This window comes from Amia ocellicauda, unplaced genomic scaffold (genome assembly GCF_036373705.1).
Source record: "Amia ocellicauda isolate fAmiCal2 unplaced genomic scaffold, fAmiCal2.hap1 HAP1_SCAFFOLD_31, whole genome shotgun sequence".
In the NCBI taxonomy this organism is placed as follows: Eukaryota; Metazoa; Chordata; class Actinopteri; order Amiiformes; family Amiidae; genus Amia; species Amia ocellicauda.
Genome location: NW_027102876.1, coordinates 386,858 through 453,234, shown reverse-complemented (window position 1 = coordinate 453,234; position 66,377 = coordinate 386,858). Strand labels below are relative to the sequence as shown.

Below are 66,377 nucleotides of genomic sequence, written 5' to 3'. Positions count from 1 at the left end.
TTGTACGGCTCAATCTCCTTCTCCCAGTTTAACTCTTCTGTTGCCGGCAAAGACTTGGTTGGTTTCTGGTTCCGGTTCGGGCAACAGAGCTACAGGTTGAGCTGTGGCAGCGAGTTACTGGTTCAGGTGAGAGAGAGAGAGAAAGAAAGGCCGTGTTTGTCCTTTATAGTCTATCAGATCAATAGGTGATTGGTTCCTGAGTTCTTGAGATTGGATTTCGGTTTCAGCCCCCAGTGTCCTATTGGAGGGGGGCTTGATTTATGACTGATGTCAATCCATGCCATCTTTTGGAAATGCCGGTTGGCCTGGGTTCGTAGCTCTATGTCGGGATTTCGGCTCTCATCCACTTCAAAGAGTTTTTATCACCTACAGGCCCCTTTCTCCAGACATCTCATAGCAGAATAACAAACTATTTGGACTCTTCTTGGTGCCATCCTCCCCAAAACTGTCACTTTGATGCAAACCAGTTCCAAGCTGATGAGCTAAGGAAATCTGATAACTTTGGGGGGGAGAGGTCTTCTTTAGATCCGTGCTTCAGCTCAGAGCCCACATACTCTTATCCAAATACACCCAACATAACGCTACATACCCCCTTTCTTGAATGGGACTGAGGTCGACTAGGGCGTTATCCCCTTCAAGACAAAATAAGACGTTAAGCATTTATCTCAAAGTTATGTAACAGAATTCAACAGTGGACTTCACCATTCATGACCCCGAGAAATCAAAGAAAACAAACTAATAGTTCATTATTTAAGCAGAATGTATTCCAATCAAATTGACAATCCTATACTAGCACATATACAGGTTACATATTATAACACAAGTACATTAAAACAAAAAAACAATTGGTATTACTCAGTATTGAGTATGGTTACTGACGGTAACCAATAGGTGGAAGTTGATTAACAGAGGGAGGTGACTGGGAATTCAGGTGTTATTCAGGCACCTGACCTTCACTATGTCTATAATAGTTGGTAGGGACCTGGGTTCGAATGGTTGGCTTACATGGTAAGCCGGTGCCCCCTTTAGGGACATGCACAAAAAATGGTCTCATTGGGAAGTTGTACCTTGGTGGCTGTATCATATCTGTCATTCAATTCCACAGGCTTTGGTGATTCAACTTGAGCCCACAACCTGTTCAATAGGTCCTGACCAATGATCAACTTCTCTGTTTCAAATTTGGAAATATAAACTGGATGAACCAACTTAATCTTCCCAAAGGTGAACTCTAACAATGCCTTTTGAGTGAGCTGTGCCTTAGTCTCTGTGTAACTTGTAATGTTCACACTACAAGCTTCCACTTTCAGTCGTTGGTCTGAGGTTTCCATAATTTGTTTCAGGTTGCCCATTGTGGTGGCAGACATTAAACAAATTTCAGCCCCAGTGTCCAACAAGGCTCCTCACTCCCACACATTCTCAATGGTCACTTCTATGTAAACTTGCTTGGCTCTGCCTCTCTGTGTCAGATCACCCAGTAACATCACCAAAGGTTCAGCTTGCCTGCAGGCAACTTCCCCCACTGGGAGGTCCCAGTGGGCTGATGTGTCAGAGAAACCCCCCTGCTGTTCCTCACATCCAATCAAAAACACAGAGGCGGGGACAGGGGGTGGTTCCAGAGCTAGTCATTCCTTAGGTGGCGAGTCCGGCCCTTTACCCTGGCTACTAACTTCCAGTTTGGGAAGAGGGGGCAAAGGGAGCAGAGCTAAGCGTAGCAGTAGCTCAGAAACTGCAACATTGCTCAGAGACTGAGTTAACCCACCTAGGCTAGGAGCAGATTTCTTTTTTTTATTGTAAGCCTGGGTGTCTTGGATTCCATCCTTGGGAGGTTCTTTCCTTCTTTGAATCTCTGTCCCCTCTAACTCCAGTGGAGAAATAGGGCTCTCAGAGCGCCTTGCCAGTACTTGGGTGCTTGAATCTTTACGATCAGAAGTGCTATTGTACTTGCTTTCCCAAGCTTTCTGTGCCATTTTTTCGAATTTCAGCTATGTTCATATACGTTGCGTCTGCATGTAATATGATCATTTCCTTAATCGTTGGGAACAAATTAGCAACAAACAACCCTTTAAAGCTCACCTCTTCCTCGGCCCCGGGTCGATCTTGACCCGCAAAATAGGTTTTCCTAAGCTTTTCATAGTAATCACGGGGGGACTCATGCTTACCCTGTTTGATCTGGTGTGCGGCAGTCACTGCTGCCACTGGATCAATGAACCTGGAATAGTCCCTAACTAATGCTCTGCACAAGCGTTGAAACCTATCGCAGACCATGGACCCTTGCCTCTCCATCCAAGAATGGACTTGGCGAGAGGTAGTTTTGCGGATTAGGAGAACCTTTTCCTTCTCCGTAGCCTCAGGATAGAAACTCAAAGCATACTTAATGTCCTTAATATACGCTTCCACATTTCCTTCCTTGTCTGCTGGGTTAAAGGTTTCACAATCTTTAGCCAGTTCTCTCAACTGGCGCATGTTAACCTTTCGGTCTGGACTCTCGGGAGAGGAAGTTCGTCTGTGCGACGAGCTTCTTACCCTGGATGGAGAAAGACTACAGGGAGGGGTACGATCAGGACGAGGCAACCCGGGGCCTAAATGTGGAGACGGTGTGCGACTCCGTGCATTGGCCGGTTCCGGCTGTTCCTTTATGCTGTCAGGTGTCAGCTTTGCAGCCCACCAAGAGGCAGCTTTCAGGGCCCCTATTTGTTGCTTGAGACGCTCATTTTCAACTTCAGTTGATTTGAGTTCTCCCCTAAGCACCTGATTTACTCTCCTCATTTCTTCACTGTCCCTTTTTAAATGTATGACCTCGCCTTCGAGTATCTCCATTTTTACAGTGCCCAAATCTTTCTCCCTGACTGTTTTGCAAAGACGCATTTCCAAAACATCCCGGTCCTTCAAAACTATCCTTTCATTTTCAACCGCTTTACATCTGTCATTTTGCAGACCTTTTACTTGGATCAGAGTTGTTTCCAATTCAACTTGACATTGTCTTAAATCATTTCCTAATTGCTCTCTCTGTTCAATTAAGTCCTCTTTTTCAGCATTCAACACAATGACTTGTTTTCCACAAGTATCTAGCTTTCCTTCAAATTCTAAAACCATTCCATGCCGTTTGGCTCTTTCTTCTTTCGCTTTAGCATACTTTTCTCCTAGCTTTTTCAGTTTTTCAAACTTGCTTATGATCCAGTTCACTACCCTTGAGCTCGCAAGTGCTAAGCTAGCCATAACTTTCATCAGCTCTATCGACTCTTTTTCGAGTTGCGTCGTAGTGTCGTTTACCAACTGAGTTCGACGCGACTCTACTTCAAAGTCCAAACTGCCTAGGCGTCCAAGGAATTCAGGAATCTCTGTTCCTGGTACCTTAACAATCAATGCTTCACATGGGGACATTTGGGTAATCATTGTTTTGGCTATTCAGTAACAACCCAACAGAACAGTACTCGATTAATCACCTAATGACTCTAATGCCAACGCTTAGGATATCAACAATTTATCACAAGTAACTAAAACAGACTTAATCTTTTGTGACTTTGGATTTATGACTGATGTCAATCCATGCCATCTTTTGGAAATGCCGGTTGGCCTGGGTTCGTAGCTCTATGTCGGGATTTCGGCTCTCATCCACTTCAAAGAGTTTTTATCACCTACAGGCCCCTTTCTCCAGACATCTCATAGCAGAATTCCAAACTATTTGGCCTCTTCTCGGTGCCATCCTCCCCAAAACTGTCACTTTGATGCAAACCAGTTCCAAGCTGATGAGCTAAGGAAATCTGATAACTTTGGGGGGGAGAGGTCTTCTTTAGATCCGTGCTTCAGCTCAGAGCCCAAATACTCTTATCCAAATACACCCAACATAACGCTACACACCACATCCCAAAGATGCTCTATTGGGTTGAGATCTGGTGACTGTGGGGGCCAGTTTAGTACAGTGAACTCATTGTCATGTTCAAGAAACCAATTTGAAATGATTCGACCTTTGTGACATGGTACATTATCCTGCTGGAAGTAGCCATCAGAGGATGGGTACATGGTGGTCATAAAGGGATGGACATGGTCAGAAACAACGGGCCGTGGCATTTAAACTATGCCCAATTGGCACTAAGGGGCCTAAAGTGTGCCAAGAAAACATCCCCCACACCATTACATCCACCACCACCAGCCTGCACAGTGGTAACAAGGCATGATGGATCCATGTTCTCATTCTGTTTACGCCAAATTCTGACTCTGAAATCGAGACTCATCAGACCAGGCAACATTTTTCCAGTCTTCAACTGTCCAATTTTGGTGAGCTTGTGCAAATTGTAGCCTCTTTTTCCTATTTGTAGTGGAGATGAGTGGTACCCAGTGGGGTCTTCTGCTGTTGTAGCCCATCCGCCTCAAGGTTGTACGTGTTGTGGCATCACAAATGCTTTGCTGCATACCTCGGTTGTAACGAGTGGTTATTTCAGTCAAAGTTGCTCTTCTATCAGCTTGAATCGAGTCGGCCCATTCTCCTCTGAGCTCTAGCATCAACAAGGCATTTTCGCCCACAGGACTGCCGCATACTGGATGTTTTTCCCTTTTCACACCATTCTTTGTAAACCCTAGAAATGGTTGTGCGTGAAAATCCCAGTAACTGAGCAGATTGTGAAATACTCAGACCGGCCCGTCTGGCACCAACAACCATGCCACGCTCAAAATTGCTTAAATCACCTTTCATTCCCATTCAGACATTCAGTTTGGAGTTCAGGAGATTGTCTTGACCAGGACCACACCCCTAAATGCATTGAAGCAACTGCCATGTGATTGGTTGGTTAGATAATTGCATTAATGAGAAATTGAACAGGTGTTCCTAATAATCCTTTAGGTGAGTGTATATGTATGTATGTATGTATGCATGTCCAATTGCTTTGACAATTCAAATGCATTGAATTGAGAGAGAGAGAGAGAAAGAGAGAGAGAGAGAGAGAGAGAGTTGTAGTCCAGACCACTGCAAAATTCCTGCTGAAGTGATCTGGATCACCACCCAATGGCCCAAGGACCACTGCAAACTTGGATTTCAATGTATTTGTGTAATCTGTGTTGCAATAGCACCTACCATGTTCCTTTGTGGTGATCTGGTTAATTCTGATCTGGGAAAACCACAATCCTGCAGGTTTAATAAGTCTCTCTACACATCAGTCCCTGAGTACCTTCAACCAATGGTCATTTTGACCAATTAAGCCCAAGATTTGAGTCAATTAAGTTGTCAAGGACTACCCAGTGAAGACGTGAACTCACGACTAGGTCACACTGTGAGCTCACCAGAGCAGACATTACACTGAGCTCACTGTGAGCTCACTTAGCGCTTTTCCAGCGACATGGTGACGGTGCTGGCTGCCCTTAGCCGGTGGCTAACCCACCTCTATGTTACAAATGTTCCCTAAACACTTATTTTGCAAGATCAATAAAAATCCTTTAGGAAATTTAAACTTTTACTGACACACATAGTTAATAGCAATGTATTATAACTTTACCAAAAATAATAATCTGTATATCTTTAATTGTTTAGACGTTATTAAGATATAATGCATCTTTCACATAGGGAACATTTGTAACATGTTAGGAAAAACAAACAAATGATTTGAAAATATTCATAATTACAGCATACAATTTGTCAGGCTTCATAACAATGGTATTTATAACATACTCTGTAAAAATCAAGCAAATAGCATTTGTGGTTCACGAGAAAATATGTATATATAATCAAAGCTATCAGACTATAGCAGCCGGTGTATGAAGACACATACGATTATACAGCATTATTTGGCAGCTTCGCAAGACCTAATTTGAAACGTTGTTGGTAAGTTAGATAATTAGTGGGGACCCTCTATTTGCAGTTCTTCCCCTCCATAATTGCTAAAATAAAGTTTTACTGACATTTTATTGACCCTACCACTGCATAGGGCACATCTGTAACATGAACGCTACTGAATGGCACATACATTGAAAACTACGGAGAACTGAGACAAATCCACTTTACACTTCATAAATAATCTTAAAACGTTTCCAACCAAGGCAACACCCACTTGAAATACGTTCATTCTCATTTTTGGTAAACAAAAAGAGAGATTGTTACATATGTTCCCTATGATGCATCTACAGAGAGAGAGAGACAGACAGACACTAACTCTCTCTCTCTCTCTCTCTCTCTCTCTCTCTCTCTCTCTCTCAGCTGGGAGTGTGTGGGAGGGGTCTGCAGTGAGCGGGAGTGCTGCTGAGAGCTCTGTCCTTTGGCTGCGTTTTCTTGTTGCTTTACTTTTTTCAGTTTGTTTATTTTGTCTTCTGTTTTCAGTGCTTTTCTTATTGTGGGGGAACAGGGGAGGGGAGGGGGGAGTACCGGTAGTTCTTCCCGGGTCGGGGGGTCGGACCCCCTGAATGCGTCTTTTGAAAAACTGACCCGACGCCATGGAGTCAAGATCGCTCCGGTGCAGTTCTGCCCCCTAGAGCAGTGTGTGTTAGCGGTTGGGGAGGTAGCAGGGTGTGAAAATATCAAGTCTGCTGCCATTGTTATCTTCTTAAAAACCACTGATCTGCTGAATCAGCTAGTGGCTAATGGCACAGTGTTAGACGACACTTTCACCCCGGTGTTGCCGCTTGCTGCTCCTGCCCGGAAGGTAACGCTGTCTAACGTCCCTCCGTTCATCCGCACCGGCTCGGGCAGCTGATGTCCGGCATTAAGAGGGTCCCGCTGGGCTGCAAAGCCCCGCAACTGAAACACGTCGTGTCCTTCCGAAGGCAGCTGTATATGATCCTCAATAACATCAATGAGGATCTTAATGTCTCCGAAGTTGGATCTCTCTTGCTGCCACCACCACGAAGATTGCTCTTTAGTAATGTTGGAAAGTCAAAGACAGCAACCGTCAGGGTTCTTGCATATGACGTATTCGTGCTGCACCTCTCTGCAAGGATCCAGGACAGTTTGTCAATGTAAACTCCAGTGCCTGGGAATATTTCCACCTAAAAGACAATGGTAAATAAAAAACAAGTTTATCCCCAAACTATTCTTATATTATGTTAAGTGGAATACATTATCAGTAAGGCTGTGATTATGTTACAGAAATGTGTTATTAAAGACCACAGTATGTCTCAATTCTAAGTTTATTAATTTACAGACATAATAAAGTCAGTGAATCTGTGACACCCATAATTCAATTACATTCTTATTATCAACTTTAACTATGAATATAACTGATAATGTAGCATCATTAGATTGTTTACAACCAATATTTGTTTTCAATATATATATTTTTACCTTGTCTTTGTAATATTGTAGACCAAGAGTGTTATACCTGTTTTGGTGATTCTTTGTCAGATTCAGAACAATTTGCTGTGGGGCTGTCAGAACCACTTGATGGTGACACACTTTTGTCTTCATCGCTGATAAATGTGGCTTTTGTTACAATTTTTTTCAGATTGTCCAAAAGGTCTGGAATCTCTGGAGAAAAAAACCTTAGTATTAAATGATAATCATTTCTAGTAATATATTTAATACAAAGTGAAAACAAAACCATCAATGCCTGCAATTATACTTGAGAGACTTGCTCTATGTTATTGGCAAACTGACCTTTTTGTGGGTCATTAACATTAGCTACGAAAAAAATAAAAGAGATAAAATACAAGAATTACCAGGTCTAATGTAATGCATATAGTCATTAATGTAGGATTATGAAGTTATGTTGAAAAACTTTATTTAATAATCAGTATTATTAAACTATTAGACAGTGCACATTAAGAGTCTGTATTGTGGTTCTAGATTACTTCAGTATGATCAACTATAATACATTACTCTGGAATCTAAATTACTGAAGAATAACATTTATCAAGGTAAGGAATTATTTGCTATAAATAAAAAAACTTACCATCAACCATACGGTTTCGAAGACATTGGTTTTCAATTTTAAGTCTTGTGTTTTCCTTTTCGAGCTGCTTAACGTTTTGCTGTAGCTCAACTTCACTGGACTCTTTAAATGTCTGTAGAATATGACGGGATCTAATTCTTGAAGCTCCATCGGTTTTCTTTCTTATTTTGTGCTGTATTCAGAGAGAAAAAGAGTTTAAAATGAATATATATATATATATATAGATATATATATATATATATATATATATATATATATATATATATATATATATATGAAAATGATTTAAAAAACACAATCCTGCAAACACAATCCTGCAATACATTTATTTAATATTTGCAGTAATTATCTCACCGGTAACTGTGGTTCATCAAGGTCACTATCATCTGAAATTTGAAGTTTTTTGTTTGGTTTAGGTACTGTCTTCATTTTAGGACAGGGCATTTTTGTTAGGTCATTAAGTTTTCTTCTTAGTTCGCCTTCTTTTCCTAAAATAAAAATAAAATAAATAAAACCCTGCATTATGTCCACAGATATTTGGGGATTATATTTATTTGTCATAAAAATACTGTGCTTTGACCATACAAATTAAGATGAACAGCCAACACTGAATCAAAACTGAAGTTAAATTATATCTGGTTTAATTTATTTTGTGATTTGGGGGATTTTATTGTAAAGCACAACACACAATAAATCGTTCTTACAAATGCCAGTCATGTATGACGAGTTTTTAGTGCCCTCACCACCACCTACCATGTTATAAGAGTATGTTAGAAGTACAACACATTAATAACTTAAACATTCATTTCAAATATACTGTGATTGTATATATCAAATAGCATGTAAAGACTTTAATGTTTTTTTTTTTTAAATAAACATTGTTACCAGTCATAATGATCTGCGCTTCATGGACAGGCCATCCACCTTTTGGAGGTTTGTTCGTGTCTCTCCACTCTGCTCTGAAGTTTCGAGTCGTCTCTTCGTCATCATCAGCAATGCTGAATAAATCAAAATTGCGAAAGCAAGCAGTGGGAATCACGCTGTAAGAGTCTTTGTCGACCCCGCTTTCCCACTTCACCAACGCGTGCATCACCGCCATACTACCTTCACCTTCTCGTCCGTTTTTTCTGCGCGTTTTTCCCCCGACAAGTCACGGCACAAAAAACAGTCCCGCTCTGCATTCTGGTACTTGGCGTTCTTAATAACACCAACAGGGTGTAATCGCATAGACCACTCGAGTATAAAGTACTACATATCCCATCTGTTACAGTTTTTTTTCTTCTTCTGAAACTGCAAGCGCACTACATAAAGTTTGGCAAATGAAGAAATTTGGATGATGAGTTTACAATCTTATAAACAGTATTTAAGTAAACCTAGATATGCAATTCCAAAAAGAACAGCATCGAGATGGAGAAACAGGATACAAAAATAATAATACAATGTTTATACTTTTTGTATTTTAATTACAGTATGTAATTATTGCCTTTTGATTTACATTTACAGAAAAAGAACGGCGGCAAACGTGGACTACCCAACAAGAAGCAACAAAGTTACTAAAATATCAGATTCTCAGGTAAGCTTCATGCAGCCATACATGTATAATTATAAAATCAATCCAAAAAATAGACCTTGTTTACCCTACAACTGATTTGAGTGTTAATTCTATTTAAGATATAAAAAAATATTTTGTTTTCTGAACTAATAATCTGTGAACATTCTATTATCTCTATAATTTTAATTAATACATTTATTTTATTATTGGTGGAACATTATATTTTTCAGCTCAGATGATTTCACGTACCATCAATTTTTCTGTTAATAAATGTGCAAAAACAAATCAGATGGATAGGCCCCTACATATGAACATTAAGTTAAAGGCCTAGAGTGAGTGTTCTTCACTTCCAGTCATGGCGGGCCACAATCCAGCTCTTTGTAACTCATCAACAACCAAAGACCTGGGAAAAGGGTTAAATGGCTTCAGTTAAGCCAATTAGGTAATTAAGAGCTCAACTGGAAAAAAAACAGCAGGCATAGGGGTACTTTAGGACCACAGTCACTGATATAACCTACAATGTTGTTGTAATGAAAATCAGCAGACAGTGGGCCTCCTCCAGGACTAAGGTTGAGAAGCACTGGTCTTGAAGACCACAATAACAATCGACCTCAAGGGCTAGGGATATTCGAGGTGATGCTAAACCAGTCCTGAATGTTTAAATATAATGTTATTTTCTTGTAGTGTGCCGTTGCTGTTAATGCAACCAGTTATATTGAGCCATCAAATACAGAAGCTGACGAAAGACATCAACATGTAAATTTAGTTGTAAATTTAAAGTGTGTGTGAAAAGTATTTTGTATATGGAGATTAACCCATAGTTTCACAGATAAATTGTGGACCAGTGATATTCAGGATCTTCAAAACAAGTCCTGAATGCTCAAACTTAACACTTCTTTTTTTAGAGTGTCGTTGCTGTCAATCCAGCCAGTGATGTGGAGCCATCAGATACAGAAGCTGATGAAAAACAACATGTAAATTTCCTAAATTAATATGGTGCATCAAAATACTTATTTAGCACTTTCAACTGTTTCTTTGTGATTCCTAAAATTACTTTACAGGCTGGGGCTGGGGGAAGACACTGCGCCCGCCTGGAGAAGCCTGTACAAGCCCCCCTCAATAAGAGAGCTGGCAATCTGCAGTGGAGGGTGTTACACACCATTATTGCTGTCAATTCTTTTATTACTGTTCTTAACCCTGCTGTGTCCGACGCCTGCCCATTCTGTGCTCAGAGAGAGACCGTGTTTCACTGTTTCAGCACTTGCTCTCGGTTGTCACCCATTTTTAGTCTTTTAACTCGTCTTTTTACTGATCTTAACCTGATTTTTAACACAAAGGTTTTTATTTTAGGGGCGCGATACACCAGAAGGACCAAACATGTGGACCAGCTGGTAAACTTCTTGCTGGGCCAGGCTAAAATGGCCGTCTATAAGACTAGGAAGAACAGAGTGTGTGGGGAGGGCAGTGAGGATGCAGTGAGAGTGTTTGCCATGCTGGTCAAGTGCAGAGTCAGACTAGAGTTTAACTATTACAGGCTGATGAATGATTTGGAGAGTTTTGAACAGGTCTGGTGTATTAATGATGCCCTTTGTGAATTGTATGACGGGGAGTTGGTTTTTATTATGTAATTCATTTATAGGGTTTAGTATTTGATGGTTGTTTTGTTGTGTGTATTGGGTTGCTTTCTTTAAAAGTGTACAGATCAGTGGCGGAGTTAATGCTTGTTGGGGGGAGACAAACAAAGGGGAACACTATTTTTTATTTATTTATTTATTTTCTTTTGTATGAATTATTGCGTGTTGCAAACAGGCAATGAAGTCTGATAAAAGTCAAAAAGTCTCTCTCTCTCTCACACACACACACACAGCCAGCAAGACACACAGAGCCAGCCAGCTCAGCGATGACATCACAAACATCTCTCTCAGGTGACTCCTATGACATCACAGAGCACGTACATTCCGTTGCTTGCCGTCTGTCAACCACTCAGTCACTGCCAGCCAGACTGGCTGGCTGACTGGATGGTGGGGCTGCTTGCTGCTGCTGCGTACCTTAGCAAGCTTATTTGCTTGACCGGCCTTCCTCCTCCGCCCACATGCCCACCTATGTCCGATCTGCTGTTCACCTGGATCACAGCTCCGCCCCAACAAGGCAGAGCCTCCCAAGAATGGTACAAACTCACCCACGATCCCCTCCACGGAAAGCTATAGCAAAAGGCAAAAGCATTATACGTAATGAAGAGGAACCCGAGTCCAAGACGCATCCGACCAGCCATACATATTTGTGTGTATTAAAGATCACATTTTATTACATTTAGATTTTCTGTACTTTATTACATCTTTTTGTGATTTTTAAATGTATTGTTTCTTTTCCTTATATATGTATGTATGTATGTATGTATGTGTGTGTGTGTCTGTGTGAAAGTGTATGTGTTTGTGTGTCTCTGTGTGAAAGTGAGTGTGTGTGTGTCTGTCTCTGTGTTTGTGTGTCTGTCTCTGTGTGAAAGTGAGTGTGTGTGCGTGTGTCTGTCTGTGAAAGTGTGTGTGTGTGTGTGGGTGTGACAGTGTGTATGAGTGTCTGTCTGTCATGTAACTCGCACATCTGTGAGGGCACCATTTTTGCAGAAAGAGATGTACACATTTTGGAGCAACATATGCTGCCATCCAGACATCGTCTTTTCCAGGGACGTACCTGCATTTTTCAGCAGGATAACGCCAAACCACATTCTGCCCAGATTTCAAGCGCATGGTTGCATAGGCAGAGAGTGCGGGTGCTAGCATGGCCTGCCTGCAGTCCTGACCTGTCTCCGAATTGAGAATGTGTGGCGCACTATGAAGTGCAAATTAAGACAACGAAGGCCCTGTGCAGTTGCGCAGCTGAGGAAATGCATAATGGATGAATGGGGGGAAATCCCACTTGCTAAACTTAACCAAGTGGTGTCTTCAGTGCCCAAGTGCTTAATAAGTGTTATGAAAAGAAAAGGTGATGTTACATAGTGGTAAACAGTCGACTGTCCCAACTTTCTTGGTTTCTTTTCACTGCTAATGAGATGCTGTAGAGTGAGTTAGTTATATTGCTTTCAGGATCTCTAATCGTATTGATGAGTTCATGCAGCATTTGTAATTGAATTTCAAAAAGAAATCCTTGCTGTCTGGCCTGTGTGTATGAGATGTACTCTGTCAATCTTTGGCTAACAACTGAAACATTGGTAGAACAGAAATGGCAACATAAAAAAGAAAAGTACATTTTAAAAGAGCACATTAAATAGGATGAATATACAGTTTTTTACAATCACTTTGTCACTCATTTCAGAACCTTGATGTCATTTTTCAAAACTCTAGACACAAAACTCAAAACGGTCATCACTTGTAACACAGGCTGTCCAATGTTCAAAACATTGCATTGTGCATTCATATCTTTAAAGAAACCTTGCACTTGCAGACTTGTTGGTTCAAATAATTCATTTATCATGAAATACCATAGTAACATTTATTTAGATCACCCACACAGAAGATACCGATAGATTCACTGTGTAGTTGTTCGTACAATCATTAAATATTGTAGTACAAAATATGTGATACATGTTTCATTATGGTACTACACATAAATACATCACTGTAAAAGGACTAGTAGAGAGAATACTACAGACACAGTGGAATCATTGAACAAAATCTGAAATGTATTGATGCAATACAATCAAATCACACCATAGGTTTCTTTGAAGCCATGCAACAATAATTAGCTACAAAAAAGAACAAAACTACAGTAAAATGTCAACTGCAGTGTTCCTCACCTGGCTTAGTGTAAAACAAAGGATTGATTACTGTACTTCTGAATTTCCATCAGCCCTGTGTTCAGGTTCAGGTTCTCACAACCATTTTTCACAAGAGGCATCTTGAAACTGAACATACCTGAACATACTCAGTCATCAGCTGCTTCACTCTGTCTGCATTTCTTTCAAAAGGCACACTATACTCTGTGCTACACATTGGTATGCAGTATACAGTCATTTGACAATTGAGAGTAGCCTAATGTTTAGTGCATGCTGAAGACTTGCCGCTTCTCAGTACGGAAATTTCTGATGATTGAGGCCACAGTTGATCCTGAGTTGATTCTGAGGTTTGATTGAATCATTGTAGCTGCCTCAGTCATGGTCATGCCATGATTTACAACATGCTCTACAACTATTTCTCGGATTTCACTGGACACTATTTGCTGTTGCTGCCGCTGTCTGGTCCGTGGCCTTGTCCTCTACCACGTTCCCCCAACACCTCTCAAATTAGGCCCATGGCTGCCTCTCTGGTGAGGCCTAAGCCCTCCTCTATGACGAGGCCCACGACCACCTCTCAGAAGGGGTGCATGTCCCCTTCCATTCCTTTGACCACCACGTCTTCCTCCTCCCACTGCTTGACCTCTATTGTGACCTGGATGACTTGCCGGCTCCATGTTATCACTGTGTTGCTGGGGTGGATAGCACTCATTTCACTCGATACTCGTACCACAATGTGAAATCAATCATCAATAACCAGTTGGCAGTATTGGAAAAGCAATTACAAGGGCCTGCATACATACAGTAATGTCAAATCTGATGTGGAAGAACAATCATCTTCAACCAGGTTGGAGCGTTAGTTGCAATGCCTTTAATACACGCAGCGTGGAGAGGAACAGTGACTCAAGTAGATCCCAAAGTCGCTCTGCCTTCATTTTAACAGTCAGAGCTTTTATACACAAAAATCAAAGAGCTGGTTATAATCAGAAAGTCATTACTATGTTATCTTAAAAGTTAGCTAAGCAGAATTTATATCATTATAGGACAGAGTTCATAGATCAACACATGGATTAGGGAGCAGGCACTTCAATCATACTGTTTGACATTGTCTCCAAGATTCTCATCGTAAATAACAAACAGAAATCAAACTACCTTCTGGCCTGACCTTCTAGCTTGACCTTATCTTTCTTAAGTATACAAGAGAGAAAAACAGGTATTAGAGAAAAAAATTCTAACTTTCCTTCCACACTGCAAACATGGTGTGGAAAAGTGCTACATGATGATGAATGATGATGAAATATTACATCCATAGATAATGTAGTCCAACTGGTTCATGCTCCTCGTTTATTGATGTCAATGGATCTCATTATCCTGAAACTTTCATGATCGAAACATGGAATATTGTTTGTCAGTTTCCATAAAATTATGCATTAAGAGTAATGCAACAGTCACTTATCATTTTGAGCAGCTGTATCAATTGATAGTTAGATCTTTGTAATGAAATGAATAGACAGTGATCTCAGATGTAATGTGTGAATTGCATTTTGAAATGGTAATACTTTGATGTTAAGTTGTGTCATTTTAGTTCAATGAACAAATGATCTGAGGTTGATGTGTATTGTATCCAAGCAATTGTAAAAAAGTGTTAGAGTTTTGAAAAATGTGCATTTTGATCATCGGGTGTGAGTTTAGTGTCTAGAGTTTTGAAAAATGACATCAAGGTTCTGAAATGAGTGCCAAAGTGATTGTAAAAAAGTGTAATATCAGGGGACAGTGGCTATTAGTGATCTGGCCTTCCGTGGCCTCTGTATTAATGTAACAGGTCACATTGTATGTGTACACTGATACTTGATAGTATAATATAGTACAAGTAAAAAACATACATAGGTATCATAGAAGTATTTTGCAGAAATGATTATGGATAGTTATCAAAATGGAGAGGAAATGCTAAATCCAGTCTCCCCAGGCTGAGCTTCTATTGCTGCACCTGCTGGCCCCACTATATGGATAGAGCCACACCAAGTACAAGAGTCTCCCCATTGCTATTTATATCTCCCTATCCAGTCTTCTATAGGTGTCAGGGTGGGGTGCCTATTCCCCTGCATGCTTTGAAACCTATAGCACCTGGGACGCACACTTGGGATCCGGTTCCTCTGCCCCTCACATACACATGAGGAATCCTAGGTGCTCAACACGTCATACTGTCTCTTTCATCTCATGTGTAAACTATGGACAAATACATGACTAAACGTGTTTAGTTGCTTTTCCCAGAATGCTTTGCGCCACGATATGCAAATAACGGGGACTATGATTGGCTCCCTGACATTACCCACACTGCGACTGATGCTACCCATTTCACTACCCAACAAAGACCCATAATATGCGTGTGTCTGTCTGTCTGTCTGTCAAAGTATGTGTGTGTGTGTCTGTGTCTGTCTGTCTGTGTGTGAAAGTGTGTGTGTGTCTGTCTGTCTGTCTGTCATGTAACTTGCACATCTGTGAGGGCACCACTAATGCAGAAAGAGATGTACACATATTGTTTATTTTCCATATATATGTATGTATGTATGTATGCATGTCCAATTGCTTTGACAATACAAATGAATTGAATTGAGAGGGAGAGAGAGAGAGTAAGAGAGAGAGAGAGAGACAGACAGACAGACAGACAGAGAGACACACACACACACACACACACACACACAGAGAGCCAGCCAGCCAGCTCAGCGATGACATGACGAGCCTCTCTCAGCTTACTGCTATGACATCACAGAGCACGTACATTCCGTTTAACAAATCGTTAAACAAAAAAGGTTATAAACACATTGACTACAATACCGGTTAGTAAGACGAAGGTGAGTCTCTCGTTAGTATTATTACTACGCAGGTTAGTATTTATGTCAGGTAACTTCTCGTTATATATATATCAGTCTCATTTACGTTTAGGTGCCGAGAAAGATCCTATTTGTTACCACAATTTCCCTTAACTGATTATTATTCAATGATTAAGGATAGGCAGGGCCACCTATAATCTAATGTCTATTAACTTGTGTCAATTTCAGACTAAACAGTTAAACAGGAATGAGAAGATATTTCTCGGCGTTGACAGATTTTATTTCTAAAATTATCAACAAAACAGTTTAATGCAACTCACATTTATATTTAAGAAAACTAAATGATATTACACATTCTAGAGTTATGAATCACAGATTAACATTTCTAATTGATTTCTCAAATGTCATGAATCACAAACTCCAAACTGTTAAACTTATGTGAACTTCGTCGCAGAGAGGCCTCTCTGGCTTCGGGCTCAGATAACAGCACACGGCACGAGGTCCGTGTGGTTTGGAACAAAGGCAGTCCGGTTCGGCTTTGTCCAAGAACTTCCACTCAGTCGATGCACCTGGAAGTTGGGGTTTCGCGAATGTAGAGTCTTTTCCAAACAGATTTTCCATTGGTTTGAAGGCTCCAAGGTTGTGCACAAAATCTTCTTTGTAAGCAGGGTTCCACCATAGTTACTTGAAGACAAAGTCTTTGAGGAAAGCAGGGCCCTGTTTGTTCCAAGGGTCAAGTTTCTTAAGACTCAAATAGCTATTTAAGTGACTGACACTTTCGTATTCAGTCGACTTAGTCAATTGTCCAGCTGTAAAACTCCACTGATCAGGTGGGTCTGTGAAGTTATTTATTTAATAAAGTCCTTTAAAATAATTCTTCGCTCAATCTCCTTCTCCCAGTTTAACTCTTCTGTTGCCGGCAAAGACTTGGTTGGTTTCTGATTCCGGTTCTGGCAACAGAGCTACAGGTTGAGCTGTGGCAGCGAGTTTCTGGTTCAGGTGAGAGAGAGAGAGAGAGAAAGACTGTCCGCTGTTCCTTATAGTCTGTCAGATCAGTAGGTGATTGGTCCCTGAGTTCTTGAGATTGGATTTCGGTTTCAGCCCCCAGTGTCCTATTGGAGGGAGGCTTTATTTATGACTGATGTCAATCCATGCCATCTTTTGGAAATGCCGGTTGGCCTGGGTTCGTAGCTCTATGTCGGGATTTCGGCTCTCATCCACTTCAAAGAGTTTTTATCACCTAGAGGCCCCTTTCTCCAGACATCTCATAGCAGAATTCCAAACTATTTGGCCTCTTCTCGGTGCCATCCTCCCCAAAACTGTCACTTTGATGCAAACCAGTTCCAAGCTGATGAGCTAAGGAAATCTGATAACTTTGGGGGGGAGAGGTCTTCTTTAGATCAGTGCTTCAGCTCAGAGCCCAAATGCTCTTATCCAAATACACCCAACATAACGCTACATATGTATGTATGTATGTATATATGTGTAGAAGGAAAATTAGAAATTATTTTCTTACACCTGTTTTTCTCTCTTGTATACTTAAGAAAGATACGGTCAAGCTAGAAGGTCAGCCCAGAAGATAGTTTGATTTCTGTTTGTTATTTACGATGAGAACCTTGGAGACATTGTCAAACGGTACGACCTACGTGCCTGTTCCCTAAAACCATGTGTTGACCTATGAACTCTGTTCTATAATGATATATGTTCTGCTTAGTTAGCCTTTAAGATAACATAGTAATGACTTTCTAGCATGTATGGATGTATGTATGTATATATATATATATATATATATATATATATATATATATGTATGTATGTATGTATGTCCAATTGCTTTGACAATACAAATGAATTGAATTGAGAGGAAGAGAGAGAGAGAGAGAGAGAGAGAGACAGACAGACAGACAGACAGCTCAGCGATGACATCACGAGCCTCTCTCAGCTGACTGCTATGACATCACAGAGCACGTACATTCCGTTGCTTGTCGTCTGTCAACCACTCAGTCACTGCTAGCCAGACTGTCCCTAAGACAAAGTGTACAATACTTCAATTATATCTCCTCCAGACAGATAAAGAGTATTAAGAGCTACGATGAAGTTACCCAGGAGACGTAAAAAGCTTGCATCACCTGGTATTTCCTGGAGGTCACCCATCCAAGTACTAACCAGGCCCTGGCCCGTTTAGTTTCCAAGGTCTGACGAAATCGGGCACGTTCAGGACGGTGTGGCCGCAAGCCGAGATGCCTGGCTGCATGATGTCTCTTAAAGGCTGGCGGGTATTGACGGAATTTCCAGCAAAAAATAAAAAATAAAAAAATAAAAAAATGGAGGGAAAAATAACAGTGCAGGAAAGGGTGTTGAAAGTAGCCGGGAACGTGTACAATTCTTCAATTATATCTCCTCCAGACAGAAAGAGAGTATTAAGAACTACGATGAAGTTACCCAGGAGACGTAAGAAGCTTGCAGCACCTGGTATTTCTAGGAGATCTCCCATCCAAGTACTGACCAGGCCATGCCCCGTTTAGCTTCCGAGATCTGACGAGACGGGGTGCGTCCAGGACGGTGTAGCCGCAAGCCGAGAGGCCTGGCTGCATGATGTCTCTTAAAGGCTGACGGGTGTTGACGGAACTTCCAGCAAATAAAAAAAGAAAAATGGAGGGAAAAATATCAGTTCAGCAAAGGGTGTTGAAAGTAGCCGGGTACGTGTACATTTCTTCAATTATATCTCCTCCAGACAGAAAGAGAGTATTAAGATCTACGATGATGTTACCCAGGAGACGTATAAAGCTTGCAGCACCTGGTATTTCCAGGAGGTCACCCATCCAAGTACTGACCAGGCCCTGCCCTGTTTAGCTTCCGAGATCTGATGAGATCGGTCGCGTTCAGGACGGCGTGGCCGCAAGCCGAGAGGCCTGGCAGCATGATGTCTCTTAAAGGCGGGCGGGTTTTGACGGACCTTCCAGCAAAAAAAAAAAGAAAAAAGAAAAATGGAGGGAAAAATATCAGTGCAGCAAAGGATGTTGAAAGTAGCCGGGTACGTGTACAATTCTTCAATTATATCTCCTCCAGACTGAAAGAGAGTATTAAGAGCTACGATGAAGTTACACAGGATAAGTAAAAAGCTTGCATCACCTGGTATTTCCAGGAGGTCACCCATCCAAGTACTAACCAGGCCCTGGCCCATTTAGTTTCCAAGGTCTGACGAGATCGGGCGCGTTCAGGACGGTGTGGCCGCAAGCCAAGAGGCCTGGCTGCATGATGTCTCTAAATGGCTGGAGGGTATTGACAGAACTTCCAGCAAAAAAAAATGAAAAAAGAAAAATGGAGGGAAAAATATCAGTGCAGCAAAGGGTGTTAAAAGTAGCCGGGTATGTGTACAATACTTCAATTATATCTCCTCCAGACAGAAAGAGAGTATAAAGAGCTACGATGAAGTTACCCAGGAGACGTAAAAGCTTGCAGCACCAGGTATTTCTAGGAGGTCTCACATTCAAGTACTGACCAGGTCCTGCCCCGTTTAGCTTCCGAGATCGGATGAGTTCTGGCGCGTTCAGGACAATGTGTCCGCATGCCAAGAGGCCTGGCTGCATGATGTCTCTTAAAGGCTGGAGGGTATTGACGGAACTTCCAGCAAAAAAAAGAAGAAATAATAAAAATGGAGTGGAAAATATCAGTTCAGGAAAGGGTGTTGAAAGTAGCCGGGTACGTGTACAATTCTTCAATTATATCTCCTCCAGACTGAAAGAGAGTATTAAGAGCTACGATGAAGTTACCCAGGAGACGTAAAAAGCTTGCAGCACCTGGTATTTCCAGGAGGTCACCATCTAAGTACTGACCAGGCCCTGCCCCGTTTAGCTTCCGAGATCTGACGAGATCAGGCGCGTTCAGGACGGTGTGGCTGGAAGCCAAGAGGCCTGACTGCATGATGTCTCTTAAAGGCTGGAGGGTATTGATGGAACTTCCAGCAAAAAAAAATAATAAAAAAAATAGAAAAATTGAGGGAAAAATATCAGTGCAGCAAAGGGTGTTGAAAGTAGCCGGGTACGTGTACAATTCTTCAATTATATCTCCTCCAGACTGAATGAGAGTATTAAGAGCTACGCTGAAGTTACCCAGGAGACGTAAAAAGCTTGCAGCACCTGGTATTTCCAGGAGGTCACCCATCCAATTACTGACCAGGCCCTGCCCAGTTTTTCTTCCGAGATCTGACGAGTTCTTTCGTATTCAGGACGGTGTGGCCTCAAGCCAAGAGGACTGGCTGCATGATGTCTCTTAAAGGCTGGCGGGTATTGACGGAACTTCAAGCAAAAAAAAATAATAAAAAAAATAGAAAAATGGATGGAAAAATATCAGTGCAGGAAAGGGTGTTGAAAGTAGCCGGGTACGTGTACAATTCTTCAATTATATCTCCTCCAGACAGAAAGAGAGTATTAAGAGCTACGATGAAGTTCCCCAGGAGACGTAAAAAGCTTGCAGCACCTGGTATTTCCAGGAGGTCTCCCATCCAAGAACAGACCAGGCCCTGCCCCGTTTAGGTACCGAGATCTGACGAAATCGGGCACGTTCAGGACGGTGTGGCCGCAAACAAAGAGGTCTGGCTGCATGATGTCTCTTAAAGGCTGGCGGGTATTGATGGAACTTCCAGCAAAAAAAATAAGAAATAAGAAAAATGGAGGGAAAAATATCACTGCAGCAAAGAGTGGTGAAAGTAGCCGGGTACGTGTACAATTCTTCAATTATATCTCCTCCAGACAGAAAGAGAGTATTAAGAGCTACGATGAAGTTACCCAAGTGACGAAAAAAGCTTGCAGCACCTGGTATTTCCAGGAGGTCACCCATCCAAGTACTGACCAGGCCCTGCCCCGTTCAGCTTCCGAGATCTGACGAGATCGGGCGCGTTCAGGACGGTGTGGCCGCAAGCCAAGAGGCCTGGATGTATGAAGTCTCTTAAAGGCTGGCGGGTATTGACGGAAGTTCCAGCAAAAAAAAAAGAAATAAGAAAAATGGAGGGAAAAATATCAGTGCAGCAAAGGGTGTTAAATGTAGCTGGGTACGTGTACAATTCTTCAATTATATCTCCTCCAGACAGAAAGCGAGTATTAAGAGCTACGATGAAGTTACCCAAGTGATGTAAAAAGCTTGCAGCACCTGGTATCTCCAGGAGGTCTCCCATCTAAGTACTGACCAGGCCCTGCCCCGTTTAGCTTCCGAGATCTGACGAGATCGGGCGCGTTCAGGATGGTGTGGCCGCAAGCCGAGATGCCTGGCTGCATGATGTCTCTTAAAGGCTGGCGGGTATTGACGGAACTGCCACCAAAAAAAAAAAAGAAAAATAGAGGGAAATATACCAGTGCAGCAAAGGGTGTTGAAAGTAGCCGGGTACGTGTACAATTCTTCAATTATATCTCCTCCAGACAGATAGAGAGTATTAAGAGCTACGATAAAGTTACCCAGGAGACGTAAAAAGCTTGCAGCACCTGGTATTTCTAGGAAGTCTCCCATCCAAGTACTGACCAGGCCCTGCCCCGTTTAGCTTCCGAGATCTGACGAGATCGGGCGCAATCAGGACGGTGTGGCCACAACCCGAAAGGCCTGGCTGCATGATGTCTCTTAAAGGTTGGCGGGTATTGACGGAACTTCCAGCAAAAAAAATAAAAAAAAAATAGAAAAATGGAGGGAAAAATATCAGTGCAGGAAAGGGTGTTGAAAGTAGCCGGGTACGTGTACAATTCTTCAATTATATCTCCTGCAGGCTGAAAGAGAGTATTAAGAGCTACGATAAAGTTACCCAGGAGACGTAAAAGCTTGCAGCACCTGGTATTTCCAGGAGGTCTCACATTCAAGTACTGACCAGGTCCTGCCCCGTTTAGCTTCCGAGATCTGACGATATCATGCGCGTTCAGGACGGTGTGGCCGAAAGCCGAGAGGCCTGGCTGCATGATGTCTCTTTAAGGCTGGCGGGTATTGACGGAACTTCCAGCAAAAAAAAAAAGATAAAAGAAAAATGGAGGGAAAAATATCAGTGCAGCAAAGGGTTTTTAAAGCAGCCGGGTACGTGTACAATTCTTCAATAATATCTCCTACAGACTGAAAGAGAGTATTAAGAGCTATGATGAAGTTACCCAGGAGATGTAAAAAGCTTGCAGCACCTGGTATTTCCAGGAGGTCACCCATCCAAGTACTGACCAGGCCCTGCCCCGTTAGCTTCCGAGATCTGACGAGATCGGGCGCATTCAGGACGGTGTGGCCGCAAGCCGAGAGGCCTGGCTACATGATGTCTCTTAAAGGCTGGCGGGTATTGACGGAACTTCCAGCAAAAAAAAAAAAAAAAAAAAATGGAAAATGGAGGGAAAAATATCAGTGCAGCAAAGGCTGTTGAAAGTAGCCGGGTACGTGTACAATACTTCAATTATATCTCCTCCAGACAGATAGAGAGTATTAAGAGCTACGATGAAGTTTCCCAGGAGACGTAAAAAGCTTGCAGCACCAGGTATTTCCAGGAGGTCTCCCATCCAAGTACTGACCAGGTCCTACCCCGTTTAGCTTCCGAGATCTGACGAGATCGGGCGTGTTCAGGACGGTGTGGCCGCAAGCCAAGAGGCCTGGCTGCATGATGTCTCTTAAAGGCTGGCGGGTATTGACGGAACTTCCAGCAAAATATAAAAAATAAATAAATAGAAAAATGGAGGGAAAAATATCAGTGCAGCAATGGGGGTTGACAGTAGCTGGGTACGTGTACAATACTTCAATTATATCTCTTCCAGACAGATAGAGAGTATTAAGAGCTACGATGAAGTTACCCAGGAGACGTAAAAGCTTGCAGCACCAGGTATTTCCAGGAGGTCTCACATTCAAGTACTGACCAGGTCATGCCCCGTTTAGCTTCCGAGATCTGACGAGATCGGGCGCGTTCAGGATGGTGTGGCAGCAAGCCGAGACGCCTGGCTGCATGATGTCTCTTAAAGGCTGGCTGGTATCGACGGAACTGCCAGCAAAAAAAAAAAAAGAAAAATAGAGGGAAAAATACCAGTGCAGCAAAGGGTTTTGAAAGTAGCCGGGTACGTGTACAATACTTCAATTATATATTCTCCAGACAGAAAGAGAGTATTAAGAGCTACGATGAAGTTCCCCAGGAGACGTAAAAAGCTGGCAGCACCTGGTATTTCAAGAAGATCTCCCATCCAAGTACTGACCAGGTCCTGCCCCATTTAGTTTCCGAGATCTTCCGAGATCGGGCGCGTTCAGGACTGTGTGTTCGCAAGCCAAGAGACCTGGCTGCATGATGTCTCTTAAAGGCTGGCGGGTATTGACGGAACTTCCAGCAAAAAAAAATAAAAAAATAAAAAGAAAAAGAAAAATGGAGGGAAAAATATCAGTGCAGCAAAGGGTGTTGAAAGTAGACGGGTACGTGTATAATACTTCAATTATATCTCCTCCCGACAGATAGAGAGTATAAAGAGCAACAATAAAGTTACCCAGGAGACGTAAAAGCTTGCAGCACTAGGTATTTCCAGGAGTTCTCACAATCAAGTACTGACCAGGTCCTGCCCCGTTTAGCTTCCGAGATCTGACGAGATCGGGCGCGTTCAGGATGGTGTGGCCGCAAGCCGAGACGCCTGGCTGCATGATGTCTCTTAAAGGCTGGCGGGTATTGACGGAACTGCCAGCAAAAAAAAAAAGAAAAATAGAGGGAAAAATACCAGTGCAGCAAAGGCTGTTGAAAGTAGCCGGGTACATGTACAATTCCTCAATTATAACACCTCCAGACAGATAGAGAGTATTAAGAGCTACGATGAAGTTTCCCAGGAGACGTTAAAAGCTTGCAGCACCAGGTATTTCCTGGAGGTCTCCCATCCAAGTACTGATCAGGCCCTGCCCCGTTTAGCTTCCGAGATCTGACGAGATCGGGCGCGTTCAGGACAATGTGGCCGCAAGCCAAGAGGCCTGGCTGCATGATGTCTCTTAAAGGCTGGCGGGTATTGACGGAACTGCCAGCAAAAAAAAAAAGAAAAATAGAGGGAAAAATACCAGTGCAGCAAAGGCTGTTGAAAGTAGCCGGGTACATGTACAATTCCTCAATTATAACACCTCCAGACAGATAGAGAGTATTAAGAGCTACGATGAAGTTTCCCAGGAGACGTTAAAAGCTTGCAGCACCAGGTATTTCCTGGAGGTCTCCCATCCAAGTACTGATCAGGCCCTGCCCCGTTTAGCTTCCGAGATCTGACGAGATCGGGCGCGTTCAGGACAATGTGGCCGCAAGCCAAGAGGCCTGGCTGCATGATGTCTCTTAAAGGCTGACGGGTATTGACGGAACTTCCAGCAAAAAATAAAAAATAAAGAAAGAAAAAGAAAAATGGAGGGAAAAATATCAGTGCAGTAATGGGTTTTGAAAGTAGCCGGGTACGTGTACAATTCTTCAATTATATCTCCTCCAGACAGAAAGAGAGTATTAAGAGCTACGATGAAGTTACCCAGGAGACGTAAAAAGCTTGCAGCACCTGGCATTTCAAGGAGGTCACCCATCCAAGTACTGACCAGGCCCTGCCCCGTTTAAATTCCAAGATCTGATGAGATCGGGGGCGTTCAGGACGGTGTGGCTGCAAGCCGAGAGGCCTGGCTGCATGATGTCTCTTAATGGTTGGCGGGTTGTGACGGAACATCCAGCAAATAAAAAAAAAGAGAAATGGTGGTAAAAATATCAGTGCAGTAAAGGGTGTTGAAAGTAGCCAGGTACGTGTACAACTCTTCAATTATATCTCCTCCAGACAGAAAGAGAGAATTAAGAGCTACGATGAAGTTACCCAGGAGACGTAAAAAGTTTGCAGCACCTCGTATTTCCAGAAGGTCACCTATAAAAGTACTGACCAGGCCCTGCCCCGTTTAAATTCCGAGATCTGACGAGATCGGGCGCGTTCAGGACGGTGTGGCCGCAAGCCGAGAGGCCTGGCTGCATGATGTCTCTTAAAGGCTGGCGGGTATTGACGGAACTGCCAGCAAAAAAAAAAAGAAAAATAGAGGGAAAAATACCAGTGCAGCAAAGGCTGTTGAAAGTAGCCGGGTACATGTACAATTCCTCAATTATAACACCTCCAGACAGATAGAGAGTATTAAGAGCTACGATGAAGTTTCCCAGGAGACGTTAAAAGCTTGCAGTACCAGGTATTTCCTGGAGGTCTCCCATCCAAGTACTGATCAGGCCCTGCCCCGTTTAGCTTCCCAGATCTGACGAGATCGGGCGCGTTCAGGACAATGTGGCCGCAAGCCAAGAGGCCTGGCTGCATGATGTCTCTTAAAGGCTGACGGGTATTGACGGAACTTCCAGCAAAAAAATAAATAAATAAATAAAGAAAGAGAAAAATGGAGGGAAAAATATCAGTGCAGTAATGGGTTTTGAAAGTAGCCGGGTACGTGTACAATTCTTCAATTATATCTCCTCCAGACAGAAAGAGAGTATTAAGAGCTACGATGAAGTTACCCAGGAGACGTAAAAAGCTTGCAGCACCTGGCATTTCCAGGAGGTCACCCATCCAAGTCCTGACCAGGCCCTGCCCCGTTTAAATTCCAAGATCTGATGAGATCGGGGGCGTTCAGGACGGTGTGGCTGCAAGCCGAGAGGCCTGGCTGCATGATGTCTCTTAATGGTTGGCGGGTTGTGACAGAACATCCAGCAAATAAAAAAAAAGAGAAATGGTGGTAAAAATATCAGTGCAGCAAAGGGTGTTGAAAGTAGCCAGGTACGTGTACAACTCTTCAATTATATCTCCTCCAGACTGAAAGAGAGAATTAAGAGCTACGATGAAGTTACCCAGGAGACGTAAAAAGTTTGCAGCACCTCGTATTTCCAGAAGGTCACCCATAAAAGTACTGACCAAGCCCTGCCCCGTTTAAATTCCGAGATCTGACGAGATCGGGCGCGTTCAGGACGGTGTGGCCGCAAGCCGAGAGGCCTGGCTGCATGATGTCTCTTAATGGCTGGCGGGTATTGACGGAACTGCCAGCAACAAAAACAGAAAAAAGAAAAATGGAGGGAAAAATATCAGTGCAGCAAAGGGTGTTGAAAGTAGCCGGGTACGTGTACAATTCTTCAATTATATCTCTTCCAGACAGAAAGAGAGTATTAAGAGCTACGATGAAGTTACTCAGGAGACGTAAGATGCTTGCAGCACCTTTTATTTCCAGCAGGTCTCCCATGCAAGTACTGAACAGGCACTGCCCCGTTCAGCTTCCGAGGTCTGACGAGATTGAGGGTGTTCAGGGCGGTGTGGCCGCAAGCCGAGAGGCCTGGCTGCATGATGTGTCTTAATGGTTGGCGGGTATTGACGGAGCTTCCAGCAAAAAAAAAAAAAAAAGAAAAATGGAGGGAAAAATATCAGTGCAGCAATGGGTGTTGAAAGTAGCCGGGTACGCGTACAATACTTCAATTATATCTCCTCCAGACAGAAAGAGAGTATTAAGAGCTACGATAAACTTACCCAGCAGACGTAAAAAGCTTGCAGCACCTGGTATTTCCAGGAGGTCTCCCATCCAAGTACTGACCAGGCCCTGCCCCGTTTAGCTTCCGAGATCTGACGAGATCGGACGCGTTCAGGACGGTGTGGCCGCAAGCCGAGATGCCTGGCTGCATGATGTCTCTTAAAGGCTGGCGGGTATTGACGGAACTGCCAGCAATAAAAAAAAAGAGAAATGGAGGGAGAAATACCAGTGCAGCAAAGGGTGTTGAAAGTAGCCGGGTACGTGTACAATACTTGAATTATATCTCCTCCAGACAGAAAGAGCGTATTAAGAGCTACGATGAAGTTACCCAGGAGACGTAAAAAGCTTGCAGCACCTGGTATTTCTAGGAGGTCAGCCATCCAAGTACTGACCAGGCCCTGCCCCGTTTACCTTCCGAGATCTGACGAGATCGGGCGCGTTCAGGACGGTGTGGCCGCAAGCCAAGAGGCCTGGCTGCATGATGTCTCTTAAAGGCTGGCGGGTATTGACGGAACTTCCAGCAAAAAAAAAACAAAAAAAAAAGGAAAATGGAGGGAAAAATATCAGTGCAGCAAAGGGTGTTGAAAGTAGCCGGGTACGTGTACAATTCTTCAATTATATCTCCTCCAGACAGATAGAGAGTATAAAGAGCTACGATGAAGTTACCCAGGGGACGTAAAAAGCTTGCAGCACCTGGTATTTCCAGGAGGTCACACATCCAAGTACTGACCAGGCCCTGCCCCGTTTAGCTTCCGAAATCTGATATGATCGGGCGCGTTCAGGACGGTGTGACTACAAGCCAAGAGGCCTGGCTGCATGATGTCTCTTAAAGGCTGGCGGATATTGACGGAACTTCCAGCAAAAAAATAAAATAAAAAGAAAAATGGAGGGAAAAATATCATTGCAGCAAAGGGTGTTGAAAGTAGCCTAGTAAGTGTACAATTCTTCAATTATATCTCCTGGAGACAGAAAGAGAGTATTAAGAGCTACGATGAAGTTACCCAAGAGACGTAAAAGGCTTGCAGCACCTGGTATTTCTAGGAGGTCTCCCATCCAAGTACTGACCAGGCCCTGTCCCGTTTAGCTTCCGAGATCTGACGAGATCGGGCGCATTCAGGACGGTGTGGCCGCAAGCCGAGAGGCCTGGCTGCATGATGTCTCTTAAAGGTTGGCGGGTATTGACGGAACTTCCAGCAAAAAAAAAAAAAAAAAAAAAAATGGATGGAAAAATATCAGTGCAGCAAAGGGTGTTGACAGTAGCTGGGTACGTGTACAATACTTCAATTATATCTCCTCCAGACAGATAGAGAGTATTAAGAGCTACGATAAAGTTACCCAGGAGACGTAAAAGCTTGCAGCACCAGGTATTTCCAGGAGGTCTCACATTCATGTACCGACCAGGTCCTGCCCCGTTTAGCTTCCAAGATCTGACGAGATCGGGCGAGTTCAGGATGGTGTGGCCGCAAGCCGAGATGCCTGGCTGCATGATGTCTCTTAAAGGCTGGCGGGTATTGACGGAATTTCCAGCAAAAAAAAAAAAAAAAAATAGAAAAATGGAGGGAAAAATATCAGTGCAGGAAAGGGTGTTGAAAGTAGCCGGGTACGTGTACAATTCTTCAATTATATCTCCTGGAGAGAGAAAGAGAGTATTAAGAGCTACGATGAAGTTACCCAGGAGACGTAAAAAGCTTGCAGCACCTGGTATTTCTAGGAGGTCTCCCATCCAAGTACTGACCAGGCCCTGCCCCGTTTAGCTTCCGAGATCTGACGAGATCGGGCGCATTCAGGACGGTGTGGCCACAAGCCGAAAGGCCTGGCTGCATGATGTCTCCTAAAGGTTGGCGGGTATTGACGGAACTTCCAGCAAAAAAAAAAAAAAAAAAAATGGATGGAAAAATATCAGTGCAGCAAAGGGTGTTGACAGTAGCTGGGTACGTGTACAATACTTCAATTATATCTCCTCCAGACAGATAGAGAGTATTAAGAGCTACGATAAAGTTACCCAGGAGACGTAAAAGCTTGCAGCACGAGGTATTTCCAGGAGGTCTCACATTCATGTACTGACCAGGTCCTGCCCCGTTTAGCTTCCGAGATCTGACGAGATCGGGCGCGTTCAGGATGGTGTGGCCGCAAGCCGAGATGCCTGGCTGCATGATGTCTCTTAAAGGCTGGCGGGTATTGACGGAACTGCCAGCAAAAAAAAAAAGAAAAATAGAGGGAAATATACCAGTGCAGCAAAGGGTGTTGAAAGTAGCCGGGTACGTGTACACTTCTTCAATTATATCTCCTGGAGACAGAAAGATAGTATTAAGAGCTACGATGAAGTTACCCTGGAGACGTAAAAAGCTTGCAGCACCTGGTATTTCTAGGAGGTCTCCCATCCAAGTACTGACCAGGCCCTGCCCCGTTTAGCTTCCGAGATCTGACGCGATCGGGAGCGTTCAGGATGGTGTGGCCGCAAGCCAAGATGCGTGGCTGCATGATGTCTCTTAAAGGCTGGCGGGTATTGACGGAACTGCCAGCAAAAAAAAAAAGAAAAATAGAGGGAAATATACCAGTGCAGCAAAGGGTGTTGAAAGTAGCCGGGTACGTGTACAATTCTTCAATTATATCTCCTGGAAACAGAAAGAGAGTATTAAGAGCTACGATGAAGTTACCCAGGAGACGTAAAAAGCTTGCAGCACCTGGTATTTCTAGGAGGTCTCCCATCCAAGTACTGACCAGGCCCTGCCCCGTTTAGCTTCCGAGATCTGACGAGATTGGGCGCATTCAGGACGGTGTGGCCGCAAGCCGAAAGGCCTGGCTGCATGATGTCTCTTAAAGGTTGGCGGGTATTGACGGAACTTCCAGCAAAAAAAAAAAAGAAAAAAAGAAAAAAGAAAAATGGATGGAAAAATATCAGTGCAGCAAAGGGTGTTGACAGTAGCTGGATACGTGTACAATACTTCAATTATATCTCCTCCAGACAGAGAGAGAGTATTAAGAGCTACGATAAAGTTACCCAGGAGTCGTAAAAGCTTGCAGCACTAGGTATTTCCAGGAGGTCTCACTTTCATGTACTGACCAGGTCCTGCCCCGTTTAGCTTCCGAGATCTGACGAGATCGGGCGCGTTCAGGATGGTGTGGCCACAAGCCGAGATGCCTGGCTGCATGATGTCTCTTAAAGGCTGGCGGGTATTGACGGAACTGCCAGGAAAAAAAAAAAGAAAAATAGAGGGAAATATACCAGTGCAGCAAAGGGTGTTGAAATTAGCCGGGTACGTGTACAATTCTTCAATTATATCTCCTGGAGACAGAAAGAGAGTATTAAGAGCTACGATAAAGTTACCCAGAAGACGTAAAAGCTTGCAGCACCAGGTATTTCTAGGAGGTCTCCCATCCAAGTACTGACCAGGCCCTGCCCCGTTTAGCTTCCGAGATCTGACGAGATCGGGCGCATTCAGGACGGTGTGGCCACAAGCCGAAAGGCCTGGCTGCATGATGCCTCTTAAAGGTTAGCGGGTATTGACGGAACTTCCAGCAAAAAAAAAAAAAAAAGAAAAATGGATGGAAAAATATCAGTGCAGCAAATGGTGTTGACAGTAGCTGGGTACGTGTACAATACTTCAATTATATCTCCTCCAGACAGATAGAGAGTATTAAGAGCTACGATAAAGTTACCCAGGAGACGTAAAAGCTTGCAGCACAAGGTATTTCCAGGAGGTCTCACATTCATGTACTGACCAGGTCCTGCCCCATTTAGCTTCCGAGATCTGACGAGATCGGGCGCGTTCAGGATGGTGTGGCCGTAAGCCGAGATGCCTGGCTGCATGATGTCTCTTAAAGGCTGGCGGGTATTGACGGAACTGCCAGCAAAACAAAAAAAGAAAAATTGAGGGAAAAATACCAGTGCAGCAAAGGGTGTTGAAAGTAGACGGGTACGTGTACAATTCTTCAATTATATCTTCTCCAGACAGAAAGAGAGTATTAAGAGCTACGATGAAGTTACCCAGGAGACGTAAAAAGCTGGCAGCACCTGGTATTTCCAGGAGGTCTCACATTTAAGTACTGACCAGGTCCTGCCCCGTTTAGCTTCCGAGATCTGACAAGATCGGGCGCGTTCAGGACGGTGTGGCCGCAAGCCGAGATGTCTGGCTGCATGATGTCTCTTAAAGGCTAGCGGGTATTGACGGAATTTCCAGCAAAAAAAAAAAAAAAAATAGAGGGAAATATACCAGTGCAGCAAAGGGTGTTGAAAGTAGCCGGGTACGTGTACAATTCTTCAATTATATCTCCTGGAGACAGAAAGAGAGTATTAAGAGCTACGATGAAGTTACCCAGGAGACGTAAAAAGCTTGCAGCACCTGGTATTTCTAGGAGGTCTCCCATCCAAGTACTGACCAGGCCCTGCCCCGTTTAGCTTCCGAGATCTGACGAGATCGGGCGCATTCAGGACGGTGTGGCCACAAGTCAAAAGGCCTGGCTGCATGATGTCTCTTAAAGGTTGGCGGGTATTGACGGAACTTCCAGCAAAAAAATAAAAAGAAAAAAAGAAAAAAGAAAAATGGATGGAAAAATATCAGTGCAGCAAAGGGTGTTGACAGTAGCTGGATACGTGTACAATACTTCAATTATATCTCCTCCAGACAGAGAGAGAGTATTAAGAGCTACGATAAAGTTACCCAGGAGACGTAAAAGCTTGCAGCACCTGGTATTTCTAGGAGGTCTCCCATCCAAGTGCTGACCAGGCCCTGCCCCGTTTAGCTTCCGAGATCTGACGAGATCGGCCGCGTTCAGGATGGTGTGGCCGCAAGCCAAGATGCCTGGCTGCATGATGTCTCTTAAAGGCTGGCGGGTATTGACGGAACTGCCAGCAAAAAAAAAAAGAAAAATATAGGGAAATATACCAGTGCAGCAAAGGGTGTTGAAAGTAGCCGGGTACGTGTACAATTCTTCAATTATATCTCCTGGAGACAGAAAGAGAGTATTAAGAGCTACGATGAAGTTACCCAGGAGACGTAAAAAGCTTGCAGCACCTGGTATTTCTAGGAGGTCTCCCATCCAAGTACTGACCACACCCTGCCCCGTTTAGCTTCCGAGATCTGACGAGATCGGGCGCATTCAGGACGGTGTGGCCGCAAGCCGAAAGGCCTGGCTGCATGATGTCTCTTAAAGGCTGGCGGGTATTGACGGAACTGCCAGCAAAAAAAAAAGAAAAATAGAGGGAAATATACCAGTGCAGCAAAGGGTGTTGAAAGTAGCCGGGTACGTGTACAATTCTTCAATTATATCTCCTGGAGACAGAAAGAGAGTATTAAGAGCTACGATGAAGTTACCCAGGAGACGTAAAAAGCTTGCAGCACCTGGTATTTCTAGGAAGTCTCCCATCCAAGTACTGACCAGGCCCTGCCCCGTTTAGCTTTCGAGATCTGACGAGATCGGGCGCATTCAGGACGGTGTGGCCGCAAACCGAAAGGCCTGGCTGCATGATGACTCTTAAAGGTTGGCGGGTATTGACGGAACTTCCAGCAAAAAAAAAAAAAAAAAAGAAAAATGGATGGAAAAATATCAGTGCAGCAAATGGTGTTGACAGTAGCTGGGTACGTGTACAATACTTCAATTATATCTCCTCCAGACAGATAGAGAGTATTAAGAGCTACGATAAAGTTACCCAGAAGACGTAAAAGCTTGCAACACCAGGTATTTCCAGGAGGTCTCACATTCATGTACTGACCAGGTCCTGCCCCGTTTAGCTTCCGAGATCTGACGAGATCGGGCGCGTTCAGGATGGTGTGGCCGCAAGCCGAGATGCATGGCTGCATGATGTCTCTTAAAGGCTGGCGGGTATTGCCGGAATTTCCAGCAAAAAGAAAAAAAAAAAAAATAGAAAAATGGAGGGAAAAATATCAGTGCAGGAAAGGGTGTTGAAAGTAGCCGGGTACGTGTACAATTCTTCAATTATATCTCCTGGAGACAGAAAGAGAGTATTAAGAGCTACGATGAAGTTACCCAGGAGACGTAAAAAGCTTGCAGCACCTGGTATTTCTAGGAGGTCTCCCATCCAAGTACTGACCAGGTCCTGCCCCCTTTAGCTTCCGAGATCTGACGAGATCGGGCGCATTCAGGACGGTGTGGCTGAAGGCCAAGAGGCCCGGCTGCATGATGTCTCTTTAAGGCTGGCGGGTATTGACGGAACTTCCAGCAAAAAAAAAAAGAAAAAAGAAAAATGGAGGGAAAAATATCAGTGCAGCAAAGGGTTTTGAAAGTAGCCGGGTACGTGTACAATTCTTCAATAATATCTCCTACAGACTGAAAGAGAGTATTAAGAGCTATGATGAAGTTACCCAGGAGACGTAAAAAGCTTGCAGCACCTGGTATTTCCAGGAGGTCACCCATCCAAGTACTGACCAGGCCCTGCCCCGTTAGCTTCCGAGATCTGACGAGATCGGGCGCGTTGAGGACGGTGTGGCCGCAAGCTAAGAGGCCTGGCTGCATGATGTCTCTTAAAGGCTGGCGGGTATTGACGGAACTTCCAGCAAAAAAAAAAAAAAAAAAAAATGGAAAATGGAGGGAAAAATATCAGTGCAGCAATGGCTGTTGAAAATAGCCGGGTACGTGTACAATACTTCAATTATATCTCCTCCAGACAGATAGAGAGTATTAAGAGCTACGATGAAGTTTCCCAGGAGACGTAAAAAGCTTGCAGCACCAGGTATTTCCAGGAGGTCTCCCATCCAAGTACTGACCAGGCCCTGCCCCGTTTAGCTTCCGAGATCTGACGAGATCGGGCGTGTTCAGGACGGTGTGGCCGCAAGCCAAGAGGCCTGGCTGCATGATGTCTCTTAAAGGCTGGCGGGTATTGACGGAACTTCCAGCAAAAAATAAAAAATAAATAAATAGAAAAATGGAGGGAAAAATATCAGTGCAGGACAGGGTGTTGAAAGTAGTCGGGTACATGTACAATTCTTCAATTATATCTCCTCCAGACTGAATGAGAGTATTAAGAGCTACGCTGAAGTTACCCAGGAGATGTAAAAAGCTTGCAGCACCTGGTATTTCCAGGAGGTCACCCATCCAATTACTGACCAGGCCCTGCCCAGTTTTTCTTCCGAGATCTGACGAGATCTTGCGTCTTCAGGACGGTGTGGCCTCAAGCCAAGAGGCCTGGCTGCATGATGTCTCTTAAAGGCTGGCGGGTATCGACGGAACTGCCAGCAAAAAAAAAAAAGAAAAATAGAGGGAAAAATACCAGTGCAGCAAAGGGTTTTGAAAGTAGCCGGGTACGTGTACAATTCTTCAATTATATATTCTCCAGACAGAAAGAGAGTATTAAGAGCTACGATGAGGTTTCCCAGGAGACGTAAAAAGCTGGCAGCACCTGGTATTTCCAGAAGATCTCCCATCCAAGTACTGACCAGGTCCTGCCCCGTTTAGTTTCCGAGATCTTCTGACATCGGGCTCATTCAGAACTGTGTGTCCGCAAACCGAGAGGCCTGGTTGCATGATGTCTCTTAAAGGCTGGCGAATATTGACGGAACTGCCAGCAAAAAAAAAAAAAAAAAAAAAAAAAAAAGAAAAATGGATGGAAAAATATCAGTGCAGCAAAGGGTGTTGACAGTAGCTGGGTACGTGTACAATACTTCAATTATATCTCCTCCAGACAGAAAGAGAGAATTAAGAGCTACGATAAAGTGACCCAGGAGACGTAAAATCTTGCAGCACCAGGTATTTCCAGGAGGTCTCACATTCAAGTACTGACCAGTTCCTGCCCCGTTTAGCTTCCGAGATCTGACGAGATCGGGCGCGTTCAGGATGATGTGGCCGCAAGCCGAGACGTCTGGCTGCATGATGTCTCTTAAAGGCTGGCGGGTATTGACGGAACTGCCAGCAAAAAAAAAAAAGAGAAATGGAGCGAGAAATACCAGTGCAGCAAAGGGTGTTGAAAGTAGCCGGGTACGTGTACAATACTTGAATTATATCTCCTCCAGACAGAAAGAGACTATTAAGAGCTACGATGAAGTTACCCAGGTGACGTAAAAAGCTTGCAGCACCTGGTATTTCCAGGAGGTCTCCCATCCAAGTACTGACCAGGCCCTGCCCCATTCAGTTTCCGAGATCTGACGAGATCGGGCGCGTTCAGGATGGTGTGGCCGCAAGCCGAGATGCCTGGCTGCATGATGTCTCTTAAAGGCTGGCGGGTATTGACGGAACTGCCAGCAAAAATAAAAAGAGAAATGGAGGGAGAAATACCAGTGCAGCAAAGGGTGTTGAAAGTAGCCGGGTACGTGTACAATACTTGAATTATATCTCCTCCAGACAGAAAGAGACTATTAAGAGCTACGATGAAGTTACCCAGGTGACGTAAAAAGCTTGCAGCACCTGGTATTTCTAGGAGGCCTCCCATCCAAGTACTGACCAGGCCCTGCCCCGTTTAGCTTCCGAAATCTGACGAGATCGGGCGCATTCAGGACGGTGTGGCCACAAGCCGAGAGGCTTGGCTGCATGATGTCTCTTAAAGGTTGGCGGGTATTGACGGAACTTCCAGCAAAAAAAAAAAAAAAAAAAAAAAAGTAAAAGAAAAATGGAGGGAAAAATATCAGTGCAGTAATGGGTTTTGAAAGTAGCCAGGTACGTGTACAATTCTTCAATTATATCTCCTCCAGACAGAAAGAGAGTATTAAGAGCTACGATGAAGTTACCCAGGAGACGTAAAAAGCTTGCAGCACCTGGTATTTCCAGGAGGACACCCATCCAAGTACTGACCAGGCCCTGCCCCGTTTGGCTTCCGAGATCTGACGAGATCGGGCGCGTTCAGGACGGTGTGGCCGCAAGCCAAGAGGCCTGGCTGCATGATGTCTCTTAAAGGCTGGCGGGTATTGACGGAACAGCCAGCAAAAAAAAAAAAGAGAAATGGAGGGAAAAATATCAGTGCAGCAAAGGCTGTTGAAAGTAGCCGGGTACGTGTACAATTCTTCAATTATATCTCCTCCAGACAGAAAGAGAGAATTAAGAGCTACGATGAAGTTACCCAGGAGACGTAAAAAGTTTGCAGCACCTCGTATTTCCAGAAGGTCACCCATAAAAGTACTGACCAGGCCCTGCCCCGTTTAAATTCCGAGATCTGACGAGATCGGGCGCGTTCAGGACGGTGTGGCCGCAAGCCGAGAGGCTTGGCTGCATGATGTCTCTTAATGGCTGGCGGGTATTGACAGAACTTCCAGCAAAAAAAAAAAAAAAAAAAAAAAGAAAAAGAAAAATGGAGGGAAAAATATCAGTGCAGTAATGGGTTTTGAAAGTAGCCGGGTACGTGTACAATTCTTCAATTATATCTCCTCCGGACAGAAAGAGAGTATTAAGAGCTACGATGAAGTTACCCAGGAGACGTAAAAAGCTTGCAGCACCTGGCATTTTCAGGAGGTCACCCATCCAAGTACTGACCAGGCCCTGCCCCGTTTAAATTCCAAGATCTGAAGAGATCGGGGGCGTTCAGGATGGTGTGGCCGCAAGCCGAGAGGCCTGGCTGCATGATGTCTCTTAAAGGCTGGCGGGTATTGACGGAACTGGCAGCAAAAAAAAAAAAGAAAAATAGAGGGAAAAATACCAGTGCAGCAAAGGGTGTTGAAAGTAGCCGGGTACGTATACAATTCTTCAATTATATCTTCTCCAGACAGAAAGAGAGTATTAAGAGCTACGATGAAGTTCCCCTGGAGACGTAAAAAGCTGGCAGCACCTGGTATTTCCTGGAGGTCTCACATTTAAGTACTGACCAGGTCCTGCCCCGTTTAGCTTCCGAGATCTGACAAGATCGGGCACGTTCAGGACGGTGTGGCCGCAAGCCGAGATGCCTGGCTGCATGATGTCTCTTAAAGGCTGGCGGGTATCGACGGAACTGCCAGAAAAAAAAAAAAGAAAAATAGAGGGAAAAATATCAGTGCAGCAAAGGGTGTTGAAAGTAGCCAGGTACGTGTACAATTCTTCAATTATATCTCCTCCAGACTGAAAGAGAGTATTAAGAGCTACGATGAAGTTACCCAGGAGACGTAAAAAGCTTGCAGCACCTGGTATTTCCAGGAGGACACCCATCCAAGTACTGACCAGGCCTTGCCCCGTTTAGCCTCCGAGATCTGACGAGATCGGGCGCGTTCAGGACGGTGTGGCCGCAAGCCAAGAGGCCTGGCTGCATGATGTCTCTTAAAGGCTGGCGGGTATTGACGGAACAGCCAGCAAAAAAAAAAAGAGAAATGGAGGGAGAAATACCAGTGCAGCAATGGGTGTTGAAAGTAGCCGGGTACGTGTACAGTTCTTCAATTATATCTCCTGCAGACAGAAAGAGAGTATTAAGAGCTACGATGAAGTTACCCAGGAGACGTAAAAAGCTTGCAGCACCTGGTATTTCTAGGAGGTCAGCCATCCAAGTACTGACCAGACCCTGCCCCGTTTAGCTTCTGAGATCTTACGAGATCGGGCGCATTCAGGACGGTGTGGCCACAAGCCGAGAGGCCTGGCTGCATGATGTCTCTTAAAGGTTGGCGGGTATTGACGGAACTTCCAGCAAAAAAAAAAAAAAAAAAAAAAAAAAAGAAAAATGGATGGAAAAATATTAGTGCAGCAAAGGGTGTTGACAGTAGCTGGGTACGTGTACAATACTTCAATTATGTCTCCTCCAGACAGAAAGAGAGTATTAAGAGCTACGATGAAGTTACCCAGGAGACGTAAAAAGCTTGCAGCACCTGGTATTTCTAGGAGGTCAGCCATCCAAGTACTGACCAGGCCCTGCCCCGTTTAGCTTCCGAGATCTTACGAGATCGGGCGCATTCAGGACGGTGTGGCCACAAAGCCGAGAGGCCTGGCTGCATGATGTCTCTTAAAGGTTGGCGGATATTGACGGAACTTCCAGCAAAAAAAAATAAAGAAAAATGGAGGGAAAAATATCAGTGCAGCAAAGGGTGTTGAATGTAGCCGGGTACGTGTACAATTCTTCAATAATATCTCCTGCAGACAGAAAGAGAGTATTAAGAGCTACGATGAAGTTACCCAGGAGACGTAAAAAGCTTGCAGCACCTGGTATTTCTAGGAGGTCTCCCATCCAAGTACTGACCAGGCCCTGCCCCGTTTAGCTTCAGAGATCTGACGATATCGTGCGCGTTCAGGACGGTGTGGCCACAAGCCGAAAGGCCTGGCTGCATGATGTCTCTTAAAGGATGGCGGGTATTGACAGAACTTCAAGCAAAAAAAATAAATAAAATAAAATAAAAATAAAAAAATGGATGGAAAAATATCAGTGCAGCAAAGGGTGTTGACAGTAGGTTGGTACGTGTACAATACTTCAATTATATCTCCTCCAGACAGATAGAGAGTATTAAGAGCTACGATAAAGTTACCCAGGAGACGTAAAAGCTTGCAGCACGAGGTATTTCCAGGAGGTCTCACATTCATGTACTGAGCAGGTCCTGCCCCGTTTAGCTTCCGAGATCTGACGAGATCGGGCGCGTTCAGGATGGTGTGTCCGCAAGCCGAGAGGCCTGGCTGCATGATGTCTCTTAAAGGCTGGCGGGTATTGACGGAACTGGCAGCAAAAAAAAAAAAGAAAAATAGAGGGAAAAATACCAGTGCAGCAAAGGGTGTTGAAAGTAGCCGGGTACGTGTACAATTCTTCAATTATATCTTCTCCAGACAGAAAGAGAGTATTAAGAGCTACGATGAAGTTCCCCAGGAGACGTAAAAAGCTGGCAGCACCTGGTATTTCCTGGAGGTCTCACATTTAAGTACTGACCAGGTCCTGCCCCGTTTAGCTTCAGAGATCTGACAAGATCGGGCACGTTCAGGACGGTGTGGCCGCAAGCCGAGATGTCTGGCTGCATGATGTCTCTTAAAGGCTGGCGGGTATTGACGGAATTTCCAGCAAGAAAAAAAAAAAAAAAAAAGAAAAATGGAGGGAAAAATATCAGTGCAGGAAAGGGTGTTGAAAGTAGCCGGGTACGTGTACACTTCTTCAATTATATCTCCTGGAGACAGAAAGAGAGTATTAAGAGCTACGATGAAGTTACCCAGGAGACGTAAAAAGCTTGCAGCACCTGGTATTTCTAGGAGGTCTCCCATCCAAGTACTGACCAGGCCCTGCCCCGTTTAGCTTCCGAGATCTGACGAGATCGGGCGCATTCAGAACGGTGTGTCCACAAGCAGAAAGGCCTGGCTGCATGATGTCTCTTAAAGGTTGGCGGGTATTGACGGAACTTCCAGCAAAAAAAATAAATAAAAAAAGAAAAATGGATGGAAAAATATCAGTGCAGCAAAGGATGTTGACAGTAGCTGGATACGTGTACAATACTTCAATTATATCTCCTCCAGACAGAGAGAGAGTATTAAGAGCTACGATAAAGTTACCCAGGAGACGTAAAAGCTTGCAGCACTAGGTATTTCCAGGAGGTCTCACATTCATGTACTGACCAGGTCCTGCCCCGTTTAGCTTCCGAGATCTGACGAGATCGGGCGCGTTCAGGATGGTGTGGCCGCAAGCCGAGATGCCTGGCTGCATGATGTCTCTTAAAGGCTGGCGGGTATTGACGGAACTGCCAGCAAAAAAAAAAAAGAAAAATAGAGGGAAATATACCAGTGCAGCAAAGGGTGTTGAAAGTAGCCGTATACGTGTACAATTCTTCAATTATATCTCCTGGAGACAGAAAGAGAGTATTAAGAGCTACGATGAAGTTACCCAGGAGACGTAAAAAGCTTGCAGCACCTGGTATTTCTAGGAGGTCTCCCATCCAAGTACTGACCAGGCCCTGCCCCGTTTAGCTTCCGAGATCTGACGAGATTGGGCGCATTCAGGACGGTGTGGCCACAAGCCAAGAGGCCTGGCTGCATGATGTCTCTTAAAGGCTGACGGGTATTGACGGAACTTCCAGCAAAAAAAAAATGGATAAAGAAAAATGGAGGGAAAAATATCAGTGCAGCAATGGGTGTTGAAAGTAGCCGGGTACGTGTACAATACTTCAATTATATCTCCTCCAGACAGAAAGAGAGTATTAAGAGCTACGATGAACTCACCTAAAGGATTATTAGGAACACCATACTAATACTGTGTTTGACCCCCTTTCGCCTTCAGAACTGTTTTAATTCTACGTGGCATTGCTTCAACAAGGTGCTGAAAGCATTCTTTAGAAATGTTGGCCCATATTGATAGGATAGCATCTTGCAGTTGATGGAGATTTGTGGGATGCACATCCAGGGCACGAAGCTCCCGTTCCACCACATCCCAAAGATGCTCTATTGGGTTGAGATCTGGTGACTGTGGGGGCCAGTTTAGTACAGTGAACTCAATGTCATGTTCAAGAAACCAATTTGAAATGATTCGACCTTTGTGACATGGTGCATTATCCTGCTGGAAGTAGCCATCAGAGGATGGGTACATGGTGGTCAAAAAAGGATGGACATGGTCAGAAACAATGCTCAGGTAGGCCGTAGCATTTAAACGATGCCCAATTGGCACTAAGGGGCCTAAAGTGTGCCAAGAAGACATCCCCCACACCACCAGCCTGCACAGTGGTAACAAGACATGATGGATCCATGTTCTCATTCTGTTTACGCCAAATTCTGACTCTACCATCTGAATGTCTCACCTCTTTTTCCTATTTGTAGTGGAGATGAGTGGTACCCGGTGGGGTCTTCTGCTGTTGTAGCCCATCCGCCTCAAGGTTGTACGTGTTGTGGCTTCACAAATGCTTTGCTGCATACCTCGTTTGTAACGAGTGGTTATTTCAGTCAAAGTTGCTCTTCTATCAGCTTGAATCAGTCACCCCATTCTCCTCTGACCTCTAGCATCAACAAGGCATTTTCGCCCACAGGACTGCCGCATACTGGATGTTTTTCCCTTTTTACACCATTCTTTGTAAACCCTAGAAATGGTTGTGCGTGAAAATCCCAGTAACTGAGCAGATTGTGAAATACTCAGACCGGCCCGTCTGGCACCAACAACCATGCCACGCTCAAAATTGCTTAAATCACCTTTCATTCCCATTCAGACATTCAGTTTGGAGTTCAGGAGATTGTCTTGACCAGGACCACACCCCTAAATGCATTGAAGAAATTGAACAGGTATTCCTAATAATCCTTTAGGTGAGTGTATATGTATGTATGTGTATGTATGTCCAATTGCTTTGACAATACAAATGAAATGAATTGAGAGAGAGAGAGAGAGAGAGAGAGAGAGAGAGAGAGAGAGAGAGGAATATGAGCTCCTAAAAAACATTTGTTTTTATACATAAGCGGATTTAGTTTGTGATTTACAAATGAATATATAGCACTATAAACATACACAGAAGACATGGAATAGAAATTCAGAAGAAAAAGTATTCAAAAAATAATAATTTTAAGAGAAACACAAAAAGAAGAAAGCAGAGAGACAGTTCAGGAAGAAAAGTCAGAAAAGAAAAGCTGAAGACAAGAATTGGAGGTAAGAGACAAATAATTAAACAAAAAAATATGTATTAATAAAATAAATAAGCATTCTCAGTAGTTGACTCAGCCAATGAAAATGCAGAGCTCCGATTTGAATAGAGTGACAGTAGGAGAGAGCCCAACTGCCACTGAGACTGATAGAAATCTATCGAACAGCAGTCTGACTGCAGAGCTGCCTTTTGAAATCCGATACCCTGAAGACATTCGCTCTGCACAGGCTAAGAAGGACTACAAACAAGCTGTGATGAGAGCATCTCCTTAGACCCTCATCCTAGACTACACCGGTAAAGGAGAAAACAGGGTCAAGAACAATCTACTGTTCTACACCGCCTTTCACAAAACCCTGTGCCAGACATACCCCAATAACAACAAGAGGGGCATTAGCAGAGGCAGGCAGATCTCAGTGCTGGTAGAGAAAGACACAGACAGTGTGATGCTCACTTTTAATGTATACCACAACGGGACCATCATGGTGCAGGGCAGCGAGAGCAGCCTGGACCAATTAGCTCTCGGCTTCCACACCTCAAAGCAGCAGACTGAGGTAGAGAAACAAGAGCCAGAGCCGGCCACCCTGCAGTCTGCCCCCAGCCACACGGAGCCAGACAGTGCCCCATCTCCCACAGACTGCCCCCCTGTCTCCCCAAAACTCTCCAGCAACATTAAAACACTAAAGGAATGCCTATCAGTGCTGGAGCTGGAGTTTGCGGAGTTCAGGGAGCAGACCTTGAGCACCCTGGCCCAGACCTCCTTGTGCGATCAGCTCCGGGATGAGATGCACAGACTAAAGATGCAGCACAAGGCTGAGATCCATGAGCTGAGAGCAGCAGTGAGAGACCTGGAGGAGCAGAGCCAAACCCTGAGGACGGAGCTGCGCAGAGCGAGGGAGGAGCTGACCAGGACACCCCAGCACAGCCAGCTAAGGAGCCTGCAGAGCCAGCTGGAGGAGCTAAGAGAGGAGCTACACATCACTGGAGCACAGAGACTGCACTGCACTGACCCCACAACACCTCCAACCCCTGACGCACCCACTGATCCACCCACACTCCCCACCACTCCTGACACACCCACTATCACCAGACCTGCCACTAATACACAACCCCCTGAAACGCCACTCCCCCAAAACACACCCGCTGCCCCCACCACTCCCGACGCAAACCCGAAGAGGCAGGTCAACGCAGAGGTGGTCATTCTGAGCGAATCCAATGGGAAGTTCCTGGTTGAGAGGCGCCTCTTCCCTGGGCGAAAAGTGAAAAAGCTTTGGTGCTCCACAGCACAGAGAGCCCTGGAGCTGCTCTCCAAGAGGAGGCTTTGCCAAGTCAAACACATCCTCATCCACACCGGCACTAACGACCTGAGTGCCCGCAGGGGCGATGTGGCCTCAGCCCTGAGACAGGTAGCAACGAAAGCCACAGAGGAATTCCCAACTGCCAAAATTTCCATCTCCACACTGCTGCCCCGCACAGACGTGCCCCTGCACATCATCCAGGCCATCAACGCAGAAGTGTCCCGAAGATGTGCCCTCCTCCCCAACGTCCACCTGGCACACCACTGAGACATCCAGCCACATCACCTGTATGACCACGTCCACCTCAACAAGACGGGTGTGAGGATCATCTCAAAGGTCCTCAAGGACACAACCCTGGGCCGAAACCCCACACACCCCCACCTCGAGACCAGGAGCAAACCCCCCAGCCCCCGGCCACATCCCCAGCCACCGGCTCCACCCCAGCCCCAGCCCCTGAGACCCCGCGGCCCCATTCCCCACCCCCCCATCCCCAGAGGGCCCGTCCAGCACAGCAGAGCGGACAGCCGGGGACCAGCACAGCCACACAGCCACGCAGCAGCGGCTTCCAGAGCCTGGAGGCCCGATGCTGCCCAGCTGGCCCAGATAAGGCAACTCCTCAGTGTCATCTGTACCACACTGCTGAGTTAACTGAGCCTCAACACACATATATATGGTTGTGGAGATGGAGAGTAAGAAAAAATGTGATTTAATTATTCTGATATTTTGATGCAAAGATAAAATCTTTGTGTGATTATTATGTATATCCATATATAATTATTAATAGTAATATAATATCAGTTGTAGATCACAAATTAAACTTTCTTATGTAGAAGAGACAAGTATAATAAAATATATTAACATGTCCTTTAAAATAAGCAGTTGGAATATGCAGGGTTTACGCTCCTCAACTTTTGGAATGAAGAGCACAGGCCCTGAACTGATCAACACTGTAAATAGTTCAGATGTTTTCATTCTTGTAGAGACTTGGTGCTGTGCAGATATGTCTATACACTGGATGGATACAATGGATACAGGGAGCTGATTGTGCCCTCCTATAAAAAACCCAAAGTCAGGTGTGGCAGGGCCTCGTGGGGGATTATCGTGTGGTACAGGGAGGAGCTCCGAGCAGCCCTATGCCCAGTACAGAGAGGAGACACACACCTGTGGATGAAAATCAGAAAAGACACCCTACAAAATAACACAGATATATACCTATGTGCAATTTATATGCCACCCGCAGACTCCCCCTACTATAATGAGGAAGGCTTTCATGAGCTTCAAAACGAAATCTGCCACTTCCAGACCCTGGGCTCTGTACTGCTGTGTGGCGATCTCAATGCCAGGACTGGCAGAGAGATGGACTACATCAATACAGAGGGGAACACACACCTGTTCGGAGACTCCCCGCTGTGCCACACACACACCTCCACACTGACACAGCCACGACAGCGTGGTAAACAAGAGCAGGAAGCAGGTAGTGCGCCTATGTAAAAGCCTGGGTCTATATATCATCAATGGCAGGACCAGGGGGTACTCTCTGGGGAGATTCACATACTGCTCGGCTCTGGGCAGCAGTGTGGTGGACTACGCCATAACTGACCTGGACCCACAAGCCAACAATGCGTTTATAGTCAGACAACAATCTCCACTATCAGACCACAGCCAAATAACACTTTACCTAAAAAGATCAGCGCAGCCACAAGTCAGAGCCAAACTTCCCACAAAACTGGTCTCCCTGCCACCCAGTTAGAGATGGTCAGAGCCCAGCACAGAGAACTACACAAGAGCCCTGAATAGTGATGAGATTGAAAACATGTTAGACAGATATCAATCCTCACACTATCAAATAAACCAAAACGGAATAAACTCAGCCACCAAAACACTGAATGAAATATTTGAGAGACTGGCTTTAAAATCAAACATTAAAACAATTAAAAACCAAAATATGAAATCGTCTAAAAGAAAAAAAGAACAGTGGTGTGACCAGGAGTGTGAAACTTCTAGGAAACACCTGAGACATCTCTCCAACACTAAACACAGAGAGCCCGACAACCAGGAGGCTCGCCTCAGCTACTGCCAGGCCCTGCGGCACTACAAGCAACTCCTCAGTAAGAAAAAAGACCACTATATGGGCAGAATAAATACCCCAAAAACAAAAAATGAAATACCAATTCAAAATGGAGAAATCTGGAAAACACACTTTGAAAAACTTTACCAAAATGTTGAAAACAATCCAAAGCCAGAACAGGTTAAAATATTAAAAAACCTAAATAAATTGGAAGAAATCATTAAGAATAACCAAAATCCCTTAGATAATCCATTTACAATACAGGAACTAAAACATCAACTCAAAATCCTCAAACCCAGGAAAGCCAGCGGCCCCGACAGCATCAGCCCTGAGATGCTGAAGCACAGCAGCCCGCAGCTGCAGGAGGCTCTGCTCAAACTCTTTAACCTGGTGCTGAGAGCCGGGTGTTTCCCTGAGGTCGGGAATCAAGGATTGATCACCCCGATTTTTAAAAGTGGAGACAAATTAGACCCCAATAACTACTGGGGCAGCTGTGTGAGCAGTAACCTGGGGAAGGTGTTCTGCAGTATCATCAACGCCCAGATACTGGCCTTCCTTACCAAGCACAGTGTCCTGAATAAGAGTCAGATTGGCTTCCTACCAAAACACCGCACAACCGATCATATTTACACTCTACACACCCTCATAAATAAATATACCCAAAACAATAAAGGAAAAATATTTGCCTGTTTTGTAGACTTTAGAAAGGCATTTGACTCAATCTGGCACAAGGGATTATTTTATAAACTTCTACAGAGTGGTGTAGGGGGTAAAGTTTATGACATCATTAAATCAATGTATTCTGAAAACAAATGCGGAGTTCAAATTGGCAACTCAAGAACAGAGTTCTTCACTCAGGGGCGGGGAGTGAGACAGGGCTGCAGTCTGAGTCCAACACTGTTCAACATCTACATCATCGAGTTGGCCACAGTGTTGGAGCAGTCTGACGCCCGCAGCCTAACTCTCCATGACACAGAGATCAAGTTCCTGCTCTACGCAGACGACCTGGTGCTGCTGTCGCCTACAGAGCAGGGGCTTCAGCAGAACCTGGCGCTGCTAGAGCAGTACTGTCAGAAATGGGCCCTGGCAGTCAATCTGGACAAGACCAGAGTTATGGTTTTCCAGAAAAAAGCCCCATCTCAGGGAAACAGGTACCGCTTCACTCTGGGCAGCACTGGATTAGAGCACTGCACCAGATACAACTACCTTGGCCTGACCATCAGTGCGTCAGGGAGCTTCAGCCTGGCTATAAACGCATTAAAAGACAAGGCACGCCGGGCATTTTATGCCATAAAGACACAATTTGGGAAAACAACAATACCAATAACTATTTGGATTAAAATATTAAACTCCATCATCCAACCAATCCTGCTATATGGGAGCGAAGTGTGGGGTCCCCTCATGAACCTCAATAACAACAATTGGGACAAAAGCCCCATGGAAATATTCCACCTAGAATTTAATAAAAACATCTTACACGTACACAGAAACGCCCCCACGGCTCTGAGGCTCACAGAGCCCGAACACACAATGACCAAAACAACAACAATTGGGAAAATTGACATGTACCTGAAAAGCAAATACACAAAAGATTAGAGACACGAATTAGAATTACAAAACAAATTGGAATGCTACCGGGCCCTGAATAGAAACATTACATTGGCTGAATACTTAAAAATCCAAAATATAAAAGAGAGACAAAATCTAACTAAATACAGGCTCAGTGACCACAGCCTCGCCATTGAAAAAGGCCGCTACAGAAAATTCTGGGTTGCCAGAGAAGAGCGGCTGTGCAGCCAGTGTGACCTAGGGGAGGTCGAAACACAGGCGCATTTCCTGCTGTCCTGCCCTAAATACACAAAAATCAGGGAGACATACTTTAAAATATTAAAAATGCATATCCCTGAGTTCAGCATGATCCCCGATTGCTGCAAACTCCCCGTCCTGCTGGGAGAGGAGGAGCGCACTGCCTTCTTAGCAGCGCAATATGTATCCACCTGCCACAGCCTGCGAGACAGTGTGTAGACACCAGCCTGTGGCACTCCATTTGCAAAACAAAATAAAAACAGTGATTTTTCTGATGTCATGACACAAATTTTGATACAAACAACAAATATGGTTTATATCCTACTTAATTTTATTTCAATGTGTACTATATTTGTTCCACTGAATCTTGTATTGCAATGTTTTGTCTTGATTGATAGAACATTTGTATCTGCTTTGGCAATATTGTGATAGATCATGCCAATAAAGAACCTTTGAATTGAATTGAAATGAATTGACAGACAGACAGACACACGCACACACACACACACACACACACACACACACACACAGAGCCAGCCAGACAGACAGCCAGCCAGCTCAGCCATGACATCACGAGCCTCTCTCAGCTGACTGCTATGACATCACAGAGCACGTACATTCCGTTGCTTGCCGTCTATCAACCACTCAGTCACTGCCAGCCAGACTGGCTGGCTGGCTGGATGGGGGGGCTGCTTGCTGCTGCTGTGTACCTTAGCAAGCTTATTTGCTTGACCGGCCTTCCTACTCCTCTGCCCACATGCCCACCTATGCCCGATCTGCTGTTCACCTGGATCACAGCTCCGCCCCAACAAGGCAGATCCTCCCAAAAATGGTACAAACTGATCCACGTTCCCCTCCACAGAAAGCTTTAGCCCAAAATAAGGGACACATTCTGCCCAATATGTCAGCGCCAACCACAGCCTGAGGGACACAGTGACACACGAGCACCGGCTGTAAATATAATGTAAATACTCGTTTGTAATGCATGTCATTGTATTTCAAAAAAGGAATCTGGAAATGGTATACCTATTTTCTTTATTTGTATGTATTAAAGATCACATTTTATTACATTTTCTTTTTCTGTACTTCATTACATCTTATTGTGATTCATAATTCTATTATTTATTTTCCGTGTATATGTATGTATGTATGTATTGTGACAAACCAAGGGGCAGGGTCATACATGGCAGATATGTCAGGCCAGGTCTGCTGCAAGGTGTGTACTCTAGGGTAGAATACCGACCCTAGGCAACTACACTCCCCAGAAACCCTCAGGCAGCCATTCTAGCACCTAATGTGGTCACTTGGTGTTACTTCCTCAATTATTCACCAGGTATATAAGGCGGGCCTGAGAGAGAGAGAAGTGAGAGACAATAGGGTGAGTTATCTGGAAAACAGAGGTAGCTCATAAGGAGAAAGCCAAGACTTATTTATTCCAGACTTTGTTTAAAATAGAATGATTATGTAAGATTAGTTACAACTCCAGTGTGAGTTAGGTTTTGTTTTCAGATTTGTTTTGTTTGAAGTAAACATACAGGCACAGCCCTGTATTTGCAACCTCCTCCCTGGGTCATGACTGGTTTTTACTCCTAAGAAGATCACAGAGAAGACCCGCACATGTGTACAGCCAAGGCGTTTTGTCACATTTGGTGTAGAATGCGGGCAGCACCTCATGAAACCCAGACTGGCTGAGTGAATTTTTTTATCCCAAAAAAAAAAAACTACAGGCTGTAATAGCCCAACAGGAAGCGACCAGGGTGCAGCAGGTGGCTCACCAGGATGCTATGCGGATGCATCAGGAAGCACTGCAGGTCCAGCATGATACAAATAAAATGTTTAGAGAAGAGCAGGAAAAGGTGACTAAAGAGCTGAAAGAGAGTGTTGAAGCACTTGCAACCAGGATTGGTCCACAGGGGGCTGCAACCCATTCCACTCCCCGCACCAATCACTTTCTGCAGAAAATGACAAAACAGGACGATGTTGAGGCCTTCCTTATGACCTTTGAGAGGACAGCAGAGAGAGGGATGGCCAAAAGATTCCTGGGCAGGGCTTGTGGCACCTTATCTGGCAGGGGATGCACAGAAAGCGTACTTTGATCTGGAGCTGAAGGACGCCCAGGACTATGATAAATTGAAAGCGGAGATAATGACCCGATTGGGCGTGACCACCGCAGTGAGGGCACATCGGTTTCAGCAGTGGGCCTACCAACCAGGACAACCAATCCGAACGCAGATGTTTGATCTGATCCATCTGGCCAGGAAATGGCTACAGCCAGAGGTCCATTCATCAGCCGAGGTGGTGGAGGCCATAGTCCTTGACAACTACCAACGCTGTTTGCCCAAGGACGTTCGACGCTGGGTTGGCCAGAATGAGGTGCTGTCCGCTGACACCTTGGTGGCCATTGTAGAGCGGTTCTATACAGCCGGAGCAGCAGAGCATGTACCGGAGGTTAAAAACTCGTTCCCCAGGCCATGACGAGCCAGCGGACCGGGTAAGATGGTTCCAAAGTACTCTGGGAAACATGACGCGCTGGGTTGGAAGAAAAGAGCAAGACTGGGGGGGGCAAAGGTGGGGCCTAAAGCCGAGACTAAGGGTTATAGGGGGTCACCATCACAACCAATTGTCTGCTACAATTGTGACAAAGTAGGACATATTGCGGCCCACTGCCCAGGTAGAGAGGAACCAATGCAATGTAATGTGTGTGATATGGGGAAAGAGAAACCGGTATTTTATGCCTGCCCTGTTGGGACGGATGTTTTCATAGGCGGAGTACCTAATCCAAAACACATGTGTACAGTGATAGTCGATGAGAAAGAAGTGGCTGCTCTGCTCGACTCTGGCAGTATGGTTACACTGGTCACAGAAAAATTAGTAGCGACCAACAAGCTGGATAGACATCAGGAGCTCAGTATCACATGCACACATGGTGACACACGCCCCTATCCCACAGCCCTTGTAAACATACAGACAGAGGCCGGGAAACTAGATTACGAAGTCGGTGTGGTACCCAACATGCCATATGATGTGATACTGGGACGATATTTTCCTAATTTTGGAAAACTAGATAGAAAACATAGTAAATTGGAAATGCACACTGAAAACTGTAAGCCAGAAGTTGCCTCGATCCCACAACTAGAGCTAAAAGTAGACCTGGTTCCAGTTGAGTCGACAGTGAAGGTTTTGGTTGGGGAAAATTAAACTGAAAACATAGGGGTGGAATGTAGTGACGTAGATGACCCTATGGAGGGTGAGGAACCCAGCACTAGCAGGGTGGGTGAGAATCCATTCATAGAGACCCCTGAAGCTGACAATGTAGAAGTGTCAGTGTTAGAGGGACTCCCCACTGATTTTGGCAGCGCACAGGTGCGAGATCTCACTCTACACTATGCTAAAGAAAATGTGAAGGTAGTAAATGGGACCCCTATGACTACTGCAGACCCGCCAACAGCTTATCCTTATTTTATGGTAAAAAATGACCTATTGTACCGTGTAAATAAGATAGGGGTGGACATTGTGGAGCAATTGCTAGTTCCCACCCCATTCAGACGAACAGTTCTCAATCTGGCACATGGGCATATCCTGGGGGGACATCTGGGGATGGACAAAACCAAGGATAGACTCCTGAGGAGGTTTTACTGGCCAGGCGTACATGCAGACGTGACAGAACATTGTAGCTCATGTCCTGAATGTCAACTACATGCTCCTAAACCAGCCTTCAGAAGCCCACTGGTCCCTTTGCCCATCATAGAGACCCCCTTTGCTAGGATAGCTATGAATGTGGTGGGACCTCTCCCGAAATCAGCCAGAGGGCATCAGTATATACTGGTTATTTTGGAATATGCCACCAGGTACCCAGAAGCCATTCCACTGCGGACCATGGCTTCAAAAGGTATTGCAAAAGAGCTAATGTTGATGTGTAGTAGGGTGGGGATACCGAGGGAGATATTAACAGATCAGGGCACACCCTTTATGTCTAAGGTTATGACCGATCTGTGTAAATTGTTGCAGGTTAAGCAGTTGAGAACATCAGTCTACCACCCACAAACAGATGGGTTGGTTGAGAGATTTAATAGGACCCTGAAGTCCATGCTAAGAAAGGTAATCGATAAGGATGGGAAAAATTGGGAATTCATGCTGCCCTACTTGATGTCTGCCATTAGGGAAGTCCCACAGGCTTCCCTGGGCTTTTCGCCTTTTGAACTGTTATATGGGAGGCACCCCAGGGGGATATTAGACATAGCCCGTGAAACGTGGGAACACGAGTCCACTCCTTTCCGGAGTGTAGTCGAGCACATCAATGCTATGCAAGAGAGAATAGCCACAGTCACTCCCATTGTGAGAGAGCACCTAAGGCAGGCACAGGAACACCAACAATTCGCCTATAATCGTCAGGCTACACTGAGGGTGTTCCAGCCTGGTGATAGGGTGTTGGTGTTGGTTCCCACTGTAGAATGTAAATTTCTGGCTACGTGGATGGGACCTTATGAGATTATAGAGCGAATACGGGAAGTGAACTATAAGGTTCAGCAACCCGGCCGCCGACCCCCAGAACAAATATATCATGTCAACTTAATAAAAGCCTGGAAGGACAGGGAAGTGTTGATGTTGACTTACCCCCCTCAGCCACTAGGGACACCGAAGGTGAATATTGCAGCTGCCTTGTCACCTGACCAGTTGAAGGAGGTGAACGACTTGATAATACGTAATAGGGAAGTTTTCTCAGGCATACCGGGGCGTACCCATTTAGTCTCTCACAACATTGTGTCTCTCCCAGGAAAGAAGGTAAATATGAGGCCTTACAGGGTACCAGAAGCTCGCAGGAACACTATTAGAAATGAGGTTAAGGAAATGCTGGAGGCAGGGGTTATTGAAGAATCCCACAGTGAGTGGTCCAGCCCTATAGTCATGGTTTCCAAACCTGATGGCTCCTGGAGATTCTGTAATGATTTTAGAAAGGTTAATGAAATTTCAAAGTTTGATGCATACCCAATGCCCCGAGTAGATGAATTGTTAGAGAATATTGGGAATGCTCGCTATATTTCAACTATTGACTTAGCCAAGGGCTACTGGCAGATTCCCTTGACCCCGGGTGCCAAAGAAAAAACAGCCTTTGCAACCCCAGATGGTCTGTTTCACTACACAGTGATGCCCTTTGGCCTGCATGGTGCTCCTGCCACCTTTCAAAGGTTGATGGACCACATACTTAGACCACACAGGACGTATGCGGCAGCATATTTAGATGATGTGGTCATTCACAGTCCAGATTGGGAATCACATTTGTCTCAGCTCCAAGCGGTATTGGATTCAATACATGCAGCAGGCCTGATGGCTAATCCAACCAAATGCAATTTGGGGTTGGAAGAGGCCAAATACTTGGGCTATACAGTAGGGAGGGGTATGGTGAAACCCCAAATATCCAAGGTTGAAGCCATAAACTCTTGGCCTAGGCCTGTCAATAAAAAGCAGGTTAGGGCATTTTTAGGGTTAACTGGGTATTACCGGAGGTTTATTCCCAACTATGCTACCTTAGCGGCCCCTCTGACTGATATGACTAAGGCTACAGAACCCAATATGGTTAGATGGGGTGATACAGCAAACCGGGCTTTCCGGAGCCTACAGGAGGCGCTCTGCCGCAACCCCGTTTTAATGGTACCTGACTTTCAGAAAGAATTTATAGTCCAGACGGACGCCTCTGAGGTGGGGATCGGAGTGGTTTTGTCCCAAAGAATGGGTGATCACGAACACCTGGTGTTGTTCCTTAGCAGAAAGTTGGAATCCAATGAAATAAATTATTTGGTAGTTGAAGAAGAATGTTTGGCAGTGAAGTGGGCTTTGGACAGTCTTCGATACTATTTGTTGGGCAGGCACTTCACCCTGATCACTGACCATGCCCCCCTCACTTGGATGCATCGTTCGAAAGACAGGAATGCCCGTGTGATGAGGTGGTTTTTGAGTCTCCAACATTTTCATTTCACCCTGCAGCACAGGCCAGGGAAGGCCATGGGGAATGTTGATGGGCTGTCCCGGGTGCATGCTTTTTTGCGGCTGTCGCTCGACCTATGGGGTCGCAGCTGGGGGGGAGGATGTGGGACAAACCAAGGGGCAGGGTCATACATGGCAGATATGTCAGGCCAGGTCTGCTGCAAGGTCTGCACTCTAGGGAAGAAAACCGACCCTAGACAACTACACTCCCCAGAAACCCTCAGGCAGCCTAATGTGGTCACTTGGTGCTACTTCCTCAATTATTCACCAAGTATATAAGGCGGAAAGATAGAGTCAAGCTAGAAGGTCAGGCCAGAAGCTAGTTTGATTTCTGTTTGTTATTTACGATGAGAACCTTGGAAACAATGTCAAACAGTATGACCTACGTGCCTGTTCCCTAAAACCATGTGTAGACCTATGGGCTTAGTTAGCCTTTAAGATAACATAGTAATGACTTTCTAGCATGTATGCATGTATGTATGTATATATATATATATATATATATATATATATATATATGTATGTATGAATGTATGTATGTCCAATTGCTTTGACAATACAAATGAATTGAATTGAGAGGGAGAGAGAGAGAGAGAGAGAGAGACAGACAGACTGAAAAACAGACAAACAGACACACACACACACACAGACATACACACACACACACAGAGCCAGCCAGCCAGCCAGCTCAGCGATGACATCACGAGCCTCTCTCAGCTGACTGCTATGACATCACAGAGCACGTACATTCCGTTGCTTGCCGTCTGACAACCACTCAGTCACTGCCAGCCAGACTGGCTGGCTGGCTGGATGTGGGGGATGCTTGCTGCTGCTGCGTACCTTAGCAAGCTTATTTGCTTGACCGGCCTTCCAACTCCTCTGCCCACATGCCCACCTATGCCCGATCTGCTGTTCACCTGGTCACAGCTCCGCCCCAACAAGGCAGATTCTCCCAAAAATGGTACAAACTGATCCACGTTCCCCTCCACGGAAAGCTTTAGCCCAAAATAAGGGACAAATTCTGTAACAACATAATGGATGCCCACCCAACCTGTGACAAAACTGAGAAAAAAGTAAAACGCCAGTCCTCCTGGGGGAGGGACACACAGCCACCCTGGCTGCCCAATATGTCAGCGCCTACCACAGCCTGAGGGACACAGTGACACACGAGCACCGGCTGTAAATATAATGTAAATACTTGTTTGTTATGCATGTCATTGTATTTCAAAAAAGGAATCTGGAAATAGTAAACCTATTTTCTTTATTTGTATGTATTAAAGATCACATTTTTTTACATTTTCATTTTCTGTACTTCATTACATCTTATTGTGATTCATAATTCTATTATTTATTTTCCGTGTAGATGTATGTATGTATGTATGTATGTATGTATATGTATGTATGTCCAATTGCTTTGACAATACAAATGAATTGAATTGAGAGGGAGAGAGAGAAAGAGAGAGAGAGAGAGAGAGAGAGAGAGAGAGAGAGAGAGAGAGGAATATGAGCTCCTAAAAAGCATTTGTTTTTATACATAAGCGGATTTAATTTGTGATTTACAAATGAATATATAGCACTATAAACATACACAGAAGACATGGAATAGAAATTCAGAAGAAAAAGTATTCAAAAAATAATAATTTTAAGAGAAACACAAAAAGAAGAAAGCAGAGAGACAGTTCAGGAAGAAAAGTCAGAAAAGAAAAGCTGAAGACAAGAATTGGAGGTAAGACTTTTCACCTATAGAGACAAATAATTAAACAAAAAAATATGTATTAATAAAATAAATAAGCATTCTCAGTAGTTGACTCAGCCAATGAAAATGCAGAGCTCCGATTTGAATAGAGTGACAGTAGGAGAGAGCCCAACTGCCACTGAGACTGATACAAATCTATCGAACAGCAGTCTGACTGCAGAGCTGCCTTTTGAAATCCGATACCCTGAAGACATTCGCTCTGCACAGGCTAAGAAGGACTACAAACAAGCTGTGATGAGAGCATCTCCTGAGACCCTCATCCTAGACTACACCGGTAAAGGAGAAAACAGGGTCAAGAACAATCTACTGTTCTACACTCAGTACCCCACCGCCTTTCACAAAACCCTGTGCCAAACATACGACAATAACAACAAGAGGGGCATTAGCAGAGGCAGGCAGATCTCAGTGCTGGTAGAGAAAGACACAGACAGTGTGATGCTCACTTTTAATGTATACCACAACGGGACCATCATGGTGCAGGACAGCGAGAGCAGCCTGGACCAATTAGCTCTCGGCTTCAACACCTCTAAGCAGGAGACTGAGGTAGAGAAACACGAGCCAGAGCCGGCCACCCTGCAGTCTGCCCCCAGCCACACGGAGCCAGACAGTGCCCCATCTCCCACAGACTGCCCCCCTGTCTCCCCAAAACTCTCCAGCAACATTAAAACACTAAAGGAATGCCTATCAGTGCTGGAGCTGAAGTTTGCGGAGTTCAGGGACTAAAGATGCACCACAAGGCTGAGATCCATGAGCTGAGAGCAGCAGTGAGAGACCTGGAGGAGCAGAGCCAAACCCTGAGGACGGAGCTGCGCAGAGCGAGGGAGGAGCTGACCTGGACACCCCAGCACAGCTAGCTGAGGAGCCTGCAGAGCCAGCTGGAGGAGCTAAGAGAGGAGCTACACATCACTGGAGCACAGAGACTGCACTGCACTGACCCCACAACACCTCCAACCCCTGACGCACCCACTGATCCACCCACACTCCCCACCACTCCTGACACACCCACTATCACCAGACCTGCCACTAATACACAACCCCCTGAAACGCCACTCCCCCAAAACACACCCGCTGCCCCCACCACTCCCGACGCAAACCCGGAGTGGCAGGTCAACGCAGAGGTGGTCATTCTGAGCGAATCCAATGGGAAGTTCCTGGTTGAGAGGCGCCTCTTCCCTGGGCGAAAAGTGAAAAAGCTTTGGTGCTCCACAGCACAGAGAGCCCTGGAGCTGCTCTCCAAGAGGAGGCTTTGCCAAGTCAAACACATCCTCATCCACACCGGCACTAACGACCTGAGTGCCCGCAGGGGCGATGTGGCCTCAGCCCTGAGACAGGTGGCAACGAAAGCCACAGAGGAATTCCCAACTGCCAAAATTTCCATCTCCACACTGCTGCCCCGCACAGACGTGCCCCTGCACATCATCCAGGCCATCAACGCAGAAGTGTCCCGAAGATGTGCCCTCCTCCCCAACGTCCACCTGGCACACCACTGAGACATCCAGCCACATCACCTGTATGACCACGTCCACCTCAACAAGACGGGTGTGAGGATCATCTCAAAGGTCCTCAAGGACACAACCCTGGGCCGAAACCCCACACACCCCCACCTCGAGACCAGGAGCAACCCCCCCAGCCCCCGGCCACATCCCCAGCCACCGGCTCCACCCCAGCCCCAGCCCCTGAGACCCCGCGGCCCCATTCCCCACCCCCCCATCCCCAGAGGGCCCGTCCAGCACAGCAGAGCGGACAGCCGGGGACCAGCACAGCCACACAGCCACGCAGCAGCGGCTTCCAGAGCCTGGAGGCCCGATGCTGCCCAGCTGGCCCAGATAAGGCAACTCCTCAGTGTCATCTGTACCACACTGCTGAGTTAACTGAGCCTCAACACACATATATATGGTTGTGGAGATGGAGAGTAAGAAAAAATGTGATTTAATTATTCTGATATTTTGATGCAAAGATAAAATCTTTGTGTGATTATTATGTATATCCATATATAATTATTAATAGTAATATAATATCAGTTGTAGACCACAAATTAAACTTTCTTATGTAGAAGAGACAAGTATAATAAAATATATTAACATGTCCTTTAAAATAAGCAGTTGGAATATGCAGGGTTTACGCTCCTCAACTTTTGGAATGAAGAGCACAGGCCCTGAACTGATCAACACTGTAAATAGTTCAGATGTTTTCATTCTTGTAGAGACTTGGTGCTGTGCAGATATGTCTATACACTGGATGGATACAATGGATACAGGGAGCTGATTGTGCCCTCCTATAAAAAACCCAAAGTCAGGTGTGGCAGGGCCTCGTGGGGGATTATCGTGTGGTACAGGGAGGAGCTCCGAGCAGCCCTATGCCCAGTACAGAGAGGAGACACACACCTGTGGATGAAAATCAGAAAAGACACCCTACAAAATAACACAGATATATACCTATGTGCAATTTATATGCCACCCGCAGACTCCCCCTACTATAATGAGGAAGGCTTTCATGAGCTTCAAAACGAAATCTGCCACTTCCAGACCCTGGGCTCTGTACTGCTGTGTGGCGATCTCAATGCCAGGACTGGCAGAGAGATGGACTACATCAATACAGAGGGGAACACACACCTGTTCGGAGACTCCCCGCTGTGCCACACACACACCTCCACACTGACACAGCCACGACAGCGTGGTAAACAAGAGCAGGAAGCAGGTAGTGCGCCTATGTAAAAGCCTGGGTCTATATATCATCAATGGCAGGACCAGGGGGTACTCTCTGGGGAGATTCACATACTGCTCGGCTCTGGGCAGCAGTGTGGTGGACTACGCCATAACTGACCTGGACCCACAAGCCAACAATGCGTTTATAGTCAGACAACAATCTCCACTATCAGACCACAGCCAAATAACACTTTACCTAAAAAGATCAGCGCAGCCACAAGTCAGAGCCAAACTTCCCACAAAACTGGTCTCCCTGCCACCCAGTTAGAGATGGTCAGAGCCCAGCACAGAGAACTACACAAGAGCCCTGAATAGTGATGAGATTGAAAACATGTTAGACAGATATCAATCCTCACACTATCAAATAAACCAAAACGGAATAAACTCAGCCACCAAAACACTGAATGAAATATTTGAGAGACTGGCTTTAAAATCAAACATTAAAACAATTAAAAACCAAAATATGAAATCGTCTAAAAGAAAAAAAGAACAGTGGTGTGACCAGGAGTGTGAAACTTCTAGGAAACACCTGAGACATCTCTCCAACACTAAACACAGAGAGCCCGACAACCAGGAGGCTCGCCTCAGCTACTGCCAGGCCCTGCGGCACTACAAGCAACTCCTCAGTAAGAAAAAAGACCACTATATGGGCAGAATAAATACCCCAAAAACAAAAAATGAAATACCAATTCAAAATGGAGAAATCTGGAAAACACACTTTGAAAAACTTTACCAAAATGTTGAAAACAATCCAAAGCCAGAACAGGTTAAAATATTAAAAAACCTAAATAAATTGGAAGAAATCATTAAGAATAACCAAAATCCCTTAGATAACCCATTTACAATACAGGAACTAAAACATCAACTCAAAATCCTCAAACCCAGGAAAGCCAGCGGCCCCGACAGCATCAGCCCTGAGATGCTGAAGCACAGCAGCCCGCAGCTGCAGGAGGCTCTGCTCAAACTCTTTAACCTGGTGCTGAGAGCCGGGTGTTTCCCTGAGGTCGGGAATCAAGGATTGATCACCCCGATTTTTAAAAGTGGAGACAAATTAGACCCCAATAACTACTGGGGCAGCTGTGTGAGCAGTAACCTGGGGAAGGTGTTCTGCAGTATCATCAACGCCCAGATACTGGCCTTCCTTACCAAGCACAGTGTCCTGAATAAGAGTCAGATTGGCTTCCTACCAAAACACCGCACAACCGATCATATTTACACTCTACACACCCTCATAAATAAATATACCCAAAACAATAAAGGAAAAATATTTGCCTGTTTTGTAGACTTTAGAAAGGCATTTGACTCAATCTGGCACAAGGGATTATTTTATAAACTTCTACAGAGTGGTGTAGGGGGTAAAGTTTATGACATCATTAAATCAATGTATTCTGAAAACAAATGCGGAGTTCAAATTGGCAACTCAAGAACAGAGTTCTTCACTCAGGGGCGGGGAGTGAGACAGGGCTGCAGTCTGAGTCCAACACTGTTCAACATCTACATCATCGAGTTGGCCACAGTGTTGGAGCAGTCTGACGCCCGCAGCCTAACTCTCCATGACACAGAGATCAAGTTCCTGCTCTACGCAGACGACCTGGTGCTGCTGTCGCCTACAGAGCAGGGGCTTCAGCAGAACCTGGCGCTGCTAGAGCAGTACTGTCAGAAATGGGCCCTGGCAGTCAATCTGGACAAGACCAGAGTTATGGTTTTCCAGAAAAAAGCCCCATCTCAGGGAAACAGGTACCGCTTCACTCTGGGCAGCACTGGATTAGAGCACTGCACCAGATACAACTACCTTGGCCTGACCATCAGTGCGTCAGGGAGCTTCAGCCTGGCTATAAACGCATTAAAAGACAAGGCACGCCGGGCATTTTATGCCATAAAGACACAATTTGGGAAAACAACAATACCAATAACTATTTGGATTAAAATATTAAACTCCATCATCCAACCAATCCTGCTATATGGGAGCGAAGTGTGGGGTCCCCTCATGAACCTCAATAACAACAATTGGGACAAAAGCCCCATGGAAATATTCCACCTAGAATTTAATAAAAACATCTTACACGTACACAGAAACGCCCCCACGGCTCTGAGGCTCACAGAGCCCGAACACACAATGACCAAAACAACAACAATTGGGAAAATTGACATGTACCTGAAAAGCAAATACACAAAAGATTAGAGACACGAATTAGAATTACAAAACAAATTGGAATGCTACCGGGCCCTGAATAGAAACATTACATTGGCTGAATACTTAAAAATCCAAAATATAAAAGAGAGACAAAATCTAACTAAATACAGGCTCAGTGACCACAGCCTCGCCATTGAAAAAGGCCGCTACAGAAAATTCTGGGTTGCCAGAGAAGAGCGGCTGTGCAGCCAGTGTGACCTAGGGGAGGTCGAAACACAGGCGCATTTCCTGCTGTCCTGCCCTAAATACACAAAAATCAGGGAGACATACTTTAAAATATTAAAAATGCATATCCCTGAGTTCAGCATGATCCCCGATTGCTGCAAACTCCCCGTCCTGCTGGGAGAGGAGGAGCGCACTGCCTTCTTAGCAGCGCAATATGTATCCACCTGCCACAGCCTGCGAGACAGTGTGTAGACACCAGCCTGTGGCACTCCATTTGCAAAACAAAATAAAAACAGTGATTTTTCTGATGTCATGACACAAATTTTGATACAAACAACAAATATGGTTTATATCCTACTTAATTTTAATTCAATGTGTACTATATTTGTTCCATTGAATCTTGTATTGCAATGTTTTGTCTTGATTGATAGAACATTTGTATCTGCTTTGGCAATATTGTGATAGATCATGCCAATAAAGAACCTTTGAATTGAATTGAAATGAATTGACAGACAGACAGACACACGCACACACACACACACACGCAGAGCCAGCCAGACAGACAGCCAGCCAGCTCAGCCATGACATCACGAGCCTCTCTCAGCTGACTGCTATGACATCACAGAGCACGTACATTCCGTTGCTTGCCGTCTGTCAACCACTCAGTCACTGCCAGCCAGACTGGCTGGCTGGCTGGATGGGGGGGCTGCTTGCTGCTGCTGCGTATCTTAGCAAGCTAATTTGCCTGACCGGCCTTCCTACTCCTATGCCCAAATGCCCACCTAAGCCCGATCTGCTGTTCACCTGGATCACAGCTACGCCCCAACAAGGCAGATCCTCCCAAAAATGGTACAAACTGATCCACGTTCCCCTCCACGGAAAGCTTTAGCCCAAAATAAGGGACACATTCTGTAACAACATAACGAATGCCCACCCAACCTGTGACAAAACTGAGAAAAAAGAAAAACGCTCAGTCCTCCTGGTGGAGGGACACACAGCCACCCTGGCTGCCCAATATGTCAGCGCCTACCACAGCCTGAGGGACACAGTGACACACGAGCACCGGCTGTAAATATAATGTAAATACTCGTTTGTAATGCATGTCATTGTATTTCAAAAAGGAATCTGGAAATAGTAAACCTATTTTCTTTATTTGAATGTATTAAAGATCACATTTTATTACATTTTCTTTTTCTGTACTTCATTACATTATATTGAGATTCATAATTCTATTATTTATTTTCCGTATGTATGTATGTATGTATTATTGTATGGAAGGAAAGTTAGAAATTATTTTCTCAAACCTGTTTTTCTCTCTTGTATACTTAAGAAAGATAAGGTCAAGCTAGAAGGTCAGGAGGCCATAAGGTAGTTTGATTTCTGTTTGTTATTTACGATGAGAACCTTGGAGACAATGTCAAACGGTATGACCTACGTGCCTGTTCCTTAAAACCATGTGTAGATCTATGAACTCTGTTCTATAATGAAATATGTTCTGCTTAGTTAGCCTTTAAGATAACATAGTAATGATTTTCTAGCATGTATGTATGTATGTATGTATGTCCAATTGCTTTGACAATACAAATGAATTGAATTGAGAGGGAGAGAGAGAGAGAGAGACAGACAGACAGACAGACTGACAAACACAAACAGACACACACACACACACACACACACACACACACACAGACACACACACAGCCAGCCAGCCAGCCAGCCAGCCAGCTCAGCGATGACATCACAAGCCTCTCTCAGCTGACTGCTATGACATCACAGAGCATGAACATTCCGTTGCTTGCCGTCTGTCAACCACTCAGTCACTGCCAGCCAGACTGGCTGGCTGGCTGGATGGGGGGGCTGCTTGCTGCTGCTGTGTACCTTAGCTAGCTTATTTGCTTGACCGGCCTTCCTACTCCTCTGCCCACATGCCCACCTATGCCCGATCTGCTGTTCACCTGGATCACAGCTCCGCCCCAACAAGGCAGATCCTCCCAAAAATGGTACAAACTGATCCACGTTCCCCTCCACAGAAAGCTTTAGCCCAAAATAAGGGACACATTCTGCCCAATATGTCAGCGCCAACCACAGCCTGAGGGACACAGTGACACACGAGCACCGGCTGTAAATATAATGTAAATACTCGTTTGTAATGCATGTCATTGTATTTCAAAAAATGGAATCTGGAAATGGTATACCTATTTTCTTTATTTGTATGTATTAAAGATCACATTTTATTACATTTTCTTTTTCTGTACTTCATTACATCTTATTGTGATTCATAATTCTATTATTTATTTTCCGTGTATATGTATGTATGTATGTATTGTGACAAACCAAGGGGCAGGGACATACATGGCAGATATGTCAGGCCAGGTCTGCTGCAAGGTGTGTACTCTAGGGTAGAATACCGACCCTAGGCAACTACACTCCCCAGAAACCCTCAGGCAGCCATTCTAGCACCTAATGTGGTCACTTGGTGTTACTTCCTCAATTATTCACCAGGTATATAAGGCGGGCCTGAGAGAGAGAGAAGTGAGAGACAATAGGGTGAGTTATCTGGAAAACAGAGGTAGCTCATAAGGAGAAAGCCAAGACTTATTTATTCCAGACTTTGTTTAAAATAGAATGATTATGTAAGATTAGTTACAACTCCAGTGTGAGTTAGGTTTTGTTTTCAGATTTGTTTTGTTTGAAGTAAACATACAGGCACAGCCCTGTATTTGCAACCTCCTCCCTGGGTCATGACTGGTTTTTACTCCTAAGAAGATCACAGAGAAGACCCGCACATGTGTACAGCCAAGGCGTTTTGTCACATTTGGTGTAGAATGCAGGCAGCACCTCATGAAACCCAGACTGGCTGAGTGAATTTTTTTATCCAAAAAAAAAAAACTACAGGCTGTAATAGCCCAACAGGAAGCGACCAGGGTGCAGCAGGTGGCTCACCAGGATGCTATGCGGATGCATCAGGAAGCACTGCAGGTCCAGCATGATACAAATAAAATGTTTAGAGAAGAGCAGGAAAAGGTGACTAAAGAGCTGAAAGAGAGTGTTGAAGCACTTGCAACCAGGATTGGTCCACAGGGGGCTGCAACCCATTCCACTCCCCGCACCAATCACTTTCTGCAGAAAATGACAAAACAGGACGATGTTGAGGCCTTCCTTATGACCTTTGAGAGGACAGCAGAGAGAGGGATGGCCAAAAGATTCCTGGGCAGGGCTTGTGGCACCTTATCTGGCAGGGGATGCACAGAAAGCGTACTTTGATCTGGAGCTGAAGGACGCCCAGGACTATGATAAATTGAAAGCGGAGATAATGACCCGATTGGGCGTGACCACCGCAGTGAGGGCACATCGGTTTCAGCAGTGGGCCTACCAACCAGGACAACCAATCCGAACGCAGATGTTTGATCTGATCCATCTGGCCAGGAAATGGCTACAGCCAGAGGTCCATTCATCAGCCGAGGTGGTGGAGGCCATAGTCCTTGACAACTACCAACGCTGTTTGCCCAAGGACGTTCGACGCTGGGTTGGCCAGAATGAGGTGCTGTCCGCTGACACCTTGGTGGCCATTGTAGAGCGGTTCTATACAGCCGGAGCAGCAGAGCATGTACCGGAGGTTAAAAACTCATTCCCCAGGCCATGACGAACCAGCGGACCGGGTAAGATGGTTCCAAAGTACTCTGGGAAACATGACGCGCTGGGTTGGAAGAAAAGAGCAAGACTGGGGGGGGCAAAGGTGGGGCCTAAAGCCGAGACTAAGGGTTATAGGGGGTCACCAACACAACCAATTGTCTGCTACAATTGTGACAAAGTAGGACATATTGCGGCCCACTGCCCAGGTAGAGAGGAACCAATGCAATGTAATGTGTGTGATATGGGGAAAGAGAAACCGGTATTTTATGCCTGCCCTGTTGGGACGGATGTTTTCATAGGCGGAGTACCTAATCCAAAACACATGTGTACAGTGATAGTCGATGAGAAAGAAGTGGCTGCTCTACTCGACTCTGGCAGTATGGTTACACTGGTCACAGAAAAATTAGTAGCGACCAACAAGCTGGATAGACATCAGGAGCTCAGTATCACATGCACACATGGTGACACACGCCCCTATCCCACAGCCCTTGTAAACATACAGACAGAGGCCGGGAAACTAGATTACGAAGTCGGTGTGGTACCCAACATGCCATATGATGTGATACTGGGACGATATTTTCCTAATTTTGGAAAACTAGATAGAAAACATAGTAAATTGGAAATGCACACTGAAAACTGTAAGCCAGAAGTTGCCTCGATCCCACAACTAGAGCTAAAAGTAGACCTGGTTCCAGTTGAGTCGACAGTGAAGGTTTTGGTTGGGGAAAATTAAACTGAAAACATAGGGGTGGAATGTAGTGACGTAGATGACCCTATGGAGGGTGAGGAACCCAGCACTAGCAGGGTGGGTGAGAATCCATTCATAGAGACCCCTGAAGCTGACAATGTAGAAGTGTCAGTGTTAGAGGGACTCCCCACTGATTTTGGCAGCGCACAGGTGCGAGATCTCACTCTACACTATGCTAAAGAAAATGTGAAGGTAGTAAATGGGACCCCTATGACTACTGCAGACCCGCCAACAGCTTATCCTTATTTTATGGTAAAAAATGACCTATTGTACCGTGTAAATAAGATAGGGGTGGACATTGTGGAGCAATTGCTAGTTCCCACCCCATTCAGACGAACAGTTCTCAGTCTGGCACATGGGCATATCCTGGGGGGACATCTGGGGATGGACAAAACCAAGGATAGACTCCTGAGGAGGTTTTACTGGCCAGGCGTACATGCAGACGTGACAGAACATTGTAGCTCATGTCCTGAATGTCAACTACATGCTCCTAAACCAGCCTTCAGAAGCCCACTGGTCCCTTTGCCCATCATAGAGACCCCCTTTGCTAGGATAGCTATGGATGTGGTGGGACCTCTCCCGAAATCAGCCAGAGGGCATCAGTATATACTGGTTATTTTGGATTATGCCACCAGGTACCCAGAAGCCATTCCACTGCGGACCATGGCTTCAAAAGGTATTGCAAAAGAGCTAATGTTGATGTGTAGTAGGGTGGGGATACCGAGGGAGATATTAACAGATCAGGGCACACCCTTTATGTCTAAGGTTATGACCGATCTGTGTAAATTGTTGCAGGTTAAGCAGTTGAGAACATCAGTCTACCACCCACAAACAGATGGGTTGGTTGAGAGATTTAATAGGACCCTGAAGTCCATGCTAAGAAAGGTAATCGATAAGGATGGGAAAAATTGGGAATTCATGCTGCCCTACTTGATGTCTGCCATTAGGGAAGTCCCACAGGCTTCCCTGGGCTTTTCGCCTTTTGAACTGTTATATGGGAGGCACCCCAGGGGGATATTAGACATAGCCCGTGAAACGTGGGAACAAGAGTCCACTCCTTTCCGGAGTGTAGTCGAGCACATCAATGCTATGCAAGAGAGAATAGCCACAGTCACTCCCATTGTGAGAGAGCACCTAAGGCAGGCACAGGAACACCAACAATTCGCCTATAATCGTCAGGCTACACTGAGGGTGTTCCAGCCTGGTGATAGGGTGTTGGTGTTGGTTCCCACTGTAGAATGTAAATTTCTGGCTACGTGGATGGGACCTTATGAGATTATAGAGCGAATACGGGAAGTGAACTATAAGGTTCAGCAACCCGGCCGCCGACCCCCAGAACAAATATATCATGTCAACTTAATAAAAGCCTGGAAGGACAGGGAAGTGTTGATGTTGACTTACCCCCCTCAGCCACTAGGGACACCGAAGGTGAATATTGCAGCTGCCTTGTCACCTGACCAGTTGAAGGAGGTGAACGACTTGATAATACGTAATAGGGAAGTTTTCTCAGGCATACCGGGGCGTACCCATTTAGTCTCTCACAACATTGTGTCTCTCCCAGGAAAGAAGGTAAATATGAGGCCTTACAGGGTACCAGAAGCTCGCAGGAACACTATTAGAAATGAGGTTAAGGAAATGCTGGAGGCAGGGGTTATTGAAGAATCCCACAGTGAGTGGTCCAGCCCTATAGTCATGGTTTCCAAACCTGATGGCTCCTGGAGATTCTGTAATGATTTTAGAAAGGTTAATGAAATTTCAAAGTTTGATGCATACCCAATGCCCCGAGTAGATGAATTGTTAGAGAATATTGGGAATGCTCGCTATATTTCAACTATTGACTTAGCCAAGGGCTACTGGCAGATTCCCTTGACCCCGGGTGCCAAAGAAAAAACAGCCTTTGCAACCCCAGATGGTCTGTTTCACTACACAGTGATGCCCTTTGGCCTGCATGGTGCTCCTGCCACCTTTCAAAGGTTGATGGACCACATACTTAGACCACACAGGACGTATGCGGCAGCATATTTAGATGATGTGGTCATTCACAGTCCAGATTGGGAATCACATTTGTCTCAGCTCCAAGCGGTATTGGATTCAATACATGCAGCAGGCCTGATGGCTAATCCAACCAAATGCAATTTGGGGTTGGAAGAGGCCAAATACTTGGGCTATACAGTAGGGAGGGGTATGGTGAAACCCCAAATATCCAAGGTTGAAGCCATAAACTCTTGGCCTAGGCCTGTCAATAAAAAGCAGGTTAGGGCATTTTTAGGGTTAACTGGGTATTACCGGAGGTTTATTCCCAACTATGCTACCTTAGCGGCCCCTCTGACTGATATGACTAAGGCTACAGAACCCAATATGGTTAGATGGGGTGATACAGCAAACCGGGCTTTCCGGAGCCTACAGGAGGCGCTCTGCCGCAACCCCGTTTTAATGGTACCTGACTTTCAGAAAGAATTTATAGTCCAGACGGACGCCTCTGAGGTGGGGATCGGAGTGGTTTTGTCCCAAAGAATGGGTGATCACGAACACCCGGTGTTGTTCCTTAGCAGAAAGTTGGAATCCAATGAAATAAATTATTTGGTAGTTGAAAAAGAATGTTTGGCAGTGAAGTGGGCTTTGGACAGTCTTCGATACTATTTGTTGGGCAGGCACTTCACCCTGCTCACTGACCATGCCCCCCTCACTTGGATGCATCGTTCGAAAGACAGGAATGCCCGTGTGATGAGGTGGTTTTTGAGTCTCCAACATTTTCATTTCACCCTGCAGCACAAGCCAGGGAAGGCCATGGGGAATGTTGATGGGCTGTCCCGGGTGCATGCTTTTTTGCGGCTGTCGCTCGACCTATGGGGTCGCAGCTGGGGGGGAGGATGTGGGACCAACCAAGGGGCAGGGTCATACATGGCAGATATGTCAGGCCAGGTCTGCTGCAAGGTCTGCACTCTAGGGAAGAAAACCGACCCTAGACAACTACACTCCCCAGAAACCCTCAGGCAGCCTAATGTAGTCACTTGGTGCTACTTCCTCAATTATTCACCAAGTATATAAGGCGGAAAGATAGAGTCAAGCTAGAAGGTCAGGCCAGAAGCTAGTTTGATTTCTG

At 45.1% G+C, this 66,377-nt stretch overlaps 17 non-coding genes and 46 pseudogenes across 17 annotated transcripts; all 63 read right to left on the bottom strand.

The window, feature by feature from the left end:
* Positions 1-11,559: 11,559 nt before the first annotated feature.
* Positions 11,560-11,674, bottom strand: LOC136729866 (U5 spliceosomal RNA). The gene has a single exon (XR_010809128.1). It is a non-coding gene; the product is annotated as a U5 spliceosomal RNA (small nuclear RNA).
* A 6,463-nt stretch (positions 11,675-18,137) lies between these two features.
* Positions 18,138-18,256, bottom strand: LOC136730156 (uncharacterized; annotated as a pseudogene).
* A 221-nt stretch (positions 18,257-18,477) lies between these two features.
* LOC136730272 (uncharacterized) lies at positions 18,478-18,596 on the bottom strand (annotated as a pseudogene).
* A 209-nt stretch (positions 18,597-18,805) lies between these two features.
* LOC136730214 (5S ribosomal RNA) lies at positions 18,806-18,924 on the bottom strand. Its single transcript, XR_010809266.1, has one exon. It is a non-coding gene; the product is annotated as a 5S ribosomal RNA (ribosomal RNA).
* Positions 18,925-19,140: 216 nt separating this feature from the next.
* LOC136730161 (uncharacterized) lies at positions 19,141-19,259 on the bottom strand (annotated as a pseudogene).
* A 214-nt stretch (positions 19,260-19,473) lies between these two features.
* LOC136730394 (uncharacterized) lies at positions 19,474-19,592 on the bottom strand (annotated as a pseudogene).
* Positions 19,593-19,808: 216 nt separating this feature from the next.
* Positions 19,809-19,926, bottom strand: LOC136730167 (uncharacterized; annotated as a pseudogene).
* Positions 19,927-20,147: 221 nt separating this feature from the next.
* Positions 20,148-20,266, bottom strand: LOC136730361 (uncharacterized; annotated as a pseudogene).
* Positions 20,267-20,487: 221 nt separating this feature from the next.
* Positions 20,488-20,606, bottom strand: LOC136730234 (uncharacterized; annotated as a pseudogene).
* A 216-nt stretch (positions 20,607-20,822) lies between these two features.
* Positions 20,823-20,941, bottom strand: LOC136729893 (5S ribosomal RNA). The gene has a single exon (XR_010809154.1). It is a non-coding gene; the product is annotated as a 5S ribosomal RNA (ribosomal RNA).
* Positions 20,942-21,156: 215 nt separating this feature from the next.
* LOC136729919 (5S ribosomal RNA) lies at positions 21,157-21,275 on the bottom strand. The gene has a single exon (XR_010809178.1). It is a non-coding gene; the product is annotated as a 5S ribosomal RNA (ribosomal RNA).
* Positions 21,276-21,485: 210 nt separating this feature from the next.
* On the bottom strand, positions 21,486-21,604 carry LOC136730083 (uncharacterized; annotated as a pseudogene).
* A 218-nt stretch (positions 21,605-21,822) lies between these two features.
* LOC136730379 (uncharacterized) lies at positions 21,823-21,941 on the bottom strand (annotated as a pseudogene).
* Positions 21,942-22,157: 216 nt separating this feature from the next.
* On the bottom strand, positions 22,158-22,275 carry LOC136729916 (5S ribosomal RNA). The gene has a single exon (XR_010809176.1). It is a non-coding gene; the product is annotated as a 5S ribosomal RNA (ribosomal RNA).
* Positions 22,276-22,495: 220 nt separating this feature from the next.
* Positions 22,496-22,614, bottom strand: LOC136730168 (5S ribosomal RNA). Its single transcript, XR_010809262.1, has one exon. It is a non-coding gene; the product is annotated as a 5S ribosomal RNA (ribosomal RNA).
* Positions 22,615-22,834: 220 nt separating this feature from the next.
* On the bottom strand, positions 22,835-22,953 carry LOC136730231 (uncharacterized; annotated as a pseudogene).
* Positions 22,954-23,509: 556 nt separating this feature from the next.
* Positions 23,510-23,628, bottom strand: LOC136730093 (uncharacterized; annotated as a pseudogene).
* A 209-nt stretch (positions 23,629-23,837) lies between these two features.
* LOC136729991 (uncharacterized) lies at positions 23,838-23,956 on the bottom strand (annotated as a pseudogene).
* A 209-nt stretch (positions 23,957-24,165) lies between these two features.
* Positions 24,166-24,284, bottom strand: LOC136729990 (uncharacterized; annotated as a pseudogene).
* Positions 24,285-24,509: 225 nt separating this feature from the next.
* Positions 24,510-24,628, bottom strand: LOC136730082 (uncharacterized; annotated as a pseudogene).
* A 211-nt stretch (positions 24,629-24,839) lies between these two features.
* Positions 24,840-24,958, bottom strand: LOC136730263 (uncharacterized; annotated as a pseudogene).
* Positions 24,959-25,167: 209 nt separating this feature from the next.
* LOC136730235 (uncharacterized) lies at positions 25,168-25,286 on the bottom strand (annotated as a pseudogene).
* Positions 25,287-25,513: 227 nt separating this feature from the next.
* LOC136730176 (uncharacterized) lies at positions 25,514-25,632 on the bottom strand (annotated as a pseudogene).
* A 211-nt stretch (positions 25,633-25,843) lies between these two features.
* LOC136730220 (uncharacterized) lies at positions 25,844-25,962 on the bottom strand (annotated as a pseudogene).
* Positions 25,963-26,177: 215 nt separating this feature from the next.
* LOC136729844 (uncharacterized) lies at positions 26,178-26,296 on the bottom strand (annotated as a pseudogene).
* A 214-nt stretch (positions 26,297-26,510) lies between these two features.
* Positions 26,511-26,629, bottom strand: LOC136730239 (5S ribosomal RNA). Its single transcript, XR_010809269.1, has one exon. It is a non-coding gene; the product is annotated as a 5S ribosomal RNA (ribosomal RNA).
* Positions 26,630-26,839: 210 nt separating this feature from the next.
* On the bottom strand, positions 26,840-26,958 carry LOC136729978 (5S ribosomal RNA). The gene has a single exon (XR_010809235.1). It is a non-coding gene; the product is annotated as a 5S ribosomal RNA (ribosomal RNA).
* Positions 26,959-27,177: 219 nt separating this feature from the next.
* LOC136730162 (uncharacterized) lies at positions 27,178-27,296 on the bottom strand (annotated as a pseudogene).
* A 216-nt stretch (positions 27,297-27,512) lies between these two features.
* On the bottom strand, positions 27,513-27,631 carry LOC136730337 (5S ribosomal RNA). Its single transcript, XR_010809278.1, has one exon. It is a non-coding gene; the product is annotated as a 5S ribosomal RNA (ribosomal RNA).
* Positions 27,632-27,845: 214 nt separating this feature from the next.
* LOC136730303 (uncharacterized) lies at positions 27,846-27,964 on the bottom strand (annotated as a pseudogene).
* Positions 27,965-28,182: 218 nt separating this feature from the next.
* LOC136729848 (5S ribosomal RNA) lies at positions 28,183-28,301 on the bottom strand. Its single transcript, XR_010809110.1, has one exon. It is a non-coding gene; the product is annotated as a 5S ribosomal RNA (ribosomal RNA).
* Positions 28,302-28,512: 211 nt separating this feature from the next.
* LOC136730240 (uncharacterized) lies at positions 28,513-28,631 on the bottom strand (annotated as a pseudogene).
* A 209-nt stretch (positions 28,632-28,840) lies between these two features.
* On the bottom strand, positions 28,841-28,959 carry LOC136729895 (5S ribosomal RNA). Its single transcript, XR_010809156.1, has one exon. It is a non-coding gene; the product is annotated as a 5S ribosomal RNA (ribosomal RNA).
* A 209-nt stretch (positions 28,960-29,168) lies between these two features.
* Positions 29,169-29,287, bottom strand: LOC136729957 (5S ribosomal RNA). The gene has a single exon (XR_010809215.1). It is a non-coding gene; the product is annotated as a 5S ribosomal RNA (ribosomal RNA).
* A 224-nt stretch (positions 29,288-29,511) lies between these two features.
* On the bottom strand, positions 29,512-29,630 carry LOC136730310 (uncharacterized; annotated as a pseudogene).
* A 208-nt stretch (positions 29,631-29,838) lies between these two features.
* Positions 29,839-29,957, bottom strand: LOC136729885 (5S ribosomal RNA). The gene has a single exon (XR_010809147.1). It is a non-coding gene; the product is annotated as a 5S ribosomal RNA (ribosomal RNA).
* Positions 29,958-30,170: 213 nt separating this feature from the next.
* On the bottom strand, positions 30,171-30,289 carry LOC136730342 (uncharacterized; annotated as a pseudogene).
* Positions 30,290-30,499: 210 nt separating this feature from the next.
* Positions 30,500-30,618, bottom strand: LOC136730223 (uncharacterized; annotated as a pseudogene).
* A 209-nt stretch (positions 30,619-30,827) lies between these two features.
* On the bottom strand, positions 30,828-30,946 carry LOC136729941 (5S ribosomal RNA). The gene has a single exon (XR_010809200.1). It is a non-coding gene; the product is annotated as a 5S ribosomal RNA (ribosomal RNA).
* Positions 30,947-31,171: 225 nt separating this feature from the next.
* Positions 31,172-31,290, bottom strand: LOC136730115 (uncharacterized; annotated as a pseudogene).
* Positions 31,291-31,499: 209 nt separating this feature from the next.
* On the bottom strand, positions 31,500-31,618 carry LOC136730060 (uncharacterized; annotated as a pseudogene).
* Positions 31,619-31,826: 208 nt separating this feature from the next.
* Positions 31,827-31,945, bottom strand: LOC136730032 (uncharacterized; annotated as a pseudogene).
* A 215-nt stretch (positions 31,946-32,160) lies between these two features.
* LOC136730177 (uncharacterized) lies at positions 32,161-32,279 on the bottom strand (annotated as a pseudogene).
* Positions 32,280-32,499: 220 nt separating this feature from the next.
* Positions 32,500-32,618, bottom strand: LOC136730247 (uncharacterized; annotated as a pseudogene).
* Positions 32,619-32,834: 216 nt separating this feature from the next.
* LOC136729985 (5S ribosomal RNA) lies at positions 32,835-32,952 on the bottom strand. Its single transcript, XR_010809242.1, has one exon. It is a non-coding gene; the product is annotated as a 5S ribosomal RNA (ribosomal RNA).
* A 220-nt stretch (positions 32,953-33,172) lies between these two features.
* On the bottom strand, positions 33,173-33,291 carry LOC136729924 (5S ribosomal RNA). The gene has a single exon (XR_010809183.1). It is a non-coding gene; the product is annotated as a 5S ribosomal RNA (ribosomal RNA).
* A 221-nt stretch (positions 33,292-33,512) lies between these two features.
* LOC136730290 (uncharacterized) lies at positions 33,513-33,631 on the bottom strand (annotated as a pseudogene).
* A 554-nt stretch (positions 33,632-34,185) lies between these two features.
* On the bottom strand, positions 34,186-34,304 carry LOC136730297 (uncharacterized; annotated as a pseudogene).
* A 210-nt stretch (positions 34,305-34,514) lies between these two features.
* LOC136730084 (uncharacterized) lies at positions 34,515-34,633 on the bottom strand (annotated as a pseudogene).
* Positions 34,634-34,842: 209 nt separating this feature from the next.
* LOC136730033 (uncharacterized) lies at positions 34,843-34,961 on the bottom strand (annotated as a pseudogene).
* A 228-nt stretch (positions 34,962-35,189) lies between these two features.
* Positions 35,190-35,308, bottom strand: LOC136729887 (5S ribosomal RNA). The gene has a single exon (XR_010809149.1). It is a non-coding gene; the product is annotated as a 5S ribosomal RNA (ribosomal RNA).
* A 210-nt stretch (positions 35,309-35,518) lies between these two features.
* Positions 35,519-35,637, bottom strand: LOC136730185 (uncharacterized; annotated as a pseudogene).
* Positions 35,638-35,864: 227 nt separating this feature from the next.
* LOC136730086 (uncharacterized) lies at positions 35,865-35,983 on the bottom strand (annotated as a pseudogene).
* Positions 35,984-36,193: 210 nt separating this feature from the next.
* LOC136730309 (uncharacterized) lies at positions 36,194-36,312 on the bottom strand (annotated as a pseudogene).
* A 209-nt stretch (positions 36,313-36,521) lies between these two features.
* LOC136730019 (uncharacterized) lies at positions 36,522-36,640 on the bottom strand (annotated as a pseudogene).
* A 209-nt stretch (positions 36,641-36,849) lies between these two features.
* Positions 36,850-36,968, bottom strand: LOC136730194 (uncharacterized; annotated as a pseudogene).
* A 225-nt stretch (positions 36,969-37,193) lies between these two features.
* On the bottom strand, positions 37,194-37,312 carry LOC136730142 (uncharacterized; annotated as a pseudogene).
* A 212-nt stretch (positions 37,313-37,524) lies between these two features.
* Positions 37,525-37,643, bottom strand: LOC136730246 (uncharacterized; annotated as a pseudogene).
* A 227-nt stretch (positions 37,644-37,870) lies between these two features.
* Positions 37,871-37,989, bottom strand: LOC136730356 (uncharacterized; annotated as a pseudogene).
* Positions 37,990-38,199: 210 nt separating this feature from the next.
* On the bottom strand, positions 38,200-38,318 carry LOC136730351 (uncharacterized; annotated as a pseudogene).
* A 219-nt stretch (positions 38,319-38,537) lies between these two features.
* LOC136730049 (uncharacterized) lies at positions 38,538-38,656 on the bottom strand (annotated as a pseudogene).
* Positions 38,657-38,873: 217 nt separating this feature from the next.
* On the bottom strand, positions 38,874-38,992 carry LOC136730209 (uncharacterized; annotated as a pseudogene).
* Positions 38,993-39,202: 210 nt separating this feature from the next.
* Positions 39,203-39,321, bottom strand: LOC136730007 (uncharacterized; annotated as a pseudogene).
* Positions 39,322-66,377: the final 27,056 nt, after the last annotated feature.